A 71,910-nucleotide genomic window follows, 5' to 3' on the forward strand; every position below is an offset into this window, starting at 1 on the left:
CTTTCCATATGTGTAATAACATAAGGTCAAATAATTGCAAATAATTAGAAATTAATGAAGATCGCGAGTAACTTTCTCATTGGTTCCAAGGGAAAACTAAGAAAAAAAAAAAAACAAAAGGAAAGACAATTAGAATGAGACTATATAAATAGAATCCCTTATCAAAAGTGACTCCTTAATGTCTATTAATTAACACATTTACTGATTCGGAGCTTTTTTCTTCAGAATTAACTGATCTTAATTGAAACAACTCAAAAATGTACATAGCTTGTAGCCGTAGTCAATACAAAACCTATGGATTTGCAATTAGCCCATATGGGAAAAGAAATTAAAAAAAAAAAAGATGATCAAGGAAGTCAAAGATAATAATAATAATAATTGTTGTATTTATTTTGAAAGTTGAAAAGATTGCATATTGACACTAAATGGTTCTAAAAGTCTGCACACCCATCAATGAATTAATTCAATCGAAATTAGTATAAATACCTTACAGTGTAATTCGAAATAGTTCATCAATATGGCGACATTAATAGTTCAAACTCGTTTAGTTCTTCTGTTGGCACTTATAAGCGTTGTGGCTGCATTTCCAAATTGGTTACACTTTCCACATCCATTATTTCATTTCCGCCCAATTCCAATCCATCGTCCAATTCCAATCCCTCGTCCTATTCCAATTACACTTCCGGTCTCTCCTCGGATCCCAATCCCTCATGTACCTTCATTTGGGGAGTGCTTAGCACCTGTTATTGGCATTGGCGGATGCTTGAAGGCCATCTATGAAGTTGCAATCTTTGGCAATGATCGCAATATAGTAACTCTGAATCCTTTTGAATCTTGTTGTGAGGCCATCAGTAATATCAGTATGTATTGTTGGCCCTTTATTTTACCAGGAAAACCTGACATTGGCAATCAACTCAAAAGCATTTGTGCCGTAAAAGAGACACCTCCACCTCTATCACCACCAGCTGCACCAACAAAAATAGAGCCATTCCCGCCACTAATAATAGCACCGACAATAGAAAGACCATTTCCTACAACAGTTCCACCTGTAAATCAAGAGGCCTTTCCACCTGTAGTAGTTCCACCCGTAGTAAAAAAACCACTTCCTACAACATTTGCACTTGCAAATCTAAAGGCTTTTCCACCTATAGCAGTTGCACCCGCAGTAAAAGAATCACTTCCTACAACAATTGCACATATAAATCAAGAGGCTCTTCCACCTGGAGCAATTGCACCAATTATAAATCAAGAGGCATTTTCACCTATAAATGTTGCGCTAAAGAAACAAGAGGAATTATCGCCTAAAGCAATTGCGCCTATAAAAGAAGAGTCAATACCACCAACACCAGTTGCACCAATGAAAGAAGAGTTACTTTCACCAATAATAGTTGGACCAGCAAAGCAAAAGGAACTTCCACCTATAACAACCACACCAGTACAAGAGGCATTTGCACCTATAGCAATTCCATTAGTACATGCAAAAGCATTTCCGCCTGCAATAGCTACATCGGTAAATCAAAAGGCATTATCTCCTATAGCAAACGTACCAGTAAGTCAAGAGTCTCTTGCACCTAGTAATCAAGAGGCTCTTCCACCTGTAGCAGCTGCACGCGCAATAAAAAGACCACTTCTAACAACAATGGCACCAATAGGAGTTGGACAATCAACACGAGATGAATTTCAGCCTACAACAGTTGCACCAGAGCAAGAGGCATTTGCACCTATAACAATTCCATCAGTACACACAAAAGTATTTCCGCCTGCCTTAGCTGCATTAGTGTATCAAAAGGCGTTTTCACCTCCAGCTAGTCCACCAGTAAGTCAAGAGGCATTTCCACCTGTAAGTCAAGAGGCTCTTCCACTTGTAGCAGTTGCACCAATTACTAATCGAGAGGCAATTCCACCTGCAAATGTCGGGCCAACAAAACAAAATGAATTACCAATTAGAGTAATTACGCCTACAAAAGAAGAGCCAATCCCACCAACACCGGCCGCACCAATAAAAGAAGAGTTACTTCCACCAATAGCAGTTGGACCAACAAAACAAGAAGAACTTCCACTTACAGCAGTTGCACCGGTACAAAAGGTATTTGTGCCTGTAGCAATTCCATCAGTACACACAAAAGTATTTCCGCCTGCCATAGCTCCACCAATAAGTCAAGATTCTCTTGCACCTGCAACAGTTGCACGAATAATAAATCAAGAGGCCTTTCTACCTGTAAATCAAGAGGCTCTTCCACCTATAGCAGTTGCACCAATTACAAATCGAGAGACAATCCCACCTGCTAATGTTGCGCCAATGAAACAAGATGAATCACCCCCTAGAGCAATTTCGCCTATAAAAAAAGAACCAATCCCACCAACACCAGTTGCACCAAGAAAAGAAGAGTTACTTTCACCAATAGCAGTTGGACCAACAAAACGAGAAGAACTTCCACCTATAGCAGTTGCACCAGTACAAGAGGTATTTGCGCCTGTAGGAGTTCCATCAGTAAACACAAAAGTATTTCTGCCTGCCATAGCTGCACTAGTATATCAAAAGGCGTTTTCGCCTCCAGCTAGTGCACCAGTAAGTCAAGAGGCATTTCCATCTGTAAGTCAAGAGGCTCTTCCACCTATACCAGTTGCACCAATTACTAATCGAGAGGCAATTCCACCTGCAAATATCGCGCCAATAAAACAAGATGAATTACCACATAGAGCAATTACGCCCACAAAAGAAGAGCTAATCCCACCAACACCAGCCGCACCAATAAAAGAAGAGTTAGTTCCTCCAATATCAGTTGGACCAACAAAACGAGAAGAACTTCCACCTACAACAGTTGCACCGGTACAAGAGGCATTTGCGCCTGTAGGAATTCCATCAGTACACACAAAAGCATTTTCGCCTGCCATAACTGCACTAGTAAGTCAAGCGTCTCTTGCAACTGCAACAGTTGCACGAATAATAAATCAAGAGGCCTATCCACCTGTAAATCAAGAGGCTCTTCCACCTATAGCAGTTCCACCAATTACAAATCGAGAGATAATCACACCTGCAAATGTTGCACCAATGAAACAAGATGGATCACCCCCTAGAGCAATTTCACCCATAAAAGAAGAGTCAATCCCACCAACACCAGTTGCACTAAGAAAAGAAGAGTTACTTCCACCAACAGCAGTTGGACCAACAAAACGAGAAGAACTTCCACCTACATCAGTTGCACCAGTACAAGAGGTATTTGCACCTATAGGAGTTCCATCAGTACACACAAAAGTATTTTCTACTGCCATAGCTGCACTAGTGTATCAAAAGGCATTTTCACCTCCAGCTAGTGCACCAGTAAGTCAAGAGGCATTTCTACCTATAAGTCAAGAGGCTCTTCCACCTATAGCAGTTGTACCAATTACTAATCGAGAGGCAATTCCACTAGCAAATGTCGCGCCAAGGAAACAAGATGAATTACCACATAGAACAATTACGCCCACAAAAGAAGAGCCAATCCCACCAACACCAGCCGCACCAATAAAAGAAGAGTTACTTCCACCAATAGCAGTTGGACCAACAAAACGAGAAGAACTTCCACCTACACCAGTTGCACCGGCACAAGAGGCATTTGCGCCTGTAGCAATTCCATCAGTACATACAAAAGCATTTCAGCCTGCCATAGCTGCACCAGTAAGTCAAACGTCTCTTGCACCTGCAACAGTTGCACGAATAATAAATCAAGAGGCCTTTCCACCTGTAAATCAAGAGGCTCTTCCACCTATAGCAGTTGCACCATTTACAAATCGAGAGACAATCCCACCTGCAAATGTTGCACCAATGAAACAAGATGAATCACCCCTTAGAGCAATTTTGCCCATAAAAGAAGAGCCAATCCCACCAACACCAGTTGCACCAAGAAAAGAAGAGTTACTTCCACCAATAGTAGTTGGACCAACAAAACGAGAAGAACTTCCACCTACAGCTGTTGCTCCAGTACAAGAGGTATTTTCACCTATAGGAGTTCTATCAGTACATACAAAAGTATTTCCGCCTACCATAGCTGCACTAGTGTCTCAAAAGGCATTTTCACCTCCAGCTAGTGCACCAGTAAGTCAAGAGGCATTTTCACCTATAAGTCAAGAGGCTCTTCCACCTATAGGAGTTGCACCAGTTACTAATCGAGAGGCAATTCCTCCTGCAAATGTCGCGCCTGTCACGACCCACTTTGTGGGCCCGTGACCGGCACTAGGGAATGGGTAGGCTTAAGGCCACCAAAACCCGTAGTAAGCCTTACCATCCCGCAAAACCAGATATACAATTATCAAAATATAAAGTAGTCATAATTGTCTTGCATAATAAATCATCATATTACCAACATGAGTAAAAATAATCGTTATATAAATTTTAAAATTTCCTACTGCGGATACTCTAGAGTAATAATGACAAGTATAGAAGTACAAGATAATTACAAAAGTCCGAAGAAGAAGAAGTCGGACTGTCAAATGTGCGATGGCGAAGAAGGTCTTTAACTGCCACCTGAAAAATAATTTACAACTGAGACTGTCAGTCTCGAGAGTGAGTCAAAATCAAATAATCTAAGGACTATTGCAACCTTCACATGATATATTAATTATTCAAAACAATATACCAATTTCTGAATATAATTGCAATCATAATATAAAATCATACACCGTAATAATAAAATGATAAAAGGAGAGAGTGTAAATAAATAAAGACATTTTTACTTTCACGGAACGTGTGGCTAAGTAGAACCCTAACCCCAAATTCTAACAGCCATTTTGGCTCTCTTAATCCAATAAGACTGGCGCCCCGAGAGCAATGCTCGACCAGAGACCTTACCTCCAGTCTGGTCACTTAAGTATCCAAATAAGAAATCTAGTAGCCATTCGGCTCTCTTAATCCAATAAGATCGGGCGCCCCCGAGAGCAATGCTCGACCAGGGGACCTTACCTCCGTGAATTTACACAAATCAGCCCAGAGCCATGCTCGACCAGGCAAACCCATAAATATCTTATTATATGTCCATGATCATTACCGGTGTACGCCAGTCCCGATGTAACCCATCAAAGGCATGTTCTACAAGCCACATTTCCTAATTCGCAATCATCACATATAATAAATATCATTATCCGATGAACTCAACCAACACATATCGAAATAAAGATTAAAGATTTAAGGTAAAACAACGTGCAATTTGTGAAGGGAAAAATAATAACGTTTATCTTATTATAACATACTAATAATAATATTTATATTATTTCAAATATTAATAATCAAGTGAAATCATTTATTTTGCGATACTAATAATCATATTAAGCACAAATTCTAAATAGCATATTAAAATCAGACTAGCAATAGCACAAAGATTAAATGACTTTAACTCATGATTTGATGCGTTCCACTCCTACGCCTCGGGTGGAGTCAAGGAAGGCCGAATTATCTAATAACAAAAGACATACAATTAATAGACATTCGAAAATTTTTCCTAGACTTAGACCCTAAGGTCGACTGCCTATAATTAAATTGGACTCGAGGATTTTGCCAAAAATTTGATAGAACCTCCCCTAAATTATGGATATTTACCCCCCGTAAAACGGGTCCAGTACCTGCCAAAAACATATCAGACATGCTGAAATTTAATAACAGGAGCCGGGCCACAAGAACTGCACTAATATTTTCCCGACTCTAAAACACCACAACCCAAACAATTTAATTTGGTTTATTTTTAAACTACCCATCACAAGCAATTAATAGCACAATAACTTTCTAATATTAAAACAAAATTTTTTTCAGAGTCTAAATAAAATTATATCGAGTTAAAAATTGAAATATTTCGCGTCCGGGAAAACACCGGGTCCGGCCGGTCTTGCCAATGTTGAATTCAACCGGAGCGCCACGCTCAAGGGAGTCCAAGTACAAGAGTTTTGGCCGGAAAGTGGCCGGAAGGCGGCGGATCGGGGGCCGGAAAGTCGCTGCTCACGCGACACTTCCCAAGGCCGGTAAGGATTTTCCGACGGAGGAGGGTTGCTTCCGGGGTTTTGGGGATGGGGAGTCCGATTCCGGCCGGTTTGCGGAAAGGACGGCAGGAGGCCGAACCGACGATGAGCCTCCCACCTTTGGTCGACGCCGGCGGGAAGGAGCGGGAGGACTGCGACAAGGCAGGAGACGGGAACGGGCTGAGGAGAAGGAAGGAAAATGAGAAGGAGAGGGGGAAGGGGAGGGAGGAAGGAAAAGAGAGAGAGGGAGGAGAAAAAGGAGAGTTTTTTTTTTTAATATATATATATATATATATATATATATATATATATATATATATATATATATATATATATATAGAATTATTATTATTACAACTAAGGGTGTTCCAGCGCCAATGAAACAAGATGAATTACCACATACAACAATTACGCCAACAAAAGAAGAGCCAATCCCACCAACACCAGCTGCACCAATAAAAGAAGAGTTACTTCCACCAACGGCAGTTGGACCAACAAAACGAGAAGAATTTCCACCTACACCAGTTGTACCAGTACAAGAGGCATTTGCGCCTGTAGCAATTCCATCAGTACACACAAAAGCATTTCCGCCTGCCATAGCTACACCAATAAGTCAAGATTCTCTTGCACCTACAACAGTTGCACGAATAATAAATCAAGAGCCCTTTCCACCTATAAATCAAGAGCCCTTTCCACCTATAAATCAAGAGGCTCTTCCACCTATAGCAGTTGCACCAATTACAAATCGAGAGACAATTACACCTACAAATGTTGCACCAATGAAACAAGATGAATCACTCTCTAGAGCAATTTCGCCTATAAAAGAAGAGCCAATTCCACCAACACCACTTGCACCAATAAAAGAAGAGTTACTTCCACCAATAGCAATTGCACCAACAAAACGAGAAGAACTTCCACGTACAACAGTTGCACCTGTACAAGAGGCATTTGCGCCTGTAGCAATTCCATTAGTAAACACAAAAGCATTTCCGCCTGTCATAGCTGCACCAATTGGTCAAGATTCTCTTGCACCTGCAACAGTTGCAACAATAATAAATCAAGAGGCCTTTCCACCTGTAAATCAAGAGGCTCTTCCACCTATAGCAGTTGCACCAATTACAAATCGAGAGACAATCATACCTGCAAATATTGCGCCAATGAAACAAGATGAATCACCCCCTAGAGCAATTTCTCCTATAAAAGAAGAGCCAATCCCACCAACACCACTTGCACTAATAAAAGAAGAGTTACTTCCACCAATAGCAGTTGGACCAACAAAACGGGAAGAACTTTCACCTGCAGCAGTTGCACCGGTACAAGAGGCATTTGCGCCTGTAGCAATTCCATCAATACACACAAAAGCATTTCCGCCTGCCATAGCTGCACCAATAGGTCAATATTCTCTTGCACCTGCAACAGTTGCAACAATAATAAATCAAGAGGCCTTTCCACCTGTAAATCAAGAGGCTCTTCCACCTATAGCAGTTGCACCATTTACAAATCGAGAGACAATCACACCTGCAAATGTTGCGCCAATAAAACAAGATGAATCACCACCCTCTAGAGCAATTTCGCCTATAAAAGAAGTGCCAATCCCACCAACACCACTTGCACCAATAAAAGAAGAGTTACTTCCATCAATAGCAGTTGGACCAACAAAACGAGAAGAACTTCCACCTACAGCAGTTGCACCGGTACAAGAGGCATTTGCGCCTGTAGCAATTCCATCAGTACACACAAAAGTTTTTTCGCCTGCCATAGCTGCACTAGTTTATCAAAATGCGTTCTCAGCTCCAGCTAGTGCACGAGTAAGTCAAGAGTCTATTGCACCTGCAACAATAATAAAGCAAGAGTCACTTCCACCTGCAAAAGAAGAACCACTTCCACCTACAAAAGAAGAGTCACTTCCATCAATGGATGTGGCACTAGCAAAGCGAGTGTGACTTCCACCTATAGTAATACAAGAGGCACTTACACTTGTAGCCATTCCACCGGAACTTGTAACAGCATCTCCACCTAGAATAGTTGCACCAGTAAATTAAGGTGCTTTTGTACCTATAATGGGTACACCGGTAAGTCAAGAGGCCCTTGCACCTGCAACAATTGCTTGAATAATAAATCAAGAAAAATTTCCACAAACAGCAGTTTTCCTAATAAATCAAGAGGCATTTGCACCTATAACCATTATATCATTTAATCTAAGGTCATTTGCACCTACTATAGTCAATGAAGAGGCACTTCCGTATAATGTGAGTTGCACCAGTAAATCAAGAGGCCATTATACGAGCAGCAATAATTGCACCAATACGTCGTTGAATTAATGCAAAAAAAAAACACTGTGTCCTTTTACTGTTAATGAAATTATAACTTAATATATCTTATTTTCATAAAATAAAAAAGATGTTATTTTGCATCTTTAAGTCTCCAGTAAGAATTTGTTGAGATTTAGTATTTATATTTATAGCAAGTATTATCTCCAAGAAATTGGTTATACTATACTATAAAATACGTGTCTCCATTTAACTTGGTCAGTTGTAATGGTAAATAGAAATTGAGCTATATGTAATTGTTAATTATCTAGAATAATATAATAGCAAAAACACTGCTATGTTTTTCTAAATGCAACATGTTCTCAGAAAGGTATTTCTAGTAAATTTTGTAAAACCCATACATAGATATACTATTTTCTAAAGTACAACTTTCCAAGGTTTCCCTTTAATCTTATTAGACTTAATATCCGATTTTTTTTTTAACAATAATAATATTAGTAATGATTAATAACAAGTTTTATTTAAATTAATATTATTTTATTATTAAATAATTTAATTGGAAAGATTTCAAATAGAATTTCAATGCTCGAATAAAATAAGAGAATTATTTTTCTATATCTAATTAGTTTGATTTTTAAGAAAGTAATGAAGTAAATTTCTTAAAAAATAAATTATATTTTTGGTCACTTAATTTTTTCCCCAATATGAATATCTGAACTAAAATTCTATATTTAAGAGTTATGAAAGAATTAGTAAATAATATTTTATAAAAGAATTTATTAGGAAATAGCAAATTTTAATTAGTTAATGGTGTTGATTTTAATTGAAAAATAGTTAATAAATTGATTAATTAAATTAATTAAGTGGTAGGAGTAAATTGACAATTAATTTTGGAATAAGGATTGAAAATATAATTGTTCTAATTTAGAGTTTTAAATGAAAACTTGTATGGTTAGTATTTTGTAATTAAATGTGTCGGTAAGAGTATTTTGATAATTTTACATTTAAAAGCAAGAGTAAATAAGTAATTCTATATTTTTAATAATTTCAATTTGGCCCAAATTAAATAGTTAGGGACTTAATTAAAAAGCTAAAATAAAGTTGGAGGATTAATCAGAAATTTGCAGGGCGAAATTGTTATAAATTTAAAAATTGAGGGACCAAATGGTAAAGACGAAAAGTTTAGGGACTAAATGCTGATAAAGAAAGAAAAGAAGAAGGGAGAGGATCGGGGAGAAGGAAAGAAGGAGGTGCGACGTCCATGGCAGCCGTGAAGTGGCCAGCGGCAAGAAGTGACAGTGTTAGCAGTGGTATGCAAGAAAGAGAAGGGGGCAGCGGCTATCACCACTGTTTCGGGCATTATGGCGGTAGGGTTGGTCTCTTTTTGACAGTAAGTTGAGAGCTTCCTTTTGGGAGTTGCGGTATCGGCTTTGGTGCCCAGAGGAAGGAGTCCCGACGAGGTGAATGCATCCAGAATTTCGAGCTTTCCGATGAGTTCCAGCGAGGGATGGCCGATCGGAGGGCATATTCGGATCTCCTCAGCTCAAGCTTTCCAATGGCACCAGTTTCGCGGCGATCGGACTCCGTTTGAAAATCGCGACAGAAATCGTTTGTAAATTTTTCCGGATGATCGGGAGTCGGATTGGAAGATCGGAAGCTGGAATCATCATTAGAGGGTTGTTTCGAGTCCGTAGGCGTGTTTGGATCGTCGATCGAATTCCGGCAGCTGGAGGTGAGTCGACTAAGTGATCAAGCGTCTCGGTAATTCTCTAAATCTTAGATTTTAGAGGTTGTTGATATAAAATTATGTGTTTATTTAATTGTATTGAGCATTAGAAAAATATTGTGAGGATTATTAGATAAAATAATTAATTGTTGGACCATCTGTAAATAATCGTATTTTATGTTGTGTTACAGAGTCGGAAAAATTAATGCAGTTATGGTGGCTTGAGTACCGTTAATCAATCGCTGTATATTTGAAGTGTTCTCTGGCAGGTCTTGGATCCGTTATATGAGGGGTAGATGTTCGTAATTTAGGGGAGGTTTTGCCAAATTTTCGGTAGAATTCTTCCGAGGCGAAATTCTTAGAGAGTAATTCTATAAGTCTAGGTCTAAGGTTAATTGCTAAAGGTTTTATATTTACTGATTTAATTGTTTCCATGATTAGATAAATTTGTTAGTTCGGTTCGCTCCACTCGAGGCATCGGAGTAGAGCTAGGAGGTTGTCAGAACTGTGAGTTAAAGTTATATATCTGTTTACATGTATCATGCTAAGATTTTACGTAATAGCTCTGATTAAATAATTAATATTTTAATTATTTATTTAATTACTATTGATATATGTATTGGTTTCTGCATTAATGCTATTGTGAGTGCATGTTGACTTAGGACGAGACGGCAGTAGAACATGTCACCTGATGGGTTGCATCAGGACCACGTGCATACTGGTATAAATTTGAGTAAGGTAATAGAATAATGGTTTAGGACTTGTTTTGGTCGAGTTTAACTCTCTGGGCTGAGTAGAGTGAGTTGCCGGAGTAAAGGTCTCTGGTCAAGTATTGCTATTTGGGTGCCGGCTTTATTGGAAATTTAAGTGACTAGATTGGATTTAAGGATCTTGGTCGAGCTTCGCTCTCTGGGCGCCAGTTCTATTGGAACGAGAGAGCCAAATGGTTAAGGCTGTTAATAATAGGGATTAGGGTTTTACTGAGGTACTTCGTCCCGTAGCATGTGAAATTTATTTTACAGAAGCATAGCGTGATACATATTTTTGTATGACTTAATATTTTATTTTAAATTAAACAAATATTTTATTAAAGTGTTTGTGTTCGTTTTTGGGATATATGATTTAACTCACTCTCGAGACTGACAGTCTCAATTTCATTATTTTTCAGGTGTTAGCTTTTCTGCAGTTCTTTTCTTTACAGCCCGATTCCTTTATCTTCGAGTTTAAAATAACTGATTTTATTAGTATGTTTGATCTTTAAAAAAAATCTAAAATTTCTGCAGTAGAAATTTCCGATTTATAATTTTATAATTTTATATAAATTCAAGTCTTGTTTAATTATGATGGCAGACCGAATTTAATCTATAATATTTGATGATTTAAGGTTTAATTGTGAAAAAGTGCCAATGGATTGCATTTGGTTTGAGTTAGAAAATGGTCAGACTTACTACGGGATTTAGCGACTTTACGTCTACCTATTTTTTAGTGCCGATCACGGACCCACAGATCGGATGGTGACACCTACCAGCATTCCTTTCATCCTCTATTTCCCTGTCTTTCATCTTTTCTTTTTATTTATTTTCACTACCATTTATTACAGTGGCTTCAGTTAAGTATTTATTAAGTGGATGATGTTGAAGGATTATCAAATGAGTTACATAACGATCATATAATAAAATAAGTTATCATGATATGTATTGAATTTGCCATTATTTAAGCAGCCAAATGAATAAACTAAGCTAAATTTTGGTGGGTAAATTATGGTCAGAGAAATCAATAAGTCCAGAGGTTAAGAAGGTTGTGCAGTCCATATCCCATGGAAAACGTGCAATGATTTCATGGTTCAAAAGGATCAAGATAACTGCAATTTCCTTTTCCAATTTCAACATGTAATAGAGAATGAGAAGGTGTTGTGAGGTGTTCCTTGATTACAAAAAAAATAGGTTGCCAGATGTCCTATTCAGTGAGTTGGATATCACTATGGACTCCCTCTTAATTACATGTCTTCAGAAATTGCAAGAAAGATTCCTACTCTCTTTGCGGCTCTAGAAAATATAAATTTCAATAATTCCTCCAAGAGCATAAGATCGAACTTTATTAGTTTAAAGATATAGAAGCCTATCTTAGTTAGATTTAATAACAAAGTGGAAGATAAGATTCGAACTAAGACTTTTCTTCAAGTATCTTACAATCTCATCATTTAAAATTGCTCTTGGATGCTAACATGACTCTAAAGACAAAAATAAAAAGTTCGTTCGGCGCCTTTCTTATAGTAATTTAGGAGTAAATGCAAACTTGTATCTCATAGGTATCCTCCAATCCCCTCAGTGTAGAATTTTCAATATGGAAAGTGAAATGATAGAGTATATGCTCTTTTTGTACAACGAGCCTTTCAAGGTGTGGTTCTCAAGTTTATTGGGGTATAGACATCTTTTATTGGCTTCTTCTCTGTGGCAGACTGGTGGAAGTGTATTTGTGCCTCTTTTGGGAGCTTGGAGCAAGGCAAAATTTTTTGATCATATCATGCTTATCTGCTGGGAAATTTGGAAAATGCCTAATGCATTAGTCTTAATGCATGAAGTATCTAATCCTAAAACCGTGTGGGATACAGAGCCCACTTGGAAATAAAAAGTTGTGCTTCTCTGTTTGCTTCAATTATTCATATCCCTTGTGGCGACAGAAATTGGTCCTACTGGTGGTATTTGGATCAGACCTCCAATTGGCATCTTGAGTTTCAATGTTGATGCAGCCTTCTCGTATAGAGAAAGGTACGTGGGCTTGGAACTGGTTAATGGTGTTACAAGGAAAATGGTAGCAAGTTTGGGTTAGTTGGGGAAGCTTTGGCCCTAAAGGAGGCTTTGCCCCTCGCAATAGATATGGGCATAACATATGCCATTTTTGTATCTGATGAAATGGAAGTGGTTCAAGCTGTTGACAAAGTTCATAAGGACCTTTTAGTCTTGGAAAATTGAAGCTATTATTTTAGCAATTTCCAGATTGGACATGGATAATCCTGATTTTACTTTTAGGCATGTTAAAAGAACAACAAACACTCCAGCAGATTATGTAGCAAAAATTGTGCTTAAGCAAGAGCTTCATTCTCTTTGATTATGTTGCATAACTTATGTAACCCTCCTCCTCAGTTAAGGGAACTCTTACTGCTTGATACTCGCAAAGCCATCGTTTTCAGTTAATGAAATTCCAGTTTTTTTGATAAAAAGATCAGATTAATTGGGTTAAATTCAAGTATCAATGGTTCCCAGAGTTCTTTTCTTTTTTGGTAGTCTTAAGATATTCAGTCAGGAATCATAAATTCAAAGTGGAAAATTGTAATTTTACTATCAATTTTATGGGCCAAATGCATGATGAGAGCCCAAGTACCTCCCTTGTTGCCTAAAACTCACTATAGGTTTCAGAAGTAAATTAACCGATACCACTCTTAAATTTCAGTGCTCGAAGAATACCCTCACATCGCCTTCTCAGTTCCTTTACCAACGAGAAAGCAAAACATAAAGCTAAATTTGGAATCTAAGTATACAATCAAGAAAGGTGTTTTCTTGCCCTTTGCCTGCTTCTATAATCCCTGAAATTGATGTCTGGAAGTCTGATCCTTGGAACTTTCCAGGTTAGTAACAATAAGAATAGATAATATCTATATGAAAATACAACTGCTTTAGATTATTCTAATCCATGGGACTTTCTGGAATTTTATGCTAGAATTTGCATTTGAACTCTATTAAAGAGAAGAATAAAGTAGAGAGAGACAGAGAGATAGAAGGAAAGATGGGTAGGGAACGCAGTTGCAGTGATAGAGAGCTCATGGGTAATTCCAATTTCATATTTTGTCAATGAAATTGTATCTGATCCTTACATGGTAATAACATTTCTTTTCATTTCTAAAGCTTTGATCTTATTATTTTCTTAAAAAATATAATCTGAAGAATCCCATTAATTGGTGTGCGGGTATGAGATATGTCCTATGCCTCAAGCTCAACAGTACTGCAAGAGTATTATTTTGAGTTGGGATCCTTTGATTAGAACTCCACCTGGATTGTATGCTTTCTGCTACCTCTTTCCAATTATAATATTTTTAATTATGTGTATTATCTCATTCTGTATCTGTATCAACATTATTAATGTTTTAAATTGAATGAACTGATTTATTGCATCTATAGTATTTATGTAAGTGGCCCAGACATCTCCAAAAACTGTTGAAGGTCTCGCTGAGGTGAGGGAAGCAGAAGCAATGTGGCTGAGAGAAGCTTTATCATGGATCAAAAGGATGGGTTGTAAAAAAGTCAACTTTGAAATGGATTCCCGTACGTGGTTAATGCTGTGAAAGATAATGCTTTTGATATCACTGAGTTTGGTCCTATTAGCATGTCTTGTGTAGACTTTCTTTCTAAGTTATTTTTTTTTTTTTTGTGAAAAGACAAGAAAATGAGATTGCTCATGTGTTGGCTAGAGCATCTCATTTAAATGCTAGTCATATGTCTTGGCATGAGCCTCCAAACACAGACCTAAACCCTAGGTACTGTAGAAGAAGGTTAGAGAGGAGCAAAGGAAGGAGGTACTTTTCTTGGATTGCTTTTCACTAGGCGTGATTTTTACTGTTGTATCCTGCGGAGCTGTTTTCTTGAGTTAATGAAGTTGATCATTATTTTCTTTTAAAAGAGAAAGTGGCCTAAACACTGTAATAAGGAATTATGATAAGAAGTAGCTTTTGATAAGTAGGTGGATGTTAATTCCATCATGACAATTACGCAGTTAGCGCAGTTGATAAAATGCCGTGCAAAACTCTTGCAGGTACTTCTTTCACTTGCCCATCCTTGTTTTACATTTATTAATTTAATTATAATATTGTTATAATTAATTATATATTTTAATAATAATAATATAATAATAAAAAATTTCTTAGAAAAAGTAAAATATTAGTATACATAAATATTCCTAAACTCTATTTTTAATTACTTAATTTATATATATATAGAAAGTTAAGCCATTGCTAAATTATTCCACATCGAGTTCATTAAGGAAATGAAGTCTTGGAAATATAATAAATTGGAAAAATTTAGAACATTATACAGTTAATTTTAGATAATTTTTTTGTTGATTTTTAGTTCATCTGTGATTGATTTTATAAATAATATAATTGAGATTTAATTGATATTTAGTTAATTTTATATTTCTGTAAAGAAAGCTATTAAGCTGAATTCGGCCTATTAAAGCCATGTCCATTTAGAATTTACCATGGACTTGAAAGCATGGAATTGACGGTTCCTTTTTTTAACTAAGCAATTTTATAAGACTATAATCGGTACTATGTAATGCGTAATAATCTTCTAAAATAATTAAAATTATAATGTAATGTGAATAATTATATTACCATATTTGATTATAATAAAAAATATTTAATGTAATGTAATCATAATTTTTATTTTAATATTTAGTTTATAAAAATATAATGTTAAGATATTTTTTAATATTTATAATGATTGGAATATAACGACAGTCATCAAAATCCGATAACAGTCTCTAAAATTCGATCAGCAGCTGCCAGAATCTCATCACTAGAGGTATTTAAATTATATTAATAAAATATTAAAAAAATAAATATAAATATATATTGTAAGTAATTATATATATATATATATTTTATGCTGGATATTACATTAAATTAAGAATAATAATTATATAATATATTTGTTATTCTATTATATTAAAAAAAATTACTATCATACAAAATAATAAAAACATGTAATGATAATTTTATTACTGTAACGATGTACATTATCCCAGTAAACATAGTCCAAGACAAGGTGGATACGATGTTGAATAACAACCATGCAAGAAGTTTATTCTCTTTTAGCTAATGAGGGTTGCATTCATGTGACCAAGCCTTTGGTTATAAGGTTCGTTTCTTGTAATTTAAGCCACTTATTCTATAAATAAATAAATAAGGAATTTCTCTAGTAATTTTAGATCATATTCTCTTAAAATAATATTTTGATATTATTCTTTTAATTTGAAAATTTGAAAATTTTTTATGTTTACTTATAGAAAATTAGATTAATTTCTAAAAAATATTTCAAATAAAAATAAAGAATAATATTTTGGTTTACTTATACTATTTTTCTAGAATGAAAGTAGATAATAGCTTTTTCTATTTTCTAAATTATAATTAAATTTTGTAATACAAATTTTAACACGTTTTCTATGTTCTCCTTATAAAAATTTAATTGCTTTTAAATAAAAATAATGAATTTTCATTTTATTTATTTTAAATTTACTATTTAAACTTAAAATGTTATTCAAATACAAAATTAACAACTCTTTTGTATAATAGCAAGTAAATATATTTTATAAATTATTTACAAAAAAACTTTCATCTTCTTTAAAAGTGAAAAATAATTCTACCACTAAATATTAAACCCTTTGAAATTTTAAAAGAAAAACAAAACAAAAAAGAAAAAACAAAGAGGAGTAGAGTCTTTGAATCTCTTTAAAGTTTTGGTGCTTCCCCTAGATGAAGCAGCCACATCCTGCATATAGGAGGACAACGTTCTACTATAGAGTACTAATAAATGTGATAAACTAACTGGGCAATTCTTTTCTATTCTAAAATATCTTTATAGTCATATATTTAGAATTGAGTAATTTATAACTGTAAATAACTTATAATTTAATGAAGATTTGAGTATTAAATTTTATTTTTGATTTTAATATATTATTTTATTGATAAAATTATAATAATTGGAGATAAAATGCGTCAATATCTCATCATATTATATAAATAAAAATTAAAAAAATATATTATATTAGAATAAAACATAACATATCATATATCCTTTTCTAAAAATGATATATATATAATTATTACTATATAGAGGAACATTTTTTAAGATGAAATTTAAGAAATTTATCTTATTTCTATTTATAACTAATCCAAATTGAGGTTGACATTTTTTATAACTATGCAGAGGTTATTTTTAAATAAAATATTACTATAAAAATTTTTATTGTATATAAATATTTTTTATTTTAATATTAGATGATTAATAGTTATTAATATACCACTTATATATCAATTCAGCATATAAGTTGATGTATATTCTAAAAATATATTAAAAATTCTAACATAAAATTGAGCTAACCTAATATTATAGGGCGATGACTAGTATACAATATTTCTTCTATGATATGTGAAAATAATGGTAGCTTAAAATATTTCTATTCAAATTTTTAATTATAGTACCATTGAACCAAAGAAATGTAATTAGATTGTTTCATTTTCTTATTTTAGCTTTTATTTTATTCTTAATAGAGATTTCACATATCTAAAGAATAAGAAATATAAATAATTTATAAATGTTAAAGTTCAATCAATCAAGTGGTTAGTTCTAGTTATTTGGGTATTTGTTGGACTTGAATTCATTTCTATTTGTTGAGCTATAATGCTCTCTCCTTCATTTAACTCCCACTTTGATCAATCAATTCAATTTTATTATATGGTATCAGAGTAATCTTAATCAATCAATTCAATTTTATTATATGGTATCAGAGTAGATCTGATTCAGAATCTTGATTTTCCGGCTTCTCGTTTGGATGTTTACTCCCAACAGTCTGGTTCGGTATTACCAATGCTTTTAATTAAATCTCAAGTTTAAGGGAGAGAATTTTAATTTCAAATGACATCTAGGCATCAAAGTCAAATCTTAATTGCACTTTAGGAAAAGTGTTAAAGATTCCACATCGCTACGTAATAAAAAACGTAAACAATTGTAAGGGTCAAAGTCTAATCAACCAAGTGGCTACTTCTACTCATTTTGGTATTGGTTAGATTTCAGTCCAATTCTATTAGTTGGGCTCTAACACTCTTTCATTCATTGAACTACCATCTTAATAAATTCAATTTCATAATACTTTTATTTTTATATATATTTCTTGAAAACTTATTGCTTACTTTAAGTGTATATCATAATCTATGCACTAAATTGTTAAATATTGGTCGGTTATTTAATACCACAATATAAAAATATTTTTATTATTATGGTATATACATATATATTGACTATATATTTTAATAAAAAAAATTGTGATTAAGATTCGAATTAGGTCATGCTTTGCAGGACAGAACTCGAACTCGATCAGTGGAGGGGCAATTTTCTTTCAAGAATATAACAAAAACTAAAATAAAATATAGAAAAAAGATAAAAAAAAAATGCTATACTATGGTAATTTAAATTAAAATTTATGAATTTATGAAGTTTTAAAAACATATAATTAAGATTGGTTCCAAAAATAATAACTAAGATATTCTCAAAAAAATAAATTAAGAAGATATAATTTAAAAATAATTAACAATTATAGGAATTGTGACAAATATATAAACAATTTTAGAAAGGCTGATAATACTTTTTCTAAAAATCATGTAAAATTCTATAAGCGAAAATCTAAAAATGAAAAGTTTTTCATCCCCTTCGTAGTTCTCTCTTGATGCCTTGATAAATAAAAATAAATACGCTAACTTGAACGATAAGGCCTCTTACATGATCCGAAAGCCAAAAGGAAGATCATCAAACAGCCAATTCTACTTTGAATATCTCTATGAATATTTATATGTGTCTTCAATTCTTATCTTCTTTTTAAAAAAAAAAAAAAAAAAATTGTTATCGAATGATCTATATTACATATAAAATTGTATATAGATAATTTTACACGGTTCTCTTGGAAAAACTTGTAGGTTTTACTTACCACTAAAGCCATTAATATATCTTTTTTTAATATTTAATATAAATTTATGTAAAGATAAGAAATTTGTAAAATAATGACTGTAGCCCATGCTTAAACTAGGAAACCCCACATAAATTAAAAACTACGAGGTTGGGGTTTTAATATTCCAAAAAGTCTTCACTCTCCACCACACCAGTGATAAGGATTTCTCAATGTTCCAGAGCAGTATAATATCCTTCTTCTGGTCATTCTTATTTTTCATCACAACAGCTTACTAATTAATTTATCCCTATCAGAAATACTTTATTAAATCATGGTAATGACATCAGCTCAGACCCTTGTAGTTGTGTTGCCATTTGTTGCCAAATTTTCTATATATTTATAGATATCGTGTATCCGTTCTTGGTCATATGAACGTATTTCTAAATGAGTAGGTCCCTACCTATCAAAGAAATGAAGTTATAAGATATTATTAAGCGTATTAAAAAAAATCAATTAATAATATGACTAAGAATATGCATATTCAGTCTATTTAAAGGTTAATTAATTAATTTAAGAGTATTATTTCCAATATTCAAAATAACACACGAATAAAGAATGAGATTTGATCATCAGTGGATGTATAGTAGGCTTCATAAATAGACTTATGAACCCGAAATTTATTAGTGGTACAAATTTTTTATTAAATTCACATGTAGTCAACCAGAACTGATGCATGACACAAAAATAATGTCCATGTAACCAGCATAAGATGCTAGAACCGCATTGTTTCATGAAGCGAAACTAGTTACGTTTCATTTATACAAATATGGTTTTGTTCCGAAGTAGTACGATTGGAGTTGCAATAAAAGATGGAGGATCAGTGGGCAGCGACATTGAAGGAGCAGTGGGCAGCCATGGAAACACTATGGAGTGGCAGATGCAGGAGCAGATGCATAAGCAAATTGAGGACATGCAACGCCTCATTACAAAGATGTCACGTTCCGGCCAGCTTGCATCTCCACAGGACCCTCTTTTGTCCGCCTCTGATCCTGATCATTTACTTATTGACTATTAATTATTTTTATTTTTTTTATAATTTTGCATATTGAATATACTTTATGATATTATATCTTGTATTCTAATTTGTCTATTGATTTATATATAAATTCTCTCATTTTTTATATAATTTCTCTATAATATGCATTTTACTAACAGTATTAATAAATAAATAAATAAATAATATTTTTATATTAAAAAACTAGTCAAGTAGTGACATATTAGCAACACACTAAAATTAAAAAAACTAAATTAGCAACGGACATATAATCCATTGATAATAGAAGCGGAAAGCCAGGGACATGTCTATTCTAAATTAGCGACGGACCAAAATCATCGCCAAAGGTCTGCGCTTTAGCAAGGGAAAAACTGTCGTTATATTTATCAAGTTAGCGACGGGCGGTATACGTTGCTATATGACAATGACTCGGCTATGGACAATCCGTTACCATTATAGCGACGGAAACAATCCGCTGCTAATTGGATATCTTTAACGACATCTCGTGCCTTGCTAAGCCGTCGCTACTCTCTCTAATTTCGTCGCCAACTTTACAACTCTTTCCCACCATTTACCGATGATTATCCATTGCCTCATTCGTTGCTAACTTAGGAACAAACTTAAAATTTTCGTCGGTAAGTGATTAGTGACGATCACTTTAGCGACAGATGGTTTCCATCGTAAGTCCGTCGCAAAGTTGTCTTACCAATGAAATAATCCCTTTAGCGACAGTCTCAATTTGTCATTATTTCCCTTTTTTTTTTAGTGATGGCTTTGAAGAGAGACAAATGGTGTTTCTAGCTGCCGTGAGTATCTGAATAAAATGGATTGTTTGCTGGAATATAAAGTGAATTTAGGGAAGGAAATTATATGGAGATGACGTAGAACTAAAGAAACCCTAGAATGAAAGCTACAAATTGGGAAAGACCTGGGAAATACGTTTTGACTTATTGGATGAGTCACCAAGTGTTGCCGACATTTCTTTCTTTTAAAAAAAAAAAAAATCAAATCAGTAAAGACTAATATAATTAGTGGCCAGATAATATTTTAGAAAATAATTAAAAATTTAAAAATAATTAGTAAAATTACCGTTAAAACATCTAAAATTGAAATTTTTTTAGATGCTTAGGTTTTTTATATATTAATATTTCACGCACGTGGCTCATTAATTATATAAGAACTTAATAAATATAAAAAGTAAAACTTTTGCTTGCTTCAATAATTTTAATCAGTTTTCTAATTTTAGCAAGGGTGAGAAATTATCTAGAACTATCCAAAAAAATATATTGAAATAGGATTGTTTTTGACAAAATTAAAGGATTGATTAAAGTTGTTAACCACACAAAAATTCTGACTTTTTTTTTTAACCATTAACACTTTTATAAATAAGCTAGTTTTAAATCTCCTAATAGATATATGGACCAACCATCATTAATTCAATCATGCATGGATATTTGAAATTAAGATGTGTAATTTCATCCACATTTACATGTATAATCATAAATTAGATACTAAAATTAAATTGTGTTAAAAATAAGATTTTATTCTAGTTTGATAATAGAATTAGTTTTGGACGAATTTGATACTTGATAATAAGTTTAAAGATCAAATTGTAATATTAAATTATCGGTTTAGTTCTTAAATTAACACGAAAGGAGATAATAGTTAGTTTTATTAAAATTTTCCACCCGTGCGAGCGGGGGCAGACGAAGCGAAAGCGAGAATGTCGGCTTGAGCAATGAAACATTGGTGAAAATCCAATGCCTCGAAAACTTATTCCTCTGCAAGGTTCGTCCATAGCGGGTGAGTCAGGGCCTAAGATCAGGCTGAAAGAAAATAAATATGTTTTCAAACTTCCTCTTTAAAAATCAAAGTGTATGTCCTCGCCCGAATTTCAGCATATTGATTGTTTTGAACTAAAAAGAAACTCTTTAGTGGAATAGTAGCATTATGTATAATATCGTGACTTTCAATAGTTACATACAAGTCTATATAACATAGAAAAGTAGGATGCCCATGATGTGTATGTATCGGATGAACCAAATCCTCGTTAAATTTTTGTTTTCATTAGAGGGGGCTCGTACATGTTCTGCCATATCCCTTGTGAATACTCTGCCGGTATGAAATGCTCTTAACGTTAGATGAGTACCCAGCTCTCCAATGGATTGACCTGCAATAGTACCTACGGCTTCTCCCAATTCCACTGGATCGCCAAGAATAGGACTTTGGCCATAACATAATCGACAGATCTAAGACATACTCCTACAAGTAAAGGCGAGAGAATAAAATATAAAATAAAAAAATATAGGATATCCTCTTGGACAGTTAGATATCTAACCCATAATACAATCCAATTGCAAGAGCGGAGCTCTACTAATTGAGTTATATCCTGCCGAGCCAAGTGGAGCATACAGAAGGAGTCAGATGCTTCTTCTATTCTTTTCTTTGGCACGACTGGGCCATCATGGACTTGAGCTAGAGACCTCACCCGTGAAGTAAATAATCATAACCGCGGTCCAACCAATTGGGAGAGAATCAGTAGATTCCTTTTTTAGAGCAATTCATCCTTCTCGAACACAACATACAATTCTTCCCTATACTGTGCTCTCTAAGTGTGCTTGTTCTCCCCTTCTTCCTTACTGCGACAAGTCTTTTTGAAATAACTCTGATGAGAAGAAAAAAGAACGCGTTAAGAGACTAGACCTTCATGGCCCCACCTGTGACACTCTAAGATCCTTTGTCATTGGCCCAAGCACTTATTTATTGAGACGAAACTGAACCAATTCGGAGTTGTTGATGTTTATACCGATCAATCATAGAAGAAAAATTATGATTCATTCCGATTAAGCTTCATTCTTATTCATCTGAAAGTTCTTCTTAGATACAAGGAAATGATTCAACTCTAGAGCCCAAGATCATAGTCCTCGAACAAGCAATCCAAAAGATTCTGGAGCGTCTTCAGGTTTAAGTATTGTTCCTCCGATGATTGTAGTACCAAGCACTTTTTGTCGAGCTCTGATATGATCAGATTATAAGTAAGTATTTCTTGTAAAGTATGAGAAATACCAAATCCTTCTAGAGCCCTAACCTCCATTTCTCCAACTCGTTGTCCCCCTTGCTTGGCCCTGTTTCTAATCCTCCAAGCTACTAACAAAAGGATTATACCATTTGATCCCTCTATGAGTCAAAAAAAATTATACACTAGCCGTTTTTTATCCTTTGGAACAACTAAATGAATTTAATAAATCTTTTTAGGAGGCCTAATGACCATAGATCGAACCTATCCAATTTTTACAGTATGATGGTTGGTTATTCACGAACTAGCTGTATCTACCTTTTTTTTTGGGTCAATATCAGCAATGCAGTTCATTCAATGATAAATCTAATCTCAATTAATTATAACAATATGATGCAATCAAACCTGAATTAACAACATGTTGAACTGAATCGTACGAGTCTCTATTGAGGGTTATTACTCATTTTTGACTCCCATTGGCACATATTGACAAATTGGTTACACCTCTACTATTGAGGAAATGACTGATCAAGAAGACCCCAGTTCGCTGCTCTTGTCTCTGTCACCAGCTTTTTAGATCTCTATTGCCATGACGGAACATTTATACAGCACGAGAGCAGCATATCGTGGGTCAAAAACCTTTGGTCCATGTCTGTTGACGGAAAGAGAAAGGAATATTGGGCTTGTTAAAGGATTGCTGTCAAGCTCGACTTTTAAGCATTAAGATCACATCTTGGATCTACCAACGGATCATCATATAACATGATTCAAACCTACAGCTTCGCTAGTGAACTATCCACTTCTGCTATAGAAACGAATATCCATATTGATCTTGACCTGACACGAGCTATTGAAGCTCTCTTCCTAGCCCAATACCGGGCAACATATAGGATGAGCCTAGGGGAGCATGAAGAGCTGAGGTGACACGTGATGGAGTTCGTTCCAAAAGGGCGTAGCCACTCGACCAACCCTTGAACCTAGCCCTCGGAGCAAAAGAGCGAGAGCATGAGCCCGTGCTGTATCTGAATTACTAACACCTAAGAAGGATGATACTTGGAGGATGTGCATTGATAGTCGAGCCATCAACAAAATCATAATTATCTCAATTGTAGGAAGCTGCTATTAGCTTCCAAGAGTAGATAGGGAGTTCTCAAAGAGAAAGCAGTTTATTTATTAATTTAGATTTTGGATTTAAATTTTTATTTATTTAAATATATTTATTTATTATAATTTTATTATAATTATAATTTTAATATTTTATATATAATAATAAATATTAAATACTATAATAAAATATTAAAATATAAATAATATAATAAATTATAATAGATATTATAATAAAATATATTATATATTATATATTATATAATATATATATATAATATATATAATAAAATATATTATAATAATATATTATAATTTACTATATTTATTTATTATTATATATAATATGATATTAAATAATTAAATATATATTAATCATCTAATTTTAGATTATTAATATTCATATATATAATATTATTTACCTATTTAATATATACTATCTTTTCATTCACATATTTTGCATGTGAATAATAATAATTGGCTCATTAGATTTCGTATAAGAAATAATAAAATATTTATTAAATTTAGACTAAATGAATATCTTTTAAAAAATTTTAAAACCAACCACCAATAAAGCATGTCTAATATTTATTAGAAATTTTAATAATTAAATTCTTTAATTTTAATTAATATTTTAGTTAAAAGATTTTAAGCATAAATTTTTAGAATATTATAAAAGATATTTTACACTGGTTATCACCCTATCAAGTTAAGTTAGTTAAATTTTACGTTAGAAATTTCTTGTATACTCTAAAATTTATTTTTATATACATCAAACTGATGGATAAAAAAATATATTTTTTAAAATTAAATAATTAATATGTACCAATCATCTCATTTTAAAGTGTAAAACACAAATATATACTATTTATTTATTTATATTAGATTTTACATAAAAAATAACAAAAAATTAATAAATTTAGACTAAATGAACATTTTTGTATAATTCTTATTTGATAGAATTTTAGATCTAGGCCAACGATCAATTGGACATGTTTAATATTTATAAATTCTTTTCCTTTCAAGTAAAAATTCTTTAGTTTTTCTAGTATAAAATTACCAGAAATTTTAAATTTTTTTTATATTAATAATATTTATATTATCATTAAAAATCTCTTAAAAAGTATCTTGCTTTCTAGCGAAAAGATTTTAATTTTAATAGTCATTGAACTATTAAATTTAAATAATGATATAAATAGTCATTGAATTCTACATTTAGTTTATTTTAGTTACAAGATTTTAATTTATTTTGTTTCAGTCATTCAACTTTAAATTTAATTTTAATTTAGTCACTTTGCAAATAAAAATTTGACACTTGATAAAAGCAACCAATAAGAGAAAAGTAATTAAGAATGAGAAACGTGATATGTTAATTTCTTATTAATGAGGTGATTAAATTGTAACTGAAATTAAAAATTAAATTGTTGAAATAAAATTACTTAAAATTTAGTGGCCAAAATGAAAATAAGTAAAAAATTTAGTGACCATTTATCTTACTATCCTCATAGGAGCATTTATGCTTTAAAGCATAATACTTGGGTTTTTATAGAGGATAATTTCAAGAATTCAATACCAAACTAGATGAGTGCTCGCATTCTAGATGGGTTAAAATATTCTTAAAATAATATATTATTAGAAGTTTCAGTATTTAGTAATCTCTACTTCAGTAATATTTTTTATTAAATAAAAATATTTGAAAGAAATCAAGAAAAATTTAAAAACTTAAACTTGCATTGTTAAAAGTGAAAGAGATAATAGTATGAATAAACCGATAAATATTTAATTAAATCATTAAGAGAAAAATAAAAAAATGATATAATAAAAAAACACAAATATCCTCAAAGAATAGAAAAAATATTACGTAAAAAAAATTATATTAAAATATGTGATAAATTATTTTAAAATATATATCAAAATGCATAAAAATAATTTTAGAAAATAAAAAAATATATTTAGAAAAGAGCAAACATATCTTAAAATGCTCTTTTTATATAAAGAGACTATTGATTTGAATTTAACTAACCTACCTTAGAAATAGGAAAATAAGAGTTAAAAAAATAAATCTATAAGATATATATAAAAAATACTAATTTTTTTCCATGAGTTTCTATGTAGCATAATTTTATGAAACCATGTCATATTATTTTCTAATGGAAATAACATATTGCATATTCATAAAAATATTAACTTATAAATATTTATAAAAGAATTAATGTGATCTTAAATAAGGCTAATAATAAATATAGTATTTTTGATTTATTTAAATATAATATTATTATATTCTTAAAATGATTATAATAAGTATAACAATTAGTAAAATTACTCCATATTAATAATAAATCTTATTATCTTTCTAATAATATATATATATATATATATATATATATATATATATATATATATATATATATATATATGTGTGTGTGTGTGTGTGTGTGTGTGTGTGTGTGTGTGTGTAGTAAAAAATAGAAATTTACATTTGGATCATAAAAATAGTTAAAAAATTTATGACATATTGAAGAATTTATTAGTTCAATATAATAAATAAAAAATTAATATATATATATATATATATATGTATATTTGATATCAAAATAATAATAATAAAAAAATAAATAGTAAAAGTTCTAACAATTTTATTTATTAAAAATAAGTTTCATATAAATATATGAAAACTTATTAGTGCAATAAAAATGAAATTGATAAAGAGTTAAACATATATTTCTTATGTTTATTTACTTTAGCATATAAAAATAGAAAAATTTCATAAAAAGTGTATTAGGATTCTTATATGTATACTAATATATATATATATATATATGTATCATAAAATAAAATAAAAATTTATTTTTATTCTAATATAATTATAAATATATAAAATAAATTTTTTAAATATAAAATAAATTATACAATCATGTAATGACACAAGCAAAGTACTAGTAGTTATATATGAAAGAAAAAAAAAAACAATGAAAGAAAGAAAGTTAAAAAATTTAGATACAAGATCAATGAAAGAAAGAAAACTAAAGTATAGGTGAAATAGAATTTTTTAAGTATCTCATTTTAAGAGAAGAAAGAGAAAATTGAAGAAAAAAAGAAATAATTTATAAGAATAATTCATATAAATTAAGAGAAATGCTTTGACAAATAGAAAAAAAGCCTTACAAAAAAAGAAAAAGCATGTTCAAACCCTTGTTTTCATAGATATATAGATATTGGGCTTTTAAGAGAAGTAGGAGTTCCAAATTCTTGTATTTCTTTGCTGCTGACACATTTCCTTAAAGCTTTGATGCGAGACATGATGAGTTTAGTAAAATTGTGAAAGAGGTTAAGAAAATATATTTTGATTCGAGAAATTTTTATATAGGCTTAGTGTATGTTTCAATTTATATACTAAACTGATATGATTGATATATATTTATTAGTTTTAAATGATAAAATATGTGTCAATCATTCAATACCAAAATATCGATCACTCATATATACCTATTATTCTTATATTAATCATGGCGTGTATAATATTAGTCATGGTGTGTTGGCTGTATATTAATTTCTGAGAAGGGTAATAATAAGTCAATTTGGAATAAGTGTTTTGAGGTATATACGAGGTGGGATTGGTCAAAAGATGATACGTTTGCAGCATTTAAGCAACACCCACATTACTCAAGATAGAAGGAACTCCAAACATATGTAACATAATAACATAGAACAAACTTAGGATTATTACATGTTAGCATCAGAACCGGCCAACTTTATTACAGAATGAAGTTCTACTATTAGAACATTCAATTATTTAAAGGTATACTTAATACCAGTAATTCTAACTACACGATTCCCTTGTAGCAGGAACATGTATGTGGTTCATTTTTATCTGCTTACTTCACGGCCTTACTTGTCCGACCGGGAGAGGTGGAAGTGCCGCAATAGTAGCACATATGGCCCTGAGTATGTTACCTCCAACGTTGTTAGGGAACAGTTGGCCCAAACAACTGCCGCTTAATCCATTGATAGCGTTGCAACAAGGAACAGTAAGATTTCTAATACCTGAATTGGGTTGAGAAATAATCCGAATGACAGTCTGAATGCATCCGTCAACACCAGCTATACTTCTCAAGCAAGTGATAGGGTTTAGTGGTAATGGCAATGGCAATGGCAATGGCAATGGCAGCTGCTGGGCTACCCCATATGGAACTGACACCATAATGCAAGCAAATGCCAACACAACTACAAGGGTCTGAGCTGATGTCATTGCCATGGTTTGATAAAGTATTTCTGATAGGGATAAATTAATTCGTAAGCTGTTGTGATGAAAAATAAGCATGACCAGAAGAAGGATTTATACTGCTCTGAAATATTGAAAAATTCTTATCACTGGGGTGGTGGGTGGTGGAGAGTGAAGACTTTTTGATATATTAATTGTCCTTAATTCATATTGATATTAAACGCAATCCTATGTATTTTTTTTTTCTAATTTATGTAGGGTTTCCTAGTTTATATATATATATATACTATTTTTTCAGTCACTTATTTTATACGTAAATAAAAATAATTAAACTCATTAGATTTTACATAAAAAATAATAAAATAATTATTAGACTAAACAAATATTTTATATAGTTTTTATAAAGCCAACCACCAACTCAACATGTCTAATATTTATTAAAAATTTTAAAATTATTTAAAATTTTAGTTAAAACTTCTTTAAGCCACAAATTATCAGATTATTATAAAAAATAATTTTATAGTAGTTATCACCCTATCAAATTAAGTTAGCTCAATTTTATGTTAAAAATATTTGTATATTTCAAAATATTTTATTATTTATATAAAAACTGAATTCTAAAAATATTTTTTAGTATTAAATAATTAGAATTAAATACTATTTACTTTTCAGATTTTATTTAATATATGATTTAGTGTATTTATTTTATAGTATTGCTATTGTTTTTAGTAGCTGCTTTTAGTAATATATATATAAAAGCAATCCCGTGCTGTACCTGCATTACTAACACCTAAGAAGGATGAAACTTGGAGGATGTGCATTGATAGTCGAGCCATCAACAAAATCATAATTATCTTAATTGTAAACAAAATCATAATTATCTCAATTGTAGGAAGCTGCTGTTAGCTTCCAAGAGTAGATAGGGAGTTCTCAAAGAGAAAGTAGTTTATTTACTAATTTAAATTTTGGATTTAAATATTTATTTATTTAAATATATTTATAATATATATTTATTTATTATAATTTTATTATAATTATATTTTTAATATTTTATATTTAATAATAAATATTAAATAAATATTATATACTATAATAAAATATTAAAATATAAATAATATAATAAATTATAATAGATATTATAATAAAATATATTATTAAAATATATTATAATTTACTATATTTATTTATTATTATATAATTTGATATTAAATAATTAAATATATATTAATCATCTAATTTTAGATTATTAATATTCATATATATAATATTACTCATCTATTTAACATATACTATTTTTTCATTCACATATTTTACACGTGAATAATAATAATTGGCTGATTAGATTTCGTATAAGAAATAATAAAATATTTATTAAATTTAGACTAAATGAATATCTTTTAAAAAAATTTAAAACCAACCACCAATAAAGCATATCTAATATTTATTAGAAATTTTAATAATTAAATTCTTTAATTTTAATTAATATTTTAGTTAAAAGATTTTAAGCATAAATTTTTAGAATATTATAAAAAGATATTTTACACTAGTTATCACCCTATCAAGTTAAGTTAGTTAAATTTTACGTTAGATACTTTTTGTATACTAAAAATTTATTTTCATATACATCAAACTGATAGATAAAAAAATATATTTTTTAAAATTAAATAATTAATATGTATCAATCATGTCATTTTAAAGTGTAAAACACAAATATTTACTATTTATTTATTTATATTAGATTTTACATAAAAAATAACAAAAAATTAATAAATTTAGACTAAATGAACATTTTTGTATAATTCTTATTTGATAGAATTTTAGATCTAGGCCAACGATCAATCGGACATGTTTAATATTTATAAATTCTTTTCCTTTCAAGTAAAAATTCTTTAGTTTTTCTAGTATAAAATTAATTTTAATTTTTTTTTGTATTAATATTGTATATATTATCATTAAAAATCTCTTAAAAAGTATCTTGCTTTCTAGCGAAAAGAGCATGATAATGATATAAATAGTTATTGAATTCTACATTTAGTTTTATTTTAGTTACAAAATTTTAATTTATTTTGTTTCAGTCATTCAACTTTAAATTTAATTTTTAATTCAGTCACTTTGTAAATAAAAATTTGACACCTGATAAAAACAACCAATAAGAGAAAAGTAATTAAGAATGAGAAACATGATATGTTAATTTCTTATTAATGAGGTGATTAAATTGTAACTGAAATTAAAAATGAAATTATTGAAATAAAATTACTTAAAATTTAGTGACCATTTATCTTACTATCCTCAGAGGAGCATTTATGCTTTAAAGCATAATACTGGAGTTTTTATAGAGGATAATTTCAAGAATTCAATACCAAACTAGACGAGTGCTCGCCTTCTGGATGGGTTAAAATATTACTAGAAATTTCAGTATTTAATAATCTCTACTTCAGTAATATTTTTTATTAAATAAAAATATCTGAAAGAATTCAAGAAAAATTTAAAAATTTAAACTTGCATTGTTAAAAGTAAAAGAGATAATAATATGGATAAACCGATAAAGATTTAATTAAATCATTAAGAGAAAAATAAAAAATGATATATTAAAAAAACACAAATATCCTCAAAGAATAGAAAAGATATTACGTAAAAGAAACTATATTAAAATATGTGATAAATATTTTTAAAAAATATATCAAAATACATAAAAATAATTTTAGAAAATAAAAAAATACATTTAGGAAAGAGCAAACATATCTTAAAATACTCTTTTTATATAGAGAGACTATTGATTTGAATTTAACTAACCTACCTTAGAAATAGGAGAATAAAAGTTAAAAAAATAAATCTATAAGATATATATAAAAAATACTAATTTTTCCCATGAGTTTTTATGTAGCAAAATTTTATGAAACCATGTCATATTATTTTCTAATGAAAATAACATATGGCATATTCATAAAAATATTAACTTATAATTATTTATAAAAGAATTAATATGATCTTAAATAATGCTAATAATAAATATAGTATTCTTGATTTATTTAAATATAAGATTATTATATTCTTAAAATGATTATAATAAGTATAACAATTAGTAAAAGTACTCCATATTAATAATAAATCTTATTATCTTTCTAATAAAAATATATATATATATATATATATATATATACATATATATATATATCTATATATATATATATGTATATGTATATGTATGTGTGTGTGTATGAATAATAAAATAGTAAAAAAGTAGAAATTTACATTTGGATCATAAAAATAGTTAAAAAAATTTATGACGTATTGAAGAATTTATTAGTCCAATATAATAAATAAAAAATTAATATATATATATATATATATATATATATATATGTATATTTGATATCAAAATAATAATAATAAAAAAATAAATAGTAAATTTCTAACAATTTTATTTGTTAAAAATAAGTTTTATATAAATATATGAAAACTTATTAGTGCAATAAAAAATAAAATTGATAAAGAGTTAAAATTGATAAATACATATATTTCTTATGTTTATTTACTTTAGCATATAAAAATAGAAAAATTTCATAAAAAGTGTATAGGATTCTTATATATATATATATATATATATAAGTATCATAAAATAAAATAAAAATTTATTTTTGTACTAATATAATTATAAATATATTAAATAAATTTTTTAAATGTAAAATAAATAATACAATTATGTAATGACACAAGCAAAGTACTAGTAGTTATATATGAAAGAAAAAAAACAATAAAAGAAAGAAAGTTAAAAAATTTAGATGCAAGATCAATTAAAGAAAGAAAACTAAAAAGTTTAGCTGAAATAAAATCTCTTAACTACGTCATTTTAAGAGAAGAAAGAGAAAATTTAAGAGAAAAAGAAATAATCTATAAGAATAATTCATGTAAATTAAGAGAAATGCTTTGAAAAATAGAAAAAAACCATATAAAAAAGAAAAAGCATGTTCAAACCCTTGTTTTCATAGATATATAGATATTGGGCTTTTAAGAGAAGTAGGAGTTCCAAATTCTTGTATTTCTTTGCTGCTGACACATTTCCTTAAAGCTTTGATGCAGAGGCATGATGAGTTTAGTAAAATTTTGAAAGAGGTTAAGAAAATATATTTTAATTCGAGAAATTTTTATATAGGCTTAGTGTATGTTTCAATTTATATACTAAACTGATATGATTGATATATATTTATTAGTTTTAAATGATAAAATATGTGTCAATCATTCAATACCAAAATATCGATCACTCATATATACCTATTATTCTTATATTAATCATGGCGTGTATAATATTAGTCATGGTGTGTTGGCTGTATATTAATTTCTGAGAAGGGTAATAATAAGTCAATTTGGAATAAGTGTTTTGAGGTATATACGAGGTGGGATTGGTCAAAAGATGATACGTTTGCAGCATTTAAGCAACACCCACATTACTCAAGATAGAAGGAACTCCAAACATATGTAACATAATAACATAGAACAAACTTAGGATTATTACATGTTAGCATCAGAACCGGCCAACTTTATTACAGAATGAAGTTCTACTATTAGAACATTCAATTATTTAAAGGTATACTTAATACCAGTAATTCTAACTACACGATTCCCTTGTAGCAGGAACATGTATGTGGTTCATTTTTATCTGCTTACTTCACGGCCTTACTTGTCCGACCGGGAGAGGTGGAAGTGCCGCAATAGTAGCACATATGGCCCTGAGTATGTTACCTCCAACGTTGTTAGGGAACAGTTGGCCCAAACAACTGCCGCTTAATCCATTGATAGCGTTGCAACAAGGAACAGTAAGATTTCTAATACCTGAATTGGGTTGAGAAATAATCCGAATGACAGTCTGAATGCATCCGTCAACACCAGCTATACTTCTCAAGCAAGTGATAGGGTTTAGTGGTAATGGCAATGGCAATGGCAATGGCAATGGCAATGGCAATGGCAATGGCAATGGCAGCTGCTGGGCTACCCCATATGGAACTGACACCATAATGCAAGCAAATGCCAACACAACTACAAGGGTCTGAGCTGATGTCATTGCCATGGTTTGATAAAGTATTTCTGATAGGGATAAATTAATTCGTAAGCTGTTGTGATGAAAAATAAGCATGACCAGAAGAAGGATTTATACTGCTCTGAAATATTGAAAAATTCTTATCACTGGGGTGGTGGGTGGTGGAGAGTGAAGACTTTTTGATATATTAATTGTCCTTAATTCATATTGATATTAAACGCAATCCTATGTATTTTTTTTTTCTAATTTATGTAGGGTTTCTAGTTAAGGTATTGTTAAAGTATATATATATTATCTAATTATTTAATATATACTATTTTTTCATTCACTTATTTTATACGTAAATAAAAATAATTAAACTCATTAGATTTTGCATAAAAAAATAAAAAAATAATTATTAAATTTAGACTAAACAAATATTTTATAAAGTTTTTATAAAGCCAACCACCAACTCAACATGTCTAATATTTATTAAAAAATTTAATATTATTTAAAATTTTAGTTAAAACTTCTTTAAGCCACAAATTATCAGATTATTATAAAAAATAATTTTATAGTAGTTATCACCCTATCAAATTAAGTTAGCTCAATTTTATGTTAAAAGTATTTGTATATTTCAAAATATTTTATTATTTATACATAAACTGAATTCTAAAAATATTTTTTAGTATTAAATAATTAGAATTAAATACTATTTACTTTTCAGATTTTGTTTAATATATGATTTAGTGTATTTATTTTATAGTATTGCTATTTCTTTTAGTAGCTGCTTTTAGTAATATATATATGTTTATTTTATATAAACATAAAAAAGTTTATTTTTTTATTTTCTTTAATCCTTAAAATTCAAAAAATAAAAGAATTTTTTAGAATAAAAATCTTTTTAAGGGTCGTTTTCTCAAGATTATATATATATATATATATATATATATATATAGTTTATATCTTTATTTTGAATTGAGTATATGTTCTTCTCAATTTTTTTTTCTAAATTTTTTTATTGAAAATAAAAGATATAAAAGATAAAGCTTTTATTTTTATGTCTTTTTATTTTTGTACTTATATTTTATTCTTATATTTGTATCTTATGAAATCTTTTAAGAGAGATAAAATTGAAATTTAAATGCTAGAAATTGAAACTCTTCTACTTCTAATATTTAATTAAATATTTATTTTTAAATATAGTAAAATAAGAAATTGAAACATTTCGTCAAAATTGTTCGTTTAGAAATTTTTTGAAAAGCTAATCATAGATTCTTCTCCCCATCGAAACAGTAGATCCGTTATACTTATTACTAAACTTGTTGAAGAGATGAAATATAACCAAGGTATAATGATACAATCTTAAGAAATTAAAAATTTTATTAAGAAAAACACTTAAAAATATCTTCAATTATTATTATTTTTAAAATATAAAAAATAATCATAAGATATTGACAACTTTATTAATTTATTTTATATTATTATTAGTATTATTAAAATAACAACAACAATTTTGCAATGCACTTAAATGATTAATTTATTATTAATAATCATTACGATTGTATTTATAAACATCTCTTCCATTTTGAATCATTATCTGCAATTAATAAATATAGTTTAGATTAAAACTAAATATTTAATTATCTCTATTTATAAATAAAAAAAATGAATATTAAAGATAATTTAATTTTTTCCAGATTTTATTTACTATTAACTTTATCATCAATCATGCTTACTAATATTTTACTAAAACTCCAAATACGAAATTGGAAGAATTTACCGTCACATTTATAATTGCTTTTACCTTAAATTTCATTTTATTTCATTTATATAAATGTTTAATTTAAATTTTTAAAAATATTAAGCATCTCATTATTATGTTTGAACTCTTATCCACATGAAACATTATATGCCACTACTACATGCACCAAGCAATTTGATAGTTTATAAGATATTTCTAAACCAGGAGGGTAACCATATCTAAACTAGGAAACCCCACATAAATTAAAAAGAAATTCATAGGATTGCGTTTAATATTCGAGACGAATTAAGGACATTTAATATATCAAAAAGTCTTCACTCTCCCCCACACCAGTGATAATAAGAATTTTTCAATGTTCCAGAGCATTATAAATCCCTCTTCTGGTCATGCTTATTTTTCATCACAACAAGCTTTTCGAATTAACTTATCCCTATCAGCAATACTTTATCAAACCATGGCAATGACATCAGCTCAGATCCTTGTACTTGTGTTTGCATTTGCATGCATTATGGTGTCAGTTCCATATGGGGTAGCCCAGCGGCTGCCACTGCCAACTCCAATTCCAATACCACTAAACCCTATCACTTGCTTGGGAGGTCTAGCTAGTGTTAACGGATGCATTCCGGCTGTCATTCGGACTATTTCTCAACCCATTTTAGGTAACAGAAATCTTACTATTCCTTGTTGCAACGCTATCAATGGATTAAGCGCCAGTTGTTTGCGCCTCCTTTTCCCTAACATCGCTGGAGCTAACATTCTCAAGCGCATCTGTGCTACTATTGCAGCACTTCCACCTGTCCCGGTTGGACAAGTAAGGCCCTGAAGTAAGCACCTACATGTTCCTGCTATAAGGGAATCATGTAGTTATAATTACTGGTATTAAATGCTTTTAAATAATTGGATGTTCTATTAGTGAACTTCATTTTGTAATAAAGTTGGCTGGTTCTGATGCTAACATGTAATAATCCTAAGTTTGTTCTATGCTATTATGTTATATTTGTTTGGTTTTTTTTTTTTATAATTTTTTTTTTTTATTTTGGCGAGGAAAGAAGCCGAGGTTTTAGCTTAAAACTTACATTTAAAGATTTTTTTTTTCTGATAAAGCTCATTTCCACGTTAACAAATTTAATTGATAATTTTACCAAATATTAAAGTTAAAATTTAAAATTACATGCTAAATTTAATAATAAATGAATAGTACAAGTTTTTTTTTTAGCAATTAAGCTTTATATGAAAATTTAATAGTTACAAGAAGTTAAAAACTTACAATTTTTGATAACTTTAATCAGTAAAATTAGTCGGATTTCATAACTTTGTAGCAATTTTATACAATCTAAAATTTTAGTGAAAATTGAATGGCATGGTGTTCGGCTTATGAACGCCTACTCACATGTTTCCAATTTTAACTAGGGTGAAAATCAACTAGAATTCTCCAAATATTTTGAAATTGGATCAGTTTTGATAAAAATAAAAAAGATTTGACTCTTTTTTAACTATTAGCAACTAGTTATAAATCTCGTAATAGATATACTGGCCAACCATCATTAATTCAATCATTCATATAAAAGATTAAGATGGATAATTTCATTTACGTTTTGTATAATCAATCTGCTTAATCTTGATGAATTACGCTGTTATAGGACTATTTCTAAGGACCTCACTTATATTGAATTTAAATCTTTCTCCTAATTTCGACATATATAAATTAAAATCCAACAACGTTTTTTAGATTTTATCATCATGCTTTGTGCTTAAGGGCAAACAACTAAATCACAATTATGTTATTTGTTATATTGTTCATTTATTTTTGTGCTTAAACTCTCAACTGCACCAAATTCTTTTGCAGTCTCATAAGTTACACATATAGATAAACATCCCTCACTTAGCTGAAAGGCCTGCATAATCTGTTGGTCCATATGGTACAAACAAGTCTGCAAAAAACCCTTCTTTTCTTCTGGGTTCACATCCCATGTCCTTGCATATTTGATCATTGTTCCATATATTCACAGTACTAATACAGGCTCTTCTTGAATTGCCAGTATGCTGTTTCATAAAATTTTCCCATGTTGAAACTTGCTTTTCCATCTCACTTATGCTAGGCAGTTCAAATTTTCTGTCGAGAAATTGTGCCAGCCATTGACATCTGATTTCAGTGGCACACAAATTTGAGAGACTTTCTGCATATCCTAATATAGCCAGCTGTGGAATTCGTGGATGAATTACTTGCCTATTGTGACAAAAAAAAAAAGAAAAAGGGGGGGAGATATGCACTACAGTTAGGCTATACCTGTGGATGTTATATTATTTGTTTTAATATCATTATAAAGTGAATAAGAAAATCCTATCCGAGCATACCTGTAAAGAGGAATTCTGGAAGTTGAAGACCCTGTCATGCATTTCTGAAAGAATGGAGATTCGAGAATGCTTCTTAGTTTTTCTTCTCCCTTGAATCCAGTGGCAAAAATAACAAGGTCTGTCTCTAGTGGCTGGGATTCTCCATCAATGATCAGACCTCGGTTACAGAAGCTAAAACAATGTGATTTTCTTATGATGATTCTTCCTTCTTCAACTCTGTCATAGAACTTCTCAGGCAGTTTGCATGACTGACATGAAGAGATATCTTGAAAGAAGCTGAAACTGGGAACCATTCCATACTTCTTTAATGGTAGTTTCCAGCTGAGATAGCACTCAATGAACTTTGAAATTCCCCATCTCTGAAATTGCAATAATTGACATGATAGTGTAGAAATTTGCAGAAAAATCAGGCAAATTCATCAAATGTCCAAACTTACCAACGGAGAGAGCAGAGTTGTTAAGAGGCTGAGCAGGTATGTTTCTCTAGGCTTATGAATCATGAACTCCGAAAAACGATTCAAGTACAAGAAACCAAGATTAATACCACAAATAGTCTCGCTCTGGATAAACCAGTGAGCAGTTCTTTGAATTATTGTACAAGGATACTCAACTCCTGAATTAAGGGGAAAAAGATAATTGAGATTCAGACACATCAGAATTCAGGAAGAGAACCTGCTTAACTGCTAAAATAGGTTTTCTTACCATTCTAGATGTCCAAGAAAATTATAGAAACTGCAAAGTTGTTTCTTACCGTTTGCATTTGCGCATTCTGCTGCGATATCAAGTGCAGATTTCTGCGAGCCAATGATTGTGACTCTCTTTCTTTTGATGAATTCTTGAGCACTCCAATTGTCCATTGCAGAATATTCCATTGAATGCATTACTTTACCATTGAACACTTCAGGGCCTTGATTTGGAGGGAAGTCTGGGATGTTCGGAAACCCATTATACAGTCCAAGGCAGAGAATAACAAAATCAAACTGGTAAACCTGCCAAACAGATCCATCAGCTAAGAAGCTTCATTACAGTCGACAAAAGGCGTCTAACATTGCTTGATAACTAAACTGGCCTGGTGATACTATTTGACTGCAAATAAAATAAAATAAAATACCTGACATTCTTAATCTCAAGTAAAGCAAGCAATTTTCTTAGTTTAGATTCGTAGAATGCTTGTTGACATACCTTTGTAGTGCTATCTTTGACATCAAGAACTCTGATGTGCCACTTCCCTTTAGTTCCAAAAGGATTACCATTTCCACTCCAGAGAACCCAAGACTCCACCTCTTCCAAACAGTCTCCAACATAATCTATACCAATGACCTTGGAGCTGAATTTTATGTATGGAAAGATACCAAAATGTTGAGCATATGATTCAAGATACTCAAGTACTTGACTATGACTAGGATGCTTTTCATTTACGGACGCAGACCAGGGGAAATCAGAAAATTGGTAAGTTTCTTTAGAATTTTGGAGTTTGGTTGATGCTATAGTACGCGTCCAAACTCCACCAATTCTTTCTTCAGCTTCAAATATTACAGGAAGAAAACCCTTTTCAAGAGTGTATTTGCATGAAAGAAGTCCACTTGATCCTGCACCAATGATTGCCACCCTTTTCTCCATTGGTCCTCTATGAAAAGAAGCAGCTGTTCCCTGGGCCGTTCTCAATCTGTTACTTCTCTTCAGAAATTGGAATTGTTTGAATCTGGACTATGTATAAAAAATTGGTTTCGTAAACTGTAAGGTATTGATTTTTTTTTTTTTCATATTGACTAATGTAAAGGCTACATTATGAATTTTTAATCTTAGCTGCATGGAGAATTTCTCACTGTTATTATTAATTTATCACATTTTCAAATTTCTTATATAGCTCAGATATGCTGTTAGTCAAAGTTCTGAAATCATGAAAAGATCATTATTCATATTAAAAAACTTCGTGTGTAACATGTGCTTATCAATTTGGGGAATCCTGTCTAATTGTCCACTACTGATGAAACAACTGACCAAAATTCCTGCTGGTGCTGGTGTAATTGTCTTTTGCATGTATCTCCAAGATTTCTTTAGTTATGTCTGTTTCACATTATATTGTTCTTTCTCCAGGGATCTTTATATTTTTATATATGCACTGATCTATTACTAATTAAGGATATGAGGAACATAATTGACTATGTTTTCAGATAACTCCTTTGTGCTTCCCTTTTCTACTAGTGCCAAAAGAATTGCGGATATTGCCCAAGAAAAGGCCATGACAAGAGATCCAATAGCACCAAATTCTTCAGGAAACACATCCAGTTGCACCTTCTGTCAGGTGTTATTTGCTCCGTCCCAAAATTTTCTGTGTGCTGGTGAGCTTCCTGGCCATGCCCCATTAGGTCTTATAAAATATTTTTGCAGTTCTGGTCAAAATTTGCTGGCCATGCCCAATTGATTTTCCCCAGTAACAAAAATTCAAAAGTTCTGTCACTAAGAATTATGATATTAATAACTGATTAGGATTGAGTTATAAGAAAAACACCTATAATAATGCTCCACTCGTAGTAGAAGAATATGTAGTACACTGTACAGTCCATGGATTAACAATGATTTAAAAATGGTTGTTTTAAAGGAGAGCTGTGTTGTGGGCTTGGCCCTGATCTGGATATGAATTGCAAGAAAATGTTTTATCTCTCTGACATTGCTACTTGGTGGTTTCTCTTACCAAGCAAAATTCCAAACCTTTAATTACATATTTTTATTTGCAATTTACTTGATTAAAATTTATAAGATTCAAATTTTAACAAAATACATAAAATTTATAAATTAATTACACATTATTAAATTACTATATTTTGTAACATCAAAATATCTATTTCAGCTTTATTATTTTTATTTTACTTTCTTTTTTATTTTTTAAATAAAATAAATTTTTTTATTTATAATTATGATATATTAATTAAAAAAAAAATTGTCCTATTCTAAAAAGTTTGTTTGTTTCCTTTTTTTTTTTTTCACATCAATGCCAAAAGAGAAAAGAATAAAGGAAAAAGAAAAGTTTGTTTCTTCTCATTATAGAAAGAAATAAAAGATAAGGCCTAATTTTGTTGTCATGTCATTTACATATATCCTCAAGTAATCAATTGGGTTTAATTCTTCTAATGAGATTATTAGCTAACAAATTTCTTTTTTTGATAGGAGCTAACAGAAGTAACAAAACATTAGGTATCAACCTCAAGAATTTTCATCATTAAAAATGACAAAACCCTTTAATTGAATACTCTTGTCTTCTTTCCCCATTAGAAGCCCTTATCCAAATCTTGCATTTTGGCTTTTGAAGGAGACTTTTCGTGAATGATACATATAACTAAACTTTGTATATTACACTTTCTTTTGCCGGCAAAGGCATTTAGATGGGTTCACACAAACGCTAATAATACTATCCAAAAGTTAATCCATAGTTTTGAAGAATGAGTCAAGAACTAAAATGTCTAGAACAGTTTCAGAAAAGAAAAAAATTAAGATTTCATTAAGAAAATACAAAGTTATTACTCCTCTTTGGGGTGAACAGACCAGAACTTTGAGCATATATATATATATATATATATCCAATTTTTATTTTCTAATTTTAACTAATAACATTAACATGTTCTTTTTATCTATCTTTACAAATAAAAATAATAATTGTATATAATGATTATATCATAGTTTGACATAGTTTTGATATTTTTATGAGTTTTTAAAAAGTTCATAGTAATATGATATCAGTTTATATTTGGTAGACTATTTTTAAGAATTAAGGTGAAAGAATTTTAGAAGTATTAGAATTAAAATTTGAAGAGTCCTGTGACATAAATTAAAATTTAAAAATAACAGTAAGAAATTGCTTATGTGAAGCACTAGAGATAAATTTTACATCCCATCAGGATTATGCCTAAATGTGATAATCAAACTTCTTTCATTTCTTCCTTTTCCCCCTCCTTTTAATACACTATTTCTTAGCTTTTAATAATTGTGCAATCAAATTTTTGGACCTTCTTCTTGTTCAATTAAGTTCTTGCTTTTCTTACCTATTTCAGTAGCATTGTCAAATTGAAGCTCCAGTCAAGTTTTCATGATGGCTATACAGAGAGTGGCAAAGTGTTATCTTTGTGTTTACAACTTGTTTGAAGATAGTTTTTTCTCTCTAGTTTTGAAGAGACCTAGACAAACAATTCTTTCAATCAGAGACATGTGACTAGTTTGGTTGTTGATTATATTTGAGCTTACAAGGAAGTTAAAAGAAGATTTATATTTAGTTTATGTATATATTGTCTCTGTCTGTATATCAAATTGATACATTATTGATATATATTTATTATTTTTTAGATAATGAAATATATGTCAATCATTCAATATCAAATATGCGTAACTCTTTTATTTTATTGTGATGTATATACGTAAGAATTTATCATAAATTAATAAGGTCATAATGGTTGTAGTATATACATTCTTATAGTTTCTTTTTAAGTTATTTAGCTACTAATTAAGCATGATTATGGATCACTTTTTACATATTATCAACTAGATTAACCATTTTATAGTGTAACTTCATATACAAGTTGCAACCATCCTGTTTATGAAAATGTTCCTCTTTACTGTCCACTTATTTATTGTTGTAATAGTCCAAATCATTGCTACCTAGAAGTGAAATGGAGAAATTCTTATTAAGCCCATTGTCTATGAGATCGTCTCATATAAATATAAATTTTATTACTTTAAATTCAGTATAAGTCTCATAATTCATATGAAATAATCTTACCATAAATTTTTCATAAAATTAGAGAATGAAAATCAAGATGAAATGCTACTAATCTCTTTTAGGTTAATTAATATTTCAAAATACGAACATAAATTTTGGCCACTCTAAATTATAACATTAATGCTGATGAATAATTATTATAACATTTATGGAAGTAAAATGGAGTTACAAAAGATTAGAATCTTTCACCTGATCCTACAGGTAGTGGACCATGCATTAAATAAGAGTACTAGAATCAAATAATTAATTAAAAGCACTAATATTTTTCCCTAATTGTTTGGAGAATGGAGATATTTATAGCAAACAATATTCAAATTAATGCATTTAATTAATTGCATGCTTCCCCTTTTTGGTCAAAAAGTAAAGAGCAAATGAACTCAGAAAAGGAGAAGTTGATTCTATAAAGTGCAGCCATTTTCCTTAAGATAAGGGATTAGGTATAATCATATAGGCAGTGGTGGGTTATAAAGAAGAGAACATTTCCATATAAAGAATAAGAGAAAGGTGTGTGTGTTAGGTTAGAACTAAACTAAATCCACCAAACACAAAGCCTCTCTCTTATCTAACTTTGAATTAATGGATCAGGTCTTTGGTTGTTCTCTTCATATCAAATATGGGTTGTGCTAACCCACCTCATATACCAGTGAAGAATAATGGAATCATGATAAGGAGAATTGAGGATGCTTCATCTCTCCAAACTAATTAGTTAGAGAACAACTCTAGCTAAAAATGGACCCAACTTTGAAATAGATATGTATATGCATAATTAGCCTTTTCTTTTACTCAAATCTTGATCTCATATAGTCCTCTGCCACATGGATGTTGATAGCTCAATTTCTACTCAACATTCAATGAGATAAGTCTCACTGAAAGAGCTATAGGCAAAGAAATGGATGAATTCTTGAAGTTAAATTAACAACACAACCCATGAGAGTTAAGTTTGTAAATTGCGGGTATGATAATTATTCTGGCCAAATGTATATTTGCATATATCAAATTTACTCATTTATTCATTTTAAGACCTTAACTTTCAATATATTTTAATAGATATTTTAATTTATAATTTTTATAATATTTAAATATTTTTCCATATATGTGACTTTATCTTTATACATATTGAGTGTTAAGTGTTTTAATAATATCAAAAACCATAGGCCAAGCTAGATTAAATTGAAAATAAAAAATATGTAAAATATTATAAAGATATAATTTAAGTATTATCAAGTTAAATTAAAAATTAAAATACTAAAGTACAATGATTAAAATTTATATATTCTCCCCAATAATTTTATCATAAAAATTTTTAAAAAGAGAAAACAAATGTGAGGATTAGGGTTTGGACTCCTGCCATTTTGCACATAAAAGGAGTATAAAAACCAATTCATATATAGGAAAACTTATAATCATATAGATTCTAATTACTGGCTTCATGGTAATTTGTATGTGCTACAGAATTAGAATTTTCTTTCCTGACATAGAACAAGAAATTTAAATTCAAAATCTTTTATAGTAAAATCACATATAATATCTTTAAAGAACGGTTTGTTTACTTATATAAAACTGAAATAGTTCTTTAGAAATTTTTTAAATAAAAATAAAAAATAAAACTTTATTTTTGCTCGTGCTGTTTTTTAAAATCATACCTACACAAATTTAATATATTTTTCTTTACATAAAAAGTCGCTTATTTTCAAATAAAAAAAATTATTTTATTTATTTTAAATTTACTTTTTATACCTAAAATATTCTATGGTTTTTCTTTATATGAACTTGAGAAATTGGTGAAGAATATCGCAAAGTTACAAAATGGTATTAATTTAACTAATTTAAAAAAAGAAAAAACAAAATTAATGGGAATGTCAAACTACAAAGATAACCATTTTTCTTTTACCCATTAGGCCAAATATAGGGTCGGGTTAACCCTAAGAAATTCGGGTCTAGGGGAAAGTGGGTCCCAGGTTCCGTCCTTCTTCAAGATTGGTTGGTCGGCAACTTGTTGCTTTCTTGAAAGCCAAAAAAAGCCATGGGCCCACCTCTAAGCAAAAGCCCTGCCTTAGTCTAACCTGTAAAGCAGTGTAAAGTTTCCAATTCCACGTATCAACAGGGAAAAGGATATTATATTAAAATTACTAAAGAATATCGCTGTTAGTTTTTTTTATCTTTAATTAAATTAACAGTGCCGAGAGCCATTGGTTTTAATAATTCTCGTATAGATTTAAAGTAATTTTCAAATAAGATACAATTTAAATTTTTTTATTCAGATTATTTTTAGTGTTTAATCTATCACTTGTAAATTTTATAAAAAAATAAAAAAGATTTTTGTTTAGATTTACTATATATTGTCATCTAGATAATTAATATTTTTTGATTTTAAATATAAAATATATCTAAAATAGAAACATGAGTTATTTTTTTATTAGTTACAGCGTGTATACACGTTAATTTTAAATAAAAAATTTTGAAAAGAAGAAATCAGAATTTCTGATGTTTTTCTTAAAATATATATTAAGAATTGAAATCTTTCTTCTTTTTCATGTTCAAGCTGCAGATATTTTGTTTGTAATTATACACCAAAATGTAAGCTGCAGATAGTTTTTCATTTTCTTTTCTTTCTTAAACTTGTACAAGCTGTAAACATTAACATACTCCAAATCTTTATCCTTTTGTCTGTTACTATATTATTATTCTTATTATTATATAATATACTCGGTGGGCCTTTTGGCCTATAGTAGTACCAGCAATAGAGTAATCCCACCACCTCCTGCAGAGCACTTGCATTTCATGGCCAATACCTTACCCATTTATAGAGAAACACTCAGATCTTGAACTCATTTTTGAAGAATCCAAGATATGGGTTTCCAGTTTTTGCTTAAAGGGTTCTGTTTTCTGCTGTGTGTTTTCTGTTACAGCTCCTTTTATGCTAGTTCTCAAACTGTAGTTAGTGGAGGTGGTAGTAGTGTGCAAGGTACTGTTTTCATAGATGGGAAATCTTTCATCGGAAAGATTGATGAAGATTTCATTTGTGCCACTTTGGATTGGTGGCCTCCTGAGAAATGTGACTATGGTACATGCAGTTGGGACCATGCTTCTCTTATTAATCTGGTTTGTGTTTCTTTCACCTTCTTTTCTTTTCTATTCTTTGCTTTTCTTTTTTCATGTTCTTTGTTTTCCTTCACCTTCATTTCTGGTTTGTCTTTGGATTTGGACATGTTCAATGATTTTACTGTTTTAGGAAGTAATTGTCCAATTGCGTAATGCATCTGGATTCTGGGAAAGATTTTTTCACAAGAGATTTCCATGTGTCAGCTTCAAGTTTTCTTTTTCTCCTAATGCATTTATGAAAAATATTTGTAACTCTGTTTCTTTAGCACTTTCTCTATTCTTGCTTGCTCATAAATACTGGTATCAATTATTGTTCACAGATAGACTATATGAATAGTCACACAAAGTGCAAGTCATCATTAATTTGCATTTTTAGCTCACGAAAGTATGGTCATAAAGGTGTTAGATTCTTACTTGAAGATTTGGCTTTTGTTATGTCACATAGTGTAAGGTATTTTATATTATACATTTAAATATATATTGATTATAATAGCTCAATCTCTACAGATTTTAACTATATTAGTTTTTTTAAAGTTTGTAATTTTATTAATTAATAATTTTGTTGATGCGTAAAAAATTAAACTAGCTATTACTGATGATATTTTAAACCATACATATTTATGTTATAGAATACAGTGATATGATTATCTTATTTTACCATTCGAAAAGATGAAAATTTAATAAGTTATAATTATTAATAAAAAAGATATCAATGTCTACTTCCTTAATAATTAGTTTCATCTTCCTTTAATGCAGGATCTTAATAACAACATTTTATTAAATGCTGTAAAGGGTATGAACTATGAGTCTCTTATTTTCTTTTCTAGCAAGCATTATTTTTTAATCCGCTGTGGAGATAAAATTAATTTCTTCTGGATAATGATTCAGCTTTTTCACCACTGAAGATCAGATTGGGAGGCACTTTGCAAGATAAAGTTATATATGATACTGATGATAATCATGAACCCTGCAAGCAATTTGTTAGAAATACTACTGAGATGTTTGGTTTTACTCAGGGATGCTTACCCATGTATAGATGGGATGAATTAAATGCCTTTTTCAAGAAGTCAGGGTAAAACTAACAACAATCTCTTCTCTCTTGTTCATTTTTACCATGCATTTCTAGGAATTGAACCATCTCTTATATTGTTTCAACTCAGGGCTAAAATTATATTTGGACTAAATGCTCTCACTGGCCGGTCCATACAATCTGATGGTTCTGCAGCAGGAGCTTGGAACTATGCAAATGCTCAATCTTTTATCAGTTATACTGTCAATAAGAATTACACTATTCATGGTTGGGAGCTTGGTAAGAACACTCTTCGTATTGTTCTCCTTAATCAAGCAAATTTATTGGTCTATGCCGTTTCATCAAAAATTAATTGATTATCTTCCTTAACATTGTCAAAGAGTGATCTATCAATGAGTTTTTTTTTTTTTTTTCTTCGTTTGATCAGGGAATGAATTGTGCGGGAGTGGAGTAGGAACTAGAGTATCAGCAAATCAATATGCTTTAGACACAATCTCCTTGCATAATATAGTGCAAGAGATTTATAGTGGCATTGAACCTAAGCCATTAATAATATCACCTGGAGGATTCTTTGATGAAAATTGGTTCAAAGAGTTCGTCGATAAAACAGGAAATTCTGTAGATGCTATCACCCATCATATATACAATCTTGGTCCAGGTATCATTAATTGAAGAGAAGAGACTAATTATCTCTCTAATATGAGAGAATAAAATAACAGGTCTAATTTGACAGATATGAGTTCTTTTTTCCTTAGGAGTTGATCAACATCTTGTTGAAAAGATTCTTGACCCATCCTATCTTGATGGTGAGGCTAATACCTTCAGTAGACTCAAAAGTACCCTCAAGAATTCTGCAACTTCAGCAACTGCCTGGGTTGGTGAATCAGGAGGGGCATACAATAGCGGCCACAACCTTGTATCAAATGCTTTTGTGTATAGTTTCTGGTACATCACATAAACTTAATACTTTATAATTTCTGGAAAAATTATTTATTTTTATATTAAAATTTTTTGGCTGCCTGTTCCTTACTTAAAATAATGTCAAACAGGTACCTGGATCAACTTGGTATGTCAGCAGTTTACGATACAAAAACATACTGCAGACAGACATTGATTGGCGGAAATTATGGTTTACTCAACACAACTACCTTTGTACCAAATCCAGACTACTACAGGTAACTGAATAATGTTGATAATTCATTCAAAGGCATTTTCCTGCAAATTGGATACGATGCTAGCTGAAGATGATAGGTCCATTCTGAAAATGGTTGGGTTAATCAAGAAATGCAAGGGATTGCCTTTTATTAATGATAAAAAATCTTCTGAACCTAAATTATGGCAAATTAAGGAAAATAAAGTTCGAGATTAGTAGCAAATTAAGGAAGAGAAAATAAAAATTTGAGTGGTTGGGTTTCCTTGAAAAATGAGTAGCTGTGCCTTATATAAACTTTTCAACTTATCTTGCTTCATAATTGGTCGAAACATGAAGCTGAGTGTGAACCTTTTAATTCCAAACTGAAACAAAATAACAAATAACTGGGATTTCTAGGATCCTCAGAAACAATGATGTTCTATTTGCTCTCTTTATTTGCAGTGCCCTTCTTTGGCATAGATTGATGGGAAGAAATGTGCTGTCAACGAACTTTTCTGGGATGAAGAAGATTCGGGCATATGCTCATTGTGCAAAAGAATCTGTAAGTCATACGTGCTGCAATTATCAAACCATAAGCAACAGTTTGTGATCTAACTAAATTTCTCATCCTACAGAAGGGAGTCACTTTATTGCTAATCAACTTGGACAATAGCACAACTGTTCAAGTGCATGTCACATTGAACACCACAGCAACACTGCATGATAAGTACAGGCATCACAGTCACAGATCATTTAAATCTCACAGGTCTCACAGAACAAGGACCATTCTGCTGCCTAAAGGATCTGCAGATAGCACAAGAGAGGAATATCATTTGACTGCAAAAGATGGAAATTTACACAGCCAGACAATGCTACTTAATGGGAACATTTTAGATGTAAATTCATCTGGTGATATACCTACATTGGAGCCTCTACGTGTAAATTCTTCACAGCCAATAACGGTTACCCCTTTCTCTATTGTATTTGTTCACCTGCCATATGATCTCCCTGCTTGCAGGTAGGTAGCACTAGGGGGAACTGAAACCGGTTCCTTATAATTGATTGATCAAATAAGAGATAGAATACATTGAAATGATACCTCATTTTTTCTGGTGAAGAATATCATAAGTAATTGATTGAACAAGTCATGTGTATACTTCCAATTAAATGATATTTATGTGAAGATGTACAATTAAACAATTAATCATGATTTCTTGCGATTTTGGATATCACTATCAGATTTATTTATGTTGAGCACTATTGAATTCAAGTCAATATTAAGAAGGCATTCCTTTTTACCATACCACATAATAATGGCATTCCTTTTTCTGAGCCCCAGAATGTACATAGGAATCAGCCTGTCATCTCATTTAATTCAGGTTCTATCTTAAGACACCAAGAAGAGTAGTCAAGTAATACATCTGTGCAAATTTTAAAAATCAATCTCTCAAATTAAAAGTGCATTTCCAGTCAGAAGAAAAAAAAAAAAAAGATACTCCATATGCTCCTTTCAACTTGAACTATAAAAAGGGTTAAATTATACAAGAGATGAAACAAAAATTCATGGTGGAGGTAAAGAAAAGAACAAACATGTTAAATTCATAGTGGTGAAGAAAAGAATGATTTCAATGAACATATTAAAATCATTAATGTCATTGTTGAACTACAATAAGCCCATCCCTCCTCTCATTTACAATCACAATAGAGTATAATAAGGAAGTAAGGCTTGAATAAGAACAAAATCTTGAGGTAACATGTTACTGTTATTTCTCTCTTCAAGCAAACTCAAGTTTGTTTGGCGAAAATTCGCTGGAATATACAATGCTTTCATTTACATATTTTTGATGGCCAATTTGTTACCACTTTGGTCAACTATACAACATGCTATTGCTATATATCAAATTACACATGACTGATTTCTTTTCTTTCTCTCCTTTGGGTTTGCTTGGTGTGTTTGTTGATATACAAAACAAACCTAGTCAGTGATCATTCTGGTCGATCTCCACCGAACATGGCGGATTAGAATATAAGAGTAACATTGTCAATGCCGCTTTCTCAGAATTGATCACTCAGAAAAACAAACTAAACTCAAGATCAAAATCAACTTCTTTTCGAAAAGTTTTGAGGCTTACTGCTTGCTAATGCCAACCACACGACCGTACCAGTCAAGTAGAAGAAGATTGATGGTGCAAACAACGATAACTATATAATAAAAGAAATTGGAAAGAAAATTACATTTTACAATAAAAATGATTAATGGATTGCAAATAAGACAAGGAAGTTTGAATTTAAGAGATAAGTATAGAGGTAACTTACACTCCATGAATGTGTTGTATCAAGAAGATAACCAGTCAAGGCAACTCCTACAATTCCAGGTATTGCCCCAGCAGTGTTTGTAATACCCTGAGTCCAAATATATTCAAGGAAAAGCTTCTCAATTGATTATATATTTTTCTTTATGTCTTCACTAAAGCTATATCTTGGTAATGGGTGATTTCAGAGTCAATTTATCCTGGACTAGAAATGAATTTGGCTTTGACCTAGAGTTAAAACTAGAAAAGCTGAAGCTGGATTCTTTTCTGTAACTATCAGCCACCAAAAACCCATAGGAATCTTTGCACAGCCCTGGAGAATTGATGGAAGATAGAATAATGCAGAAGTGCATGTTTGTAATACTGCATGCTTCTGACAATCAACCTTTCCTAATTGAAACTAGAAAGATTTTGGCATATGCTAGAAGATTTCGGAATTAGAAGCTTTCGTACCAACAATATACTTGCATATTCAGGAGATATATCTTGATGTGTACAGTACAGTCCTGCACAATATAAGTATGAATAATTAATCCTTTAAAATTTTCAAAATCAAAGTAAATTCTAGAATTTTGTGGTTCATTACCAGATAAGGCAAAGCTTGAGAGGGCCAAGCCGCCACTCAAAATCCCCACAATCTCCCAAGGTGGGAGTCCTAGATCTACGGAGGAGAGAGTCATGCAAACAGCAGGAGACAAAAAGGCAACTGTTTGGCAAATTTTCCGGACCTACAAGAAAAGTCAAGCAAACCCAAAAGAAAATGTCATGTTATTTGCCAAGTTTCAAAACCTACATAACTTATTTAATATGCAACCAATGTCTCAGCGCCTGTCCATACTGTAGTGGTTTCAACTCCATTGGCAATTAAGTTGTCAGCAAACTGTGCAGCAATGCTAGTCACAAAAACTGAAGCCAAAGGAGGAAGGATGGAAACCTGAAATGATTGCAAATATTTCACTTAAAACATAAATCCTGGAAAAGCTTCAACAGATTAGAACAATTAATTAAATCTGGCCATGCCATGTTCAGACATGCAATGGACATCAGAAACCAAGATAATAAACAAGTTATAGAAGGTAAGAAAACATCCTTAAACTTCATCATTTTTTGTCTTCAATGCTTAATAATGCAGCCTGTCAGTTCACAAATCATACATGTGCTAGCTAAACAAATTTGCCCCATATTTAGGATAGACAAATACTTATATTATGTCATGCTACATGGAGTCACAAAATGATTATCCCGGCCTTCTCAACACTATCCTTGTGTCACACTAATTGAATTAACCAAGGAGATTAAGCCCTTTTAATATGGTGAAAACTGTACTCGTTCTCTGTGATACAATGTACCAACAGTTTCAAGTCTATATTTTTGGTTACCTAATTATTCATTCCTGTAGAGAATGCACTCATTATTTTCCTATAATATTTTGAACAACCTTCTGTTTTACATTTTTTACTTTAAAAGACATGCATACGAACAGTTTAGATTTAATCAATTACAGGGTATTCAGGACCCTACATGCTATATTCAACCATGTGATGCTTGTACATCAAATGCAATGTCCTTACATGCACAACTATCCTAATCTGTCCATTGTATTAATATAGTAATATAGAATTAAGAAAAATAGAAACTTTACGACTTACCCATGCAGCCTCTGTCAAATTTAGGTTAAGCTCCTCACTGCATGGCATGTAAATTGATGAATAAGTGTCCTCAGCATTAACAAGATTATAACAAGGAAACTAAAGTATATAGACTAGACACTAAATACTTTGTATAAAGGGCGATTTGGCAAGCAAACATAATAAATGAAAACAAAAAATAGAAGAAAAAAAAAAACATAAGTTCACACCCTAATCATTTTGAGAGAACCACCTTGAGATTAATAATATAGGCAAGTGATGATGTCAACTTGAAAAAAGCCAATTAAGAGCCTATAATAATCTTGCAAAGTTACCTAAAATAAGATGGAAGCCAAGATAAACAAGTATAGTGACCCCAGCTACCGCAAAAATGAGCATATATCATCGCCCACACTGCTCTAGTCTCGAAAAATGCTTTCCATGGAACATCCTGCAATAATAAAGCCAGCAAGAAATATGAGGTTAATACAGAAAGAATTTACTGTCCTGATTGCACATCAACAACATTAATAATTAGTCAATAACTAGTCTACATTACAAAAAATTATGATAATAATAACAACTAGTTTACAAGAATTCAAAACTAATAAAGCTAAGATATTTTGAGTTATCTGAGGACATTCAAGACCATGAGCAAATAGCATTTATACCCATGTTTCTTGGAAGTTGTTACAATCAATAGTTGGCAGGAAAAATGCAGAATTTAAATGGACTTTTCACTATACTAGTGAAGTTTAGCATGTCGAAATAGCCCTTAAATGTGTTTATGTTAACAGATCTGTCTGACCATTAAACTATAAAGTTATTATACCTGGTTAAAATGTAGGCTCTGCAGTCAGCTGCAAGGCTCAAAGTATCAGGCTGGTCAACTATGTTTGTAAAAAAGTGAACTTTCTGCCTCAGATGAAGATATCTATGACTCAGATATGATGCAACTACTATTCCTTCAAGGTGTCTTTTCCTTCTGATCCTCTGTTTTTCTCTTAACTAGGAATCTTAAGAAACAGTCCACCATCAACTACAATTTTGTATATCCTTGGATCTGAGCTATAAGTAGGTAAGATCGATTATTAAAGAACACACTGGAATGCGGCAAGGAATTGATTGAGAGAATTGGAAGAGGCGCGTGACGCAGAACCATGTACAAAGTGATGCAGAAGCTTTATGATGTCAGGTTTCATTAGCTTGTTTTTGCCCAAGTGATTCTATCCAGGAAAGCTGATTTTTTTTACATGATATGCTTATAGATGAAAATTTTTGCACATTTTAGAATTCATCATTGAAGCAAGCGTTCTTCTTTGACTGCAAAACTAGATCATACTATTCTTGTCTATAAATATTAAATAAAATTTAAGAAGCACCAATAGAATCATACTAAGAATGCAAGAAGATAACACGAGAAAGCCTCCTGAACAGCAAGAGCATAAAAAGATGATGAAATACTATAACTAAATACGAAAACTTGTCATACAGATGGAAAAGAATGAAACAAGAAAAATAAAGCAAGTTCCAGTGTTGAGGAAAATTAGAGTACTTAATGGTGAGTGGCAAAGCCTTAAGAACCTGAAGTAACCATAAATGTCCTTGAAAAATAAGAAACAGATTGCAGATGCATGATTTATGCAACAGTTTACCGTTTCTTTCAAATTTGCTAAAACCAAATTTTGTACATGTCTGATCATCATTGTTTATAGCAAAGCCTTAAGACCCTGCACTGACCATAATGTCCTTGAAGAATCTAAGAAACAGATTGCAGCTACATGCTTAACGCTATAATTTTATCGCTTTAACTTATAAGGACAACTTTTACATTTATAGAGACAATTTTTCCCATCTCTTCACTTAATAATTCTTGTAGTAATTGTTCCTAGGGTGGTACAAACAACAATGATAGACTACAATTCCCTGCATTAGGGGTCAACACTTAACCTTGTATGGTTTTTATAAGCTGGATCGTCATAATGCATAACTGTCACTACAAGGTTAGGAAGATGCTACTAATACCTCAAACTAGACTAAATAATTTTCAGTTGAAGTTCCACATTTAAGGTAACACATTAAGAGGCAAATTGCAGATACCACATATCCATACCTCTTTGCAATCAGAAAATAACACTAATAGGAAGGAAAAATAAAAACATCATACCTTCAAGGAGCTGCTCAATTCTGGAAGAGAAGTATTCCATGATTTTTCCAAATAAGTAGACTGGGGACCTGTCAAACGCATTAAGAAATAACAACCCTCAAACAAACATATGGGAGGAAGTTAAGGAAAAGAAAACACTTTTCCAATCAACCATGCAATTCAGCACATATACTACACCACTGTGGCTTGAGCCATTCCTAGGATATTTCTCCAGAAATTAGAGAATTCTAGAAATTGAAGAAGTAAAAGTCGGAGAAAGCCTTCAAAGATAGGGGTTAAGCACTCACTTGCTGTGGGTCCAATGGCGAAAGAAGATTGTTCCTCTTCAAGAAACTGAAATGTCAAAAACCTTCAAAGATTTGATGGAGCCAACAGAATGCAGTTGAACTCAGTCAGTTCTTGGCAACAAATAAAATTCTATGTATAAATAAACAAAACCAACCAACAAAAGTAATTTACAATATGATTTAGAGAAAAAACCATGATTATTATACATTAGCCAACTGACCAAAATAATTCTCATCATCAGCCAATTAACCAAAATAATCTGAACCTTTGAGTGTGTTATCAGTTTTAACTAATTCTTTTAATTTTAGCAATTTATACCTCAACCTTTCACATTCTTTCGGTTTTAGCAATCAACACATTGCTAGCTAGGAACATGTTATATTGGACCAGTGTAATTAAATTTCTGAAAAATCTAGGTTTTTTTTTTTTAATCCATTATCAGTTTTCTAACAAATTGGTGGAACCCATAAATAAAAATTAACATGTTTCCATCTGAGTAATTGAGTTGATAGCTAAATTGAAAAGATTGAGGTACAATTAATAAAATTAATTGGCTAAAACTAAAATCCACCGAAAGGTTTGATTATTTTGGTCAATAGCCCTTTTATATTGGATTAAACATCTATTTGCATAGTTGCACATTAATAGAACGCTTTTGCTGTGTGTCAGATACAGATAAATACAACATTCTTGAACTCCATGAGCTACTTACCAAGCTATTCCAAGAAAGCCAAAAATGTAAAAAACAGATTCCCAACCAAAAATTTGAATGAGAGGAGGAGCCAAAAGAAGCCTGCACGAATTTCTTTCCAATGTTAGAAATGACTATCAAATAAATTGCAATCTCTTATTCAACTGACAAGAAGTAAGCATAGGCGGAACTTCCAGAAGATACAAGCGGCAGACTAAAAACTAGTTGATATTTGCTTGCATTGTTCGTTAATTTTGGTAATATCAAGAATTTTTAGCAGATTAATAAATTCTCAATAAGTACTTGGTTTCAACCTATTTAAGAATCTATCAGCAGTACTCCTCAGAAAGCTGCAAAAGAATCAATGGTGACTTCAGAAATCAAAGAAGAACCCACAAATAAGGCATGTAAATTATTCTGGGAATATTAATGAAGTTAAGGCAACTTTAAAATGGAAAATTTTCATAACACGTTAGCAAACAAAATAGAAAAATTTTCCTTAATGTTAAAAGCAATTTAACAAAAGCAGTACAGGAGACCATACTTAGTTTGTCTTCTTCATAAACAAACTCATAAGTGAATTACATATTCACTGTGGTGAAAGTTCTACAGCTAAAATTTACATGCAGATTAACCAAGCTACAAGCATTCTCATCATAATAAGAAAGTTCCTATATAAAAACCATAACCTACAAAAACTTACCCTGCAACACTTCCTACACTCAGTCCACCAAACACAAATGCTACAGCCCGTGAGCGCTCTTCCAAAGGTATTAACCTGCATGTGATGTGAGCCTTATCAAAAGGAGAAAGATGAACAGCACATGAGATGTTCTTCCAGAGATTGCCCATATCAGAAAGTCATACTAGCAGCATAAAAAATTACATATATTACATGCCTGGCAATAAGGTCAGTTGCAGCTGACGGGGAAACACCTTCTCCTATGCCAACCTAGATTGGAAACAGAAAAAGAACAACATACAAGGAATGTGAGACCAGGATTAATTTAATCAAAGTATCATGAGTCATGACAATGGACATTATGATCCAAAAGAGCATGTTTGATGGAATGGAAGTCATGAAATAAAAAAATTAGTAGAACAATGTACTGAAAGTTCATTCTATTACATGCTGTTGCAGTTTAACAAACATGCACTGAAAGTTGCAAATCCAGACAACAAAGCAACTTGAATAGTAAAGAGGAGGAGTTCCAAGAATTCTATTACATACCAAGACCCTTGATAAGACGAGTCCAGGCATAAATCCAGCAAGTAAAGGAACAAATGCTGTTGCCAATGACCAAACTAATACTCCAATCTTAAGAACTTTCCTGCATAAGAAAATTATCATGGCAAAGAAGAGGTGGAAATGACTTATCACATATGTCAAGAAACACGGAACAAAAATGAAATACTTGTGTTATATGTATTCTGAGAAAATGTGGCTTGCTTTTTCGGGATTAGATTAGACTCTCCTGAAAGAAGAATCTTATCAAGTAAATATGATTTATCATAATGTTTCAAGGATAGTCTACTCCGTGACTTTATTTCCATGAATAAGACAAGCCAAACCTAAGAAAAAGACAGAAGCATTATTTACCAGTAATATGGGATGATGCACATATGCGCAATTAAATTTTCTGAACATGAGCTTCAAAAGATAGTTGATAAACTCAATGAAATGACATGCTTCTTGTTTTTCAACCACGTTATATAATCTTTATATTCTTCACTTGTTTTATTTCAATAAGAAGCCCATAATATATTTGTTGAGAATATTGCATTAAAATCCTCCATCTAATCTATAGCTCAGACTTAGCCCTTATGTAGCCATAGGCATTCCATAGACAACAAAAGTGAAAAGTATCTAGTTTCCAGATCATCTTTGATGGCCAGGCTAATAATGGATCAAAGATTCAAAATTTTTTCTTCATTTTATTTATCATATTCAAATACTTAGTTGAAACAATAAAATGATGAAAAATAATATTTGACCATTTCAACCGGTGAAAAGATTTGGCCTTTGTAGAAGAATGCTATAATTGACATAAAGGGTAAGAACAGAAGTCTAGAAAGTGAATGAAAAAAAAAACTGCTTGAAAGAGCCAATGCATCAGTGACAGAATCAATATCAGACATCCTAATCAATGTGGTGAAATGGCATAATTTAAGATTTAAGTATTATAAAGCAATTTAGCATAACCAATTTGAAGTGCATACAGTATAAATATAAATTGCTATATAAATATTAAAAGCCATCATGAACTAACCTCCCACCAAATATCTTGGATAGCCAACCGCCCGGTAATTGACTCAACGCATATCCCCAAAAGAAGGACGATTGCACTAGCCCAGCCATTGATGCATTCCAGCCAAACTGGTGAGACATTGGAATAATTGCAACACTCAAGTTTACCTGCTCCAGTTTAGTAAATGAATTAAAAAGAATAACTTAATCCTAAACTCAAAAAAGGAACTATTAACTAACTAAAAAAACATTGCCAAACTCAACTTCCTCTTGCAAGTGATACCTCCGCCACTAACATCACTGTAATTAAAGCCAAAACCTTCTCTTCTCTTCTCTTATCATTTTTTTATTTCTCTTCTACTCCAACAGAATAGCAGATTAACATCATCAATCCATTAACTGAATCGCTTTTATGAGATGGATAAAAAAAAAGAGAACTCACCTTGTCCATATTACAAATAACAAAAGCAAGTGAAGTAGTGCCAATGAGTTTATATCTTTGAGGAATATTCTTCCATGGAGGCCAATTCCAATCAAAACCCACTTCTTGTAATCCACTATCATTCCCCAATTGAAGCCCAGTCTGCTTCAATCCCTCGACTCGCAATCCAGATACAACTTCATTAACTCTCTCACTTTCTTTAACATTCTCTTTCTCTTTGACACTACACAAAACCCTGAATTTCAAGATTCTCTTGGAGGGTATTAAATGCGAATTCTTGAACTTGAGACAAGAGTTGTTAAAGAAAGAAGCATGTGTGTTTGTGTTGTTAGAAAGAAAGCAAAAGTTGTCTGCTTTATTATTAATAAGTGTAAATTTTGCCATTTTCTTCCAAGAAGAAAGAGAAGCAAGCCTCTCTACAAGAAGAAAGAAGTGAATATATAAAGTGAACTATCTTGTGGAGGTTATGTGACAGGTGAAAAGAAGGAAGCCATGAGAAAATTTGCAAGGAGTGGAAGTTGCCACGGAGGAGCTTTGGTTCTTGCTTGTGGCTCTTGATTCAAGTTGGGAATTTCTTGCACATTGACCGTTAGTAGCTTAGTCCTAGCGCCATACACAAAGTTTGATGGGTTGGGCTCTCGTGTTGCTTCTTGTATCTTTTGGCATCTTCTTTTGGAAAAATAACAAAAACACTGATGATTGTTGATTTTTTTATCATGTTAAATTATTATTTTTTATTGTGTTAAAATATTTTTAATATAATTTTTTATTTTTTTAAATTACGATTTTAGTTATTTTTATTATATTTTGATTGTTTTAGCAAAAATATAAAAAAAATAAAAATTTATATTTTATTTTAAAAAGATAAAAAATATATATTTTAGAAAATTTACAATAAAAACGATACTTTTTATTAATTTCAAAATATGTCTGAAAAGCTTTTTTTTTTTTTTCTTTTTTCCGTTGGCCCATGGCTTAACTGTTGTCTTTTTGCCAACCTCATCGATCAACTCCATTTGTTGCAGTTGGTATCATTTCGTTTTCGTACATATGTAACAAGTAGCAGCGAGGGATGAGCCTTTCTCAAATCTTGGAGAAGAAATGATAAAATATTAGGGGAAGATTGATCTCAGTAACACAAGACCAGAGAACTACAATCTTGAAAGAAACTTAAGAAATTGATATATTTGCTTGTTTACCGAGAAAATAAAAAAGGAAAGTTTGAAGAGTGGTCAAAAGTACACAGTTCCGATGCCATAACATTAAAAGAAATATTATGATCTTCATTATACAAATTGCAAACTAACAACTAACCAATTATGATGACATGTGGATGTGTTATTGGTTAGAACACTACCTTAACTTAGAATACCTTCATGTGTCGCAATAGAGTAAATTGCACAATAATACTTTCTGATTTCTAAAGTTTGTCACCATTGTGCTGGAGTAATTCTTGCAGTCGGTTTTGTTCAGATGCCATCGGAACCCTTGCTTACTCGAATACCTATGATCCAAGATTTTTGGATTTTCTTTTTCTATGATGGTCAGTATTAAGTTTTTGTATGGATTTTATCAGTACTCAATATATTATAATCCAGGCTAGTGAAGAGTAAATTCGAGTCGGGTCAATGGAAAATCAAATACTGTAAACAGCGTTGGAATATGGATCAGTATCGGTTGCGTTCGAAAGTGGAGCCTCGTTTATTGTAAATTACTCTGTTGATATTAAATTTTTACTATTTATATCTAAATTGTATAAATTTTTCAATTTATTTTTTTGTTATGACAGCTACCAGTAATCTAAATACAATGTAATTTCTAAAATAAAACTGTTCATCTCTCAATTTGTACCCAAAAGGCTCAAAAAATCAATAAAAGTATTTTAAAGTCACGCAAGAAAATAACACCTTTATAAGAAATCTAAACATTACAAAAAGATGCATTAATTCTATTACATGTACAGTCTCCATTACCGATCTTGCCCTATTTGGCTGGCCGGTTATCGATAATCCAACAATTGAAAATAAAGCAACATGGAATCAAATTTTATAGAATAAAATCGAATTGACTGTCTGAAGAAAAGGAGATTTTGCAGGTGGTAGTGGTAGCATATAACACATATTAAGAAAATAAGATTTAAGAAACTACAATAAAAGATTTTGTCAAAACTTTTAAATAAATTAGAGAAAGTAATGATTTCTGCATGTAAATGGGTTAAGGCAAAATCAAGAAGCAAATTTGACTGTTATAATGCAAAATTATAATTTCATTTAAAATGATAAAAAATAGAAAAGATATCCAAAAAAAGGAAAAGAAACAAAGAGGAAAAAGGCCAACAAGAAAGACTAGATAGAGGAAAAAAAAAAGTGGAAAAATGATGAAGGGAGATAAGGAGGTAGTTACTCGAGCAACTTCAGTATTGATTTTAGTGCCAAGAAAGGGCAGCCTCGGTGGAGAAGAAAACAAGATTTTTGCATGCTAAAAAGATATTTCTTCAAGAAGCTCTATAAAATAGTCGGTGTATTTTAGTGGTGACGATAATAGTAGAAACAATTTTGAGAGACGGTTTATGACAGGACGTTGGTGTGTTGAGCCATGGCGATGCAAATGGTGAGGGAGGTGGCTAGACAAGTGGTGAGAGTTTTTGGCTTTTTTTTTTTTTTTTTTTTTTTAAAAAAAAAAATAAAATAAAATAAAAATTTTAATACTAAGGTTCCACATGCTGACTCATGTTAAATAGTGCATGTCATGTGTCAATACGAAGAAGGCTTATTTGGACAAAGAATTGATAAATCAATAAATTTTGTCCGGATTAAGATGAGATAAAAATAATAAATATGGTACCAAAAATAAATAAATTAAAGATTTAATACTAATTGGAAGTAAGTGGTAAAAGTCTTGGTATCAAGGCAATTTACCCATTATTCGCCGTTCGAAATCAAAACGCAAAATTAATCGATATTGTCTTTTACAGCAAATAAAATCAGAACGAATTAGTTGAAGTAAGAATTTAATGAGTTTGGATGTCAGTCGAATGTTAAGATATATAATCATCTTTTGGATGCAACTGATGATGGAGGAAGCTGATATTATCGACTGTATGATAAAGAGCGATGGAGGAAACTGATGATGAAGGAAATTGATGGTGGAGAGAGAAACAGTGGTCTTAGTTCACCCATCATAAAAACAACAATTAGTTCACTTATCGTGAAATCTAGTTTTACACTCTCTATAGATTCATTGTATCTGTTCTGACTTTGAAGTTTCATGGCCTTAATTTCCTCATGAGCGTGAAAGGCATCAGATTGGTGAAAAATAGAATTAGGCAAGCATTAATTTGAACTTGAATTCATCATGTTCACGCTTTACCCTCCTACGATCCTTGACAAAATCGAGATGCACTTTGTTCTTAATGCTTCTGCAATGGCCTCAGATGTTAGAAGTGCATCTCCATCATCAGAAACATAATCAACAAGTTTTTTGACCAGATAATCAGTAGCTAGAATAGAAAAAATTGTGTTTGCATTAACTAGATGCGATTCTTTCTCTGGATTTACAGTAAGATTACTGAGGGTTGATGTTTCAAATATTTCTTTTAAGATTATTGCTCAATTGATAGGGCATAGCTTGGGAAGTCGAAGTAAGGTTCTGGATTGTAAGAAAGGAGAGAGAAGGAAGAGGAGAGAGGAGAGAGGAGAGAGAAAGAGTGTTACGTCTAGATAAAGATTAATGAGCTGATATGTCTAGTTTAATAAGCTGGAATTATTATTATTATTTTAAATATTTAAGGTGTTATGCATGTGAGCTTTTCATTCATAAGACTAGCAGGTTTAGACATAAGGAGTGTAGTAATAAATTAATATTATACCCAAAGTTGAGGAATAATATATGCAATTTACCCATCGCAATAGCACCATAAGTTTAAACTAGTCAAAGATGATAGTCTCGATCATTTTTGATAGAAAATCACCCATTTTTTTATTCTTAATTTTATGCTAATTTTTACTTATATTTTTTACTCAAGTTCTTTTTTTTTTCTCTCTAGGTATTGAGAATTATTTTATTCTAATGTTTACATCAGTCTAATTCTTAAATCAAGCCTTATGTTTGTAGTTTCTTCTTGTCACTAATAGTGTAATGGCGTAAAGTTCTTAGGGAATGAAGGTATTGTAAAAGGCTAATGCTATGTTTGGTTGAAATTCATTAAAGAATTTATTTCATTTGAGAAAAATACATAAAAGAGAAAGTAAAATGGAAATGATAAAGTCGACAGAGACATTTTGAGATTATGAAATATATTGACCAACTAATATGGAATTTATTTGAAAACTTTACTTATTTTGTTAGAATTTAATTTAGCTATAATCAATTATACACAAATTTGAATATGTAGAATTCTAAATTAATTTTTACTTTATTAAAAGTACATAAACTTTGAATTTGCAATTGAATTCCATAAATTTTATGGATTTCAACCAAATACAATGTAAGTGAAATTTGAAAACAAGCAATACATATAGATTCAGTGTTGCTTCAGACATTAGTTGCTTAGCTAATGCTAATTTTTTTAATAACTAAATGGTATTATTGGATTATTAAGCTTACAAAAAAGGTACAATAATTATTATAAAAATAGTGTGTAAATTTGTTAAAAATTGACAATCAAGTATTTAAACTTTTAAAAGTTACACAATTTAGCATGTAAAATTGTAAATTATTAGCATTTAAGTATATGTAACTAGTTATCTATATAAAAAAAGTTAGGATACTTATAAAAATGGTATGTAAACTTATTAAAATTTAACCATTAAATATTTAAACTTTTAAAAGTTACAATTGGTATGTGAACTTATTAAATATTTACAATTGAGGTGTATATAGTATGCCAATAGCAATTATGGAAATTTAACCTTAAAAAATATTCTCAGCTTAGTAGATTAAAAAGAATAAAATGATAAAAAAATCTTTAAAAAGTATATACTTCTACTAGAGTAATACACAATACCACCACCACTATATAGTTCTTACCATATTTTCGACCCATTACCACAAATATTTATAAAAAAAATTTGATTATTATCGAGGATGATAATCACGACTACAATGTTGATTACTAATACCATAACATGTTTAATACTTATTTGTATATTCTTATCTATCTTTGTAGTTTTTATTGTTTAAATGAAAGATTTTTCCTTCTAAATGTAAATATTATTTTTTATTATGAAAATATAAAATTTGATTTATCTATATCAGATCTTTTTTTTATAATGATTGGTTCTACACACTCAAATATTAATATTTTTAAATTTTACATACTAAATTATAATGTTTAAAATTTTAAATACTTAATTTTGAATTTTAACAAGTTTGTACACTAATTGATAATTATCTTTAAAAGAAGCTGATGTTGATAATACACAACATATTATTGACCTGCTATATACACTCAGTCATAAATGTTTAATAGGTTCATATATCAAATTATAACTCTTAAAAGTTTAAATACTTAATTGTTAAATCTTAACAAATTTACATACTGTTTTTGTAATTATTCCTGTGTCAATACAAGAAAATAATTTCCACTAAATAAGAATATAAAGGCCCACGATCCAACTAAAGAAAAATTAAACGATAGGTTTATAAACTTAGGTCAAAGGCCTAGAAAACTCAAACCGGGCTTACAACCACTAAGCAATTGAAACTAAGGTCTACAATAACAAGAGAATAACAATTTGGTCATTGACAGATATACTCATCACTATTATAGTCCTTCTTCCCCATTTGCATCTGCATTAGAGATAAAGAGCTTGATCTTTTCCTAGTATCAAAATAGAGTACTATTAATCCTCAAGCCACAATAAAAGAAAAACCAAGATGAAAATGATAAAGTACAACCACCATATGACAACAAAACTAGTGGAGAAGACCCAACACACAATCGAAGGCCGAACCATATAAGAGCGGTTGTGAATGATGGAAAGAGGCGACAATAGTGGTCGATCTTGCAAGAAACGATTAATACCCCTAACCTATAGGAGCATCACCAATAGCTCACCCTCTCCCTTGCCCTCATCCATCCACAAACAGACTCCTAGAGGATGATAACGGACACGAGCAACAAATAACATTGCATTATTAGGCAGAGCACCCTGTAGAAAACCAACACAAAATCACGGCAAAAAGTCCAACAAAGAGCACTGATAACAACAAATAAAATCTAAACTGAGGAGGAAAGATTAAATAAAGAAACTAGACCAAAGGCCAAAATGGGCATTAGAGAGATTGGTGGTAGAAGAACCACCACTAGTCGTCCAAAACAGAACCCTAATTTATAGAGACAATGAAGAGGAAGAAAGAGAATAAAGTAGAGAGAGAATACTTTGATTTAAAGCAATTTACTAATGCCTTAGCTAATCCTAATTCATTCTCTCGATGGAACCTCAACAATTCAGCTAAAGGTCTAAAATTTTCTTTTTTATGAAATATCCACTATTTGGTATTTTTCGGTTACAATTTGTAAGGTTATTTTATTATAAATTTTAACAATTGATTTTACATTGTCATAGCTTATGTTGTGATATTTGCTGCGGCTTGACCAATGGATATAATTCATTATTGTTTTAAGGGATAAAATACGTAAAAGTATTGTGTGGTTTCATTTTGACAATTTTGAGTATGTAGTTTTTTTTTTTAAACAAAAAGAGACATGTGTTTACAAATTATGATAAAGAAAATATATTTTACCGTTAAAAAGTCTCGATTTGCAAGGATCTAGCCACGTTTACGCTGATCGGCTATCATTATCATATAGTTTGTGTTTGATAACATGAATTTGGAGCTTAGCAACTCCTAATTTTAATATTTGACAGTTAAATCGCAATTTAAAAAGTTATTGATATGATAATATCAATTTAATGGTCAAACAATGACATTTTGAGTTGTTAAGCTCTAAACTCATATTATCAAACACAAAAAATATAATAATGATGGATGATCGAAATAAAAATTGCTAAATTTTTATCAATTGAAACTTTCTAACCGTGAGATATATATTTTTGTTACAATTTGTAATCATGTATATTTTTTTATCTGAAAAAAATTACACACATAAAATTGTCAAATATAAAATTACATAATACTTTTATATATTTTTACGTAATTATCCCTTTTATGACAATCAGGAGTGAATTATGCAACTAAAATATATGTTATATATAGCGTGATTTATGTGCGAGCAGGAGTACCAACGGCGCAAGAACCTCGTGGCCGAATGCCCGGATCTAGCTTGCTTTATCGTATATATTCTTAGGGAAATGACTTGGTACGCACGTTAGCATGCGAACCGACCTAAATCACACGGTCTCTTATTTTCGGTGTTTCTCTTCAATCTGCTGCGTTGAGGTTATAGGGATGCTATCTACGCCCTGGTACGTGGCAATTAAATAGATGGTCAAAGCAGTCGAGTAGACTGCTTGGCCACTGGCAACTGTACCCTTTTTGTTGGCACTATTAATTTTATTATCCTGCGTAAAGAAACCATCTTTCTTTTCTATAGCAGTAGTTTTTAAGGCTGCTGAGTTAAGCTTGGCGCCTATCAAATCATTACCCTATTATTTATTTCCTTAAACATAGGCCTGCAATTCTCTCTTAATAAAAGAATATAAGCCTGCAATAGACAACACTAATCTATATATATATATATATAAGCCTGCAATTCCTTTTTGAAATATAATCTAAAAAAACATAATAATCATATTTTCTCTAATAATATATTAAAAAAATAGAAACAATAAAAATTAGAAAAGAGTGTTTTATAGCCAAGTGAGAGTTGAGAGTTCAGACAATCCAACTTTTGCCATCACTTGATCGCTATTAACTGACTTTCATAGTGTTCCTGAAATTGAGATGGCAACAGTAGTTTCCAAGAGTGTGGAAGAATTGTCCCTGACCAATGATGAACCGCCATCAGAATACATAGTCAGAGGATGCAGTGTTGCACCTCCAGATCTGTCTTCATCTGCATCTTCATCTCCATTTCCAGTCATTGATGTCAGTCTCTTCTCCTCATCTTCATCAGCTTCTGATAACAGAAACAGTGAAGTCGATACTGCGTTATACACTCTAAGATCAGCTCTCAGCTCAACTGGATGCTTCCAGGTTCATACTTTCACATTTATGCTACAACTTTTGATCTGTAGCTCCACCCCGTTCATAACAATTATATTGATGGATTTTTTTTTTTTAATTCAATCATCACTTTGTTTAGCGTCTGCTAGATTTGGTGACAACAAATATCAGTGATTTTTCATTTCTTTTTTAACATTAACTGGGATCGACTAAGTTCAGTTCTTAACCTCACGGTTCTGGAGATGATTCAGCTCTCCAAATTCAGGTACCACTGAGCCAAAAGCTCAGTGCTATACTGGTTTTTGCTGAAAAGGGATTCCTTTTATTGTTTGTAATGGATTTTCCGTGATTCTTGATTTTAGGCAATTGGACATGGGATGCCAAGTTCATTTCTTGACAGGGTACGAGAAACGGCAAATCAATTTTTTGAACTTCCAAAGGAAGAGAAAGAAAAGTACGCCCGGTCTATCAATGAAAGTGAAGGCTATGGGAGTGACAGGGTAGTTTCAGAAAATCAAGTTCTTGACTGGTCTCATCGTCTAACTCTTAGGGTATTTCCACAAGATAAAAGAAGAATCAATCTTTGGCCAGAAAATCCAACTGACTTCAGGTCATTCATGGACTATTTCTCAGGAATTATTATTTGTATGGCAGTTTTGATTATCAATTAGGCCTTGTTGAACTAAATCATGTGCAATAAATTATATTGAGTTCTTAGAAATCATCAATTGAATATTTGCGAGATCATGTTAACTTATTTTTTTTAATGATTAAGTTCGAGCAAATATAAATTTTTCAAATATTAAATTGACTAAATAGAATTGAATCGAGTTCTTGCATTTTTAAAATTTCCGATTTGCTTCTTGCAGTGAGATCTTGCACGAATATTCCCTCAAGGTAAAGTCTATGATTGATCTTCTGTATAAGGCCATGGCAAGATCATTAAATCTTGAAGAGAATAGCTTCTCAGGCCAGTTCGGAGAACGGGCACTTATGCAAGCAAGATTTAATTTCTATCCGAGGTGTTCAAGGCCTGATTTGGTTCTGGGGGTAAAACCTCATACCGATAGATCAGGCATTACAGTTTTGTTACAGGATAGAGAAATTGAAGGTCTTCAAATCTTGATAAATGACAGATGGGTTCGAGTTCCTGTAATTCCTGATGCTTTTGTTATCAATCTGGGAGACCAAATGCAGGTATGCATATCTCTGACATCAGTCCCTAGCTAATTTTGCATAAAAGTAACTGATCCTATCCAATTTTTTTATGGTTCTGAATTTGGTAAAAATTGGTACCTGATGCCGCTAGTAAAGATAAGATAACATTTAATGATGATAAGATCTCCTTATATAAAGTAGAAAACTAGAAACAAATAACAGGATTGTGAATTTGATATCAAATGAAAGAAAATAAAATGTAATCTTGCTATGTTCCAGTACTTGAAAGGCCAGTTGATTGAAGCATATACAAGTCTGCAACTACCATTTCTAGAGGTGGCAAAAGCTACATATAGCCTGATATTTTTATTGGGTTTCATGGAAAAATGCAGATAATGAGTAATGGAATATTAAAAAGCCCTCTGCACAGGGTAGTGACAAACACAGAGAAGTTGAGGATATCAGTTGCCTTATTCCATGAACCAGAGCCAGAGAAAGAGATAGGACCTGTGGATGGCTTAGTGGATGAGCAGAGACCAAGATTATACAGAAATGTGAAGAATTATGGTGCTATTAATTACGAGTGTTACCAGAAAGGGATTGTAGCAATTGACACAGTCAAAGTTTAATGTTCTACTCTCACGATATTGCTATATGGTGTTGAATTAATAGTACAAACTGTATCAGAACCATGATCTTAATGTAATAATGTCACAAACTAATTGGATTAAGAATATGTCTGCAGCTGCAAGATACTATTTCCCTTATAGTTCGTTTTTAGAATCAGCATTTTGTAGAATGCTGAATGTGACAGCAGCAGTTTGCCCATGCTGCAGATTGATCAGAATTTCTCAAAAAAGCTGAATACAATAAAGATTTGTTCATTCACTACGTCTCCGGGGTCGGCCCAACAGAGGGCTCTGGATAGGGAAAAAGTGTACAAAAAGGATGAAGTTTTCTTCCTATTTGGGATTCCAGACAAGAAGAAGGGCTCCAAGAATAAGAAGGCCAATATAAAATATAAAGAATCAAGACCCTAAACATTGGGCTCGGTGGATTATTACAACATTTTAAGAATATTAAATAAAAAGTAACGTCCATGGAAAATAAGAATTGCTAATCACCAGATAACCTTTTCCACTGATGTATTATCTCCTTAGTATTTGTGCAGTACAGGATCAAGTCCTGATATTCAGAGGATAGAAACCAAAAAAAAATATTTTTTTAAAAAGTTCCGTTGCCGGGAATCGAACCCGGGTCTCCTGGGTGAAAGCCAGACATCCTAACCGCTGGACGACAACGGACAATTTATGTTCTCTTGCTTAGTACAAACATAATATAAATTGAATATCTAAAGAAAATCTATTTAAGAAACCACAAAATTCTATTTACTGAATCTTTGAAAATATCTAGTGCAGGTGAGAATGGAAGCTTCAATTCTGTTATTTTGATGCCTAGAGCTTTTTACAAATATGGAAACACTAAGCTCTTAACGTCGTGGGCACTAAAGAACCCATATCGTAGGTTTTTCCAGTGTCCTCTAATGCAACAGGTGATGTAATGTGGGTCATATTGAATCTTCAATACCCAATCTTTTTCAACTGGAACTAAACTAAGTATGTTTTTATTTTGTAGCCCGGTGATTGTCATTTTTTTAAATGGACGGAGAAAAATTATATAAGAAAGGTTAGAGAAGTATTAATAGAGACTTGGCAAAGAAGATTTGGTTAGAGGAAGTATTGAAGGTGAAAGAGGAAAAGATTTAATTTCTGAAGTAGAAGCTGAAGTTTCATGTTGATGAGAATGGAGCTTTAGTCTTTAAAATTGAAATTGTGAATGAAAGGAAGGCTTTACTAGAGCTTGAAAGGAACAATATTTGTATAGAAAACCAGAGATTCAGAGAAGAGATTCTGAAATTAAGAAGACAAAGTATATGGTTAAAGTATATGTGTGTTGGTTTAGTGTTTCTTATGATTAGTTGGTTACTTTTAAAGCAATTAACCTTTAGGCAGAATATGTTGTATTTGGCATAAAGAGAATAGTTCAGAATGTGGTAGACTCATTTGTCTTTATTAATATAAATCTGATTCATTTTGCTTATTTGATTCCAACTATTCATGAAAATTAATTCCCATCTAGTTAATTAAAACCATGACTAAAAGTTGTTGCACAGTACTCATAATGTATATGTTGGCCTGTATAAAAGATGTTATATAATGATGAAAATCCAACCAATTCAAAGGGAGACAAATCCAACCAAAATAATAGTGCCAACCAAAAAAACCATGCTAAATAATAAATGGCTATAGACCCTAACCCTAATATAAAGTTCATACAAAAGCAAAATTGATGAAAATCAACTACTGCAAATTTGGACGGCCTATAATATTAGATCTCCGACTGCTGATGAAGGGATCTCTTGCACTTTGACAATCATTATTGAGGAAATACCTTGCCACCCTTTGAGCTGATGGTGGTCTTGAACCATATGTTGGTTGTGGTTCTGCATCGGCTGCTAGGGCTATATTAACTGGTGGAGGTGCTTGAGTTGCACTAATGGATCTAGCAGCTGCTGCTGCAGCATTTCCTCCACTTACATGGTTGGTGCGAGTGCTGCTTGGCATCTTTAATCCATTACAAATCAATCACATCCAACATCAACCATCATCATTATTTCAAATTTGAAACAAAAAATGATATAAAATATTCTAAAACTTACCCTAGACCAAACATTTTTAGACTGTGAAAATATTCTTACTCTATAACCTATTGTATCTATACAACAAAATAAATTAAGCTTGATATTAGATGAAATAGACAAACTAGTAACTGAAATAGGCAGGTAAATTTATTATATGTCTCTCCCTAAATTCATTTGCAACCTCAGGATCCACTTCTTTGCCAGGCTTTCTTAGCCTTGGCTGAGCACTCCTAGGAGTTTTGTTCTTCTGAGGTTGGTCAGATCCTTCATTCTTAGGCCCACCTCACTTACCCTTTGAATAAAAACATGTTTAGAGACTACACAAACAAATTGAATGATTAAGAAACACATTAAAAGTTAATTAATGTACCCTAACCTTTGGTTTTAGAACAACATTGTTGGAAGATGGTTGCTTGTCTTTACCTGGAAAAGTCCTTTTATTATATCCAAATTTTAAACAAATTTGACACTTCATTTTCACACCCGCCTTTGAAAGCTTTTTTTTTTTATGCTTCTTCTCTTCATTAGGGCTTTTATGTTATTTTTTTGTGGCCTTCCAAGTTGTATGATGAAAACATGAGGGAAGATGGGATTGTTAGCCACCTCAGGCCATTGCTTTTGCACATTTAAAGGTGCTAAAGCATGTTGGTATGCTGCCAAGTATTGGGCCTTATGGTAAGGTAATGAATGCAAGCTATTGGATGACAACATGGTATCCCAGTCAATTCCCAAGCACAACATGTGCATGTCCTAGTAGAAAAATCAACTACATATCTTTTCTTAAAAAAAAATTGACATGATATTTCCTACCAACTGCAGGTTTGATAGTGCAAAATTTCACAAGTTATTTTATCTTTTCCATCTTTTTCCTAATACGAGGATAAATGATATTATTGCAACCTTCAATCTCCGACACTATATCATGCATTATGATCATCAAATGTGTTCTAACATGTCTATTATTGGTTTTATCCTAGACTTGACAATGTATCTGTTGAATGTTTCACATATATTGTTGTCAATAGTGTCACTTTTAATTATAAAAGATATAAGAGACTTACAAAACACATTTCAATTTCTAGCTAGGAATGCATCATAGGCATCTATTGACTCATCCTTTAAATCCTTTAACCTTGAGTGTGTTGAATTTCACAAGTACTCTTTGCAGCATCCCAGAGAGTTTTTTTTAATACCTTGGTCCACTTTAAGTCTTTTTCCAATTTGCATAAATGTGTTTGGCAAAGTTTCTATTTTTAGCTTGTGGAGCCAATTTGTTCAAAGCATTTAAGAGTCCCTACCAACAAATAATATGCACTAAATACTTACATCCAAATAAAGAAAATATATTTATACTAAGTTAAACTAAAACAGTAGTGTGACCATACTTTTTGTTGGTTACTAGTCATAGACCAACCCAGCCCATTAACCAAGCCCAACTTTTCAAAAAGAATCTCCAAAAACCAAGTCCATGTTACCTCATTTTCACGCTCCACAACTACCCAAGCCACAAGATACATTTTATTATTTGCATCCTTGGCTACAATTGCCAAAAGAGCTCCTCCTAATACCGTTTTTAGAAAACAAGCATCAAACCCTAAAATGCGTTTGCAACCGCTCTATAATCCCATTCTCAAAGTACTGGATCCAACATAAAACCTTTGAAATATACATCTCCCTGCCTCATCAAGTTTTGTCTTAATCCTAAACCTACCATCTCTATCTACTCTTTTAAGTTCATATGTATAGGACCTAAGCCCAACATAATGCTTTTCAAAGGAACATCTTATCATGTTAAGAGCCTTCAACTTTGCTCCATAACAGGTCATCAAAGTTGTATTGTAGTCATATGTCAGCTTCACATCTTTTTCCATCTGTTTTGCTGTGTAAAACGGATTCCTCCTTAATTGTTGATAAGTATTCTTTTGTTGGCCACTCAGAAGTCAATTATCTATTATAACCTTCCCTCTCACATGTATACTCACTATATAATATCGTTATTATAAAAATGTCCTCATCTTGTAACTTGGAGCCTTAAACTCTCCAGTTACACGCATCCACACATCTAGCATTTAATTTTCCAAATCCACTTCTATGCCCACCAATATTATGCTCATTTAATATAGCCCATCTTTGTAAAGCCCCTTTACACTCAATATCATCTTTAAATCTAAGCCCAAGTTCAAGCACCAGTTTCCTGTGATTACAGCTGGGGTGGTATACCTTTAGCCTCTCCTTCCTCTTCAGAGTTGGATTGAAGTCATACTCATCACTTGATATAGGAGTAAAGACTAAGTCATATGAGGATTGATACTCAGAATGATACCCACTTTCCTCTTTTTCAGTATTAAAAACTACTGTTGTTGGTGCATCAAGCTTTGTAGTCCTCTTAGCTCTCTTTTTTGGTTCCTTCTTCTTCCAAGACTTCACAATTGCTGATATTTTCCCATTCGGGGGGGGGGGGGTATGCTAATTGCCTCATTAGCATCACAATATTGGTTTATTATCTTTTCATGTACTCTAGCCCATCTTAAATTTCTTCTGGCTTCCAAATGCTGCTCATTATCTGAGTTGAAATTCTCATCCTCTACCCATCTTTAGTGTCACTTTTATCCACTAGAATATATTTTGGATCCTCAGAATCATTATAATCATCAAGCTGGAGATTGCCATTGTTTTCATTACCTTCCATGACACCTCCTACCACTGAAGCTTCAACCTGATTATCATCTCCATCTGCTGCTTTATCCTTAACAATTTCCTCATTCCTACCATAAGCATCTCCAGCTTCATCACCACCTACCACATTTTCTCCTTCATGCTCAACCATTAACTCAGCCTCCGCATGAACAGATATTAGCCCATTTCTTATGCAGCATAGCATCTC

General features: G+C 31.3%; 8 protein-coding genes, 1 long non-coding RNA gene and 1 other non-coding gene across 13 annotated transcripts; 5 read left to right on the forward strand and 5 right to left on the reverse strand.

The window, feature by feature from the left end:
• Nucleotides 1-517: 517 nt before the first annotated feature.
• LOC107262455 (calphotin-like) lies at nt 518-4,207 on the forward strand. The gene has a single exon (XM_015728404.2). The coding sequence runs from the start codon at nt 518-520 to the stop codon at nt 4,205-4,207; it is 3,690 nt and encodes a 1,229-aa protein (XP_015583890.2).
• Nucleotides 4,208-6,362: 2,155 nt separating this feature from the next.
• On the forward strand, nt 6,363-7,928 carry LOC112536987 (uncharacterized protein KIAA0754-like). The gene has a single exon (XM_025159967.1). The coding sequence runs from the start codon at nt 6,363-6,365 to the stop codon at nt 7,926-7,928; it is 1,566 nt and encodes a 521-aa protein (XP_025015735.1).
• Nucleotides 7,929-12,252: 4,324 nt separating this feature from the next.
• LOC107262456 lies at nt 12,253-14,654 on the forward strand. 3 transcript variants are annotated; one of them, XR_003080912.2, is made up of 3 exons: nt 13,332-13,606; nt 13,699-14,034; nt 14,157-14,654. It is a non-coding gene; the product is annotated as an uncharacterized LOC107262456 (long non-coding RNA). The 3 variants fall into 3 exon arrangements; XR_001536327.3 differs by having other exon boundaries at nt 13,362-13,606; nt 13,699-13,804; nt 13,923-14,654; XR_003080911.2 differs by having other exon boundaries at nt 12,253-13,606; nt 13,699-14,654.
• Nucleotides 14,655-27,750: 13,096 nt separating this feature from the next.
• On the reverse strand, nt 27,751-28,125 carry LOC125369592. The gene has a single exon (XM_048372374.1). The coding sequence runs from the start codon at nt 28,123-28,125 to the stop codon at nt 27,751-27,753; it is 375 nt and encodes a 124-aa protein (XP_048228331.1).
• A 4,424-nt stretch (nt 28,126-32,549) lies between these two features.
• LOC125369505 lies at nt 32,550-33,221 on the reverse strand. The gene is made up of 2 exons (XM_048372239.1): nt 33,070-33,221; nt 32,550-33,039 (listed from the first exon to the last, which is right to left on the reverse strand). The coding sequence occupies exons 1-2, from the start codon at nt 33,155-33,157 to the stop codon at nt 32,759-32,761; spliced, it is 369 nt and encodes a 122-aa protein (XP_048228196.1). The 5' UTR covers nt 33,158-33,221; the 3' UTR covers nt 32,550-32,758.
• Nucleotides 33,222-36,631: 3,410 nt separating this feature from the next.
• LOC8277628 (probable flavin-containing monooxygenase 1) lies at nt 36,632-39,108 on the reverse strand. The gene is made up of 5 exons (XM_002533626.4): nt 38,409-39,108; nt 37,978-38,215; nt 37,664-37,839; nt 37,227-37,585; nt 36,632-37,098 (listed from the first exon to the last, which is right to left on the reverse strand). Exons 1-5 carry the CDS (start codon nt 38,844-38,846, stop codon nt 36,750-36,752), a joined length of 1,560 nt encoding a protein of 519 aa, XP_002533672.1. The 5' UTR covers nt 38,847-39,108; the 3' UTR covers nt 36,632-36,749.
• Nucleotides 39,109-44,589: 5,481 nt separating this feature from the next.
• LOC8277627 (heparanase-like protein 3) lies at nt 44,590-48,488 on the forward strand. The gene is made up of 9 exons (XM_002533625.4): nt 44,590-45,099; nt 45,856-45,892; nt 45,988-46,171; nt 46,260-46,408; nt 46,557-46,787; nt 46,885-47,074; nt 47,179-47,304; nt 47,724-47,823; nt 47,897-48,488. Exons 1-9 carry the CDS (start codon nt 44,848-44,850, stop codon nt 48,281-48,283), a joined length of 1,656 nt encoding a protein of 551 aa, XP_002533671.1. The 5' UTR covers nt 44,590-44,847; the 3' UTR covers nt 48,284-48,488.
• A 517-nt stretch (nt 48,489-49,005) lies between these two features.
• LOC8277626 (probable anion transporter 6, chloroplastic) lies at nt 49,006-57,818 on the reverse strand. The gene is made up of 15 exons (XM_002533624.4): nt 57,038-57,818; nt 56,618-56,763; nt 55,579-55,678; nt 55,247-55,299; nt 55,051-55,125; nt 54,369-54,449; nt 53,656-53,717; nt 53,369-53,436; nt 51,537-51,652; nt 51,223-51,259; nt 50,412-50,507; nt 50,160-50,301; nt 50,027-50,079; nt 49,578-49,664; nt 49,006-49,463 (listed from the first exon to the last, which is right to left on the reverse strand). The coding sequence occupies exons 1-15, from the start codon at nt 57,419-57,421 to the stop codon at nt 49,362-49,364; spliced, it is 1,602 nt and encodes a 533-aa protein (XP_002533670.1). The 5' UTR covers nt 57,422-57,818; the 3' UTR covers nt 49,006-49,361.
• Nucleotides 57,819-64,812: 6,994 nt separating this feature from the next.
• Nucleotides 64,813-67,056, forward strand: LOC8277629 (codeine O-demethylase). Of its 2 annotated transcripts, none has more exons than XM_015728057.3 (4): nt 64,813-65,197; nt 65,530-65,777; nt 66,037-66,364; nt 66,605-66,778. In XM_015728057.3, exons 1-4 carry the CDS (start codon nt 64,946-64,948, stop codon nt 66,719-66,721), a joined length of 945 nt encoding a protein of 314 aa, XP_015583543.1. In that variant the 5' UTR covers nt 64,813-64,945; the 3' UTR covers nt 66,722-66,778. The 2 variants fall into 2 exon arrangements, with proteins under 2 accessions (XP_015583543.1, XP_002533669.1); XM_002533623.4 differs by having other exon boundaries at nt 64,821-65,197; nt 66,718-67,056.
• Nucleotides 67,057-67,557: 501 nt separating this feature from the next.
• On the reverse strand, nt 67,558-67,629 carry TRNAE-UUC. Its single transcript has one exon. It is a non-coding gene; the product is annotated as a tRNA-Glu (tRNA).
• Nucleotides 67,630-71,910: the final 4,281 nt, after the last annotated feature.

Source organism: Ricinus communis, chromosome 3 (assembly GCF_019578655.1).
Source record: "Ricinus communis isolate WT05 ecotype wild-type chromosome 3, ASM1957865v1, whole genome shotgun sequence".
Lineage (NCBI taxonomy): Eukaryota > Viridiplantae > Streptophyta > Magnoliopsida > Malpighiales > Euphorbiaceae > Ricinus > Ricinus communis.

Excerpts from the sequence above, each read along its gene's own strand:
- LOC107262455 (XM_015728404.2), top strand. The coding sequence starts at position 518 with ATGGCGACATTAATAGTTCAAACTCGTTTAGTTCTTCTGTTGGCACTT.
- LOC112536987 (XM_025159967.1), top strand. The coding sequence starts at position 6,363 with ATGAAACAAGATGAATTACCACATACAACAATTACGCCAACAAAAGAA.
- LOC125369592 (XM_048372374.1), bottom strand. The coding sequence starts at position 28,125 with ATGGCAATGACATCAGCTCAGACCCTTGTAGTTGTGTTGGCATTTGCT.
- LOC125369505 (XM_048372239.1), bottom strand. The coding sequence starts at position 33,157 with ATGGCAATGACATCAGCTCAGACCCTTGTAGTTGTGTTGGCATTTGCT. Across the intron at positions 33,040-33,069 it reads ATATGGGGTAGCCCAGCAGC|TGCCATTGCCATTGCCATTG; the intron begins TGCCATTGCCAT and ends TGCCATTGCCAT.
- LOC8277628 (XM_002533626.4), bottom strand. The coding sequence starts at position 38,846 with ATGGAGAAAAGGGTGGCAATCATTGGTGCAGGATCAAGTGGACTTCTT. Across the intron at positions 37,840-37,977 it reads AGAATGCGCAAATGCAAACG|GAGTTGAGTATCCTTGTACA; the intron begins GTAAGAAACAAC and ends CCCTTAATTCAG. Across the intron at positions 37,099-37,226 it reads TCCAGAATTCCTCTTTACAG|GCAAGTAATTCATCCACGAA; the intron begins GTATGCTCGGAT and ends TTGTCACAATAG.
- LOC8277627 (XM_002533625.4), top strand. The coding sequence starts at position 44,848 with ATGGGTTTCCAGTTTTTGCTTAAAGGGTTCTGTTTTCTGCTGTGTGTT. Across the intron at positions 45,893-45,987 it reads TTTATTAAATGCTGTAAAGG|CTTTTTCACCACTGAAGATC; the intron begins GTATGAACTATG and ends ATAATGATTCAG. Across the intron at positions 47,824-47,896 it reads CTCATTGTGCAAAAGAATCT|AAGGGAGTCACTTTATTGCT; the intron begins GTAAGTCATACG and ends CTCATCCTACAG.
- LOC8277626 (XM_002533624.4), bottom strand. The coding sequence starts at position 57,421 with ATGGCAAAATTTACACTTATTAATAATAAAGCAGACAACTTTTGCTTT. Across the intron at positions 55,300-55,578 it reads TCGTCTTATCAAGGGTCTTG|GTTGGCATAGGAGAAGGTGT; the intron begins GTATGTAATAGA and ends TTTCCAATCTAG. Across the intron at positions 51,260-51,536 it reads TGGCTTCCATCTTATTTTAG|TGAGGAGCTTAACCTAAATT; the intron begins GTAACTTTGCAA and ends CATGCCATGCAG.
- LOC8277629 (XM_002533623.4), top strand. The coding sequence starts at position 64,946 with ATGGCAACAGTAGTTTCCAAGAGTGTGGAAGAATTGTCCCTGACCAAT. Across the intron at positions 65,198-65,529 it reads GCTCAACTGGATGCTTCCAG|GCAATTGGACATGGGATGCC; the intron begins GTTCATACTTTC and ends TCTTGATTTTAG. Across the intron at positions 65,778-66,036 it reads GAAAATCCAACTGACTTCAG|TGAGATCTTGCACGAATATT; the intron begins GTCATTCATGGA and ends TGCTTCTTGCAG.